The sequence below is a fragment of the Silene latifolia genome, chromosome X, assembly GCF_048544455.1.
Source record: "Silene latifolia isolate original U9 population chromosome X, ASM4854445v1, whole genome shotgun sequence".
Lineage (NCBI taxonomy): Eukaryota > Viridiplantae > Streptophyta > Magnoliopsida > Caryophyllales > Caryophyllaceae > Silene > Silene latifolia.
The window spans coordinates 289,491,608-289,563,696 of NC_133537.1; the positions used below are offsets into that span (position 1 = coordinate 289,491,608).

General features: G+C 39.1%; 2 protein-coding genes across 3 annotated transcripts; one reads left to right on the plus strand and one right to left on the minus strand.

The window, feature by feature from the left end:
- Positions 1 to 26,205: 26,205 nt before the first annotated feature.
- On the plus strand, positions 26,206 to 29,980 carry LOC141616859 (NAC domain-containing protein 54). 2 transcript variants are annotated; one of them, XM_074434019.1, is made up of 3 exons: positions 26,206 to 26,563; positions 29,097 to 29,374; positions 29,584 to 29,980. In XM_074434019.1, the coding sequence occupies exons 1-3, from the start codon at positions 26,407 to 26,409 to the stop codon at positions 29,779 to 29,781; spliced, it is 633 nt and encodes a 210-aa protein (XP_074290120.1). In that variant the 5' UTR covers positions 26,206 to 26,406; the 3' UTR covers positions 29,782 to 29,980. The 2 variants fall into 2 exon arrangements, with proteins under 2 accessions (XP_074290120.1, XP_074290119.1); XM_074434018.1 differs by having other exon boundaries at positions 26,216 to 26,563; positions 29,476 to 29,980.
- Positions 29,981 to 30,464: 484 nt separating this feature from the next.
- Positions 30,465 to 34,299, minus strand: LOC141616860 (serine acetyltransferase 5-like). Its single transcript, XM_074434020.1, has 2 exons — positions 34,193 to 34,299; positions 30,465 to 31,651 (listed from the first exon to the last, which is right to left on the minus strand). Exon 2 carries the CDS (start codon positions 31,615 to 31,617, stop codon positions 30,745 to 30,747), a length of 873 nt encoding a protein of 290 aa, XP_074290121.1. The 5' UTR covers positions 31,618 to 31,651; positions 34,193 to 34,299; the 3' UTR covers positions 30,465 to 30,744.
- Positions 34,300 to 72,089: the final 37,790 nt, after the last annotated feature.

Consider the following 72,089-nt stretch of genomic DNA (forward strand, 5'->3'; position numbering starts at 1 on the left):
TTGAAACTATATAAGAAAAGGTAGATATAAACATACATACCATAACCCAAAACACGAAAAAAAACCTGCCCAGAACCCACTCGATCGAGTGCCTAAACCTACTCGATCGAGTAGAGGCTACTCGATCGAGTGCCCCACGCACTCGATCGAGTGCCCCGACTCCAGACCCAAAACAACCTTTCTGATCTCTGACATACTCGACTGAGCAGCCTAGCCACTCGATCGAGTGACCCCCTACTCGATCGAGTGCCCCTATGTACTCGATCGAGTACCCAAAAACACGGTTCTGATCATGAAAACGTCAAAGTACCCACTCGATCGAGTACCCCCTACTCGATCGAGTCATGCAGACTCGTGAATACTCCCCGCATGTTATCTCACATAACCCAACATACTATGCAGCTTCATAATCTCAGCATTATAATATAACTACGCATGCATTTCTACACAGTTCCTCATACAATCAACAAAATTATTCTACTTCATGTTATTAAATGCCACATAATAAACAACCATCATGCTTCTTTATGCAAACCAACATATAAACACACCCCACCAACTTTTCAATCACAATTTTAATCCTCCACTCCCAACACCCAACAACTCACAACATATACCGTTACTTTCACATATAAACTGACAGACACCACATACGACCTTGACATATACCCCCCCATGTGACCGGTTCAAAATTGTAGAGCGAGTTCGCGACTTTAGGACGTCTCCCAAGCCTTTGCATTAACTTCTACAACCTTTACCCCGGGTTCATTTTAATTGACTCCCTATGTTCATTATATTCATTAGTTACAGGTTTCAGGAACCTGGCTCTGATACAACTTTGTGACACTCCCATACTCCAAGTGCTTTACCAGGACCACTCAGGTATAAAGATGTCACCATCTCGGTTTTCCGAGGCAATGATAATCATAAGACAATAGCGAAACAAGATTTAAATAGTATAAGTTTAGTGAATAAATACAGTCCAATACCAAATACCCAAAATGCGGGTTACAAGTTCCCAAAACAACTATCTAAACAACTAAATGCAATGTCTGACGAACTAATCAAGCTACAGCGGAAGACTCTATCATCTGAAGGTGACACATCCCAGCTATCCCATGTATCTCGACTCATACCTGCTCAACAACTGCTCACCATCCCCGAATGGATCACCACAGTTTTTAAAACAATAAACGGGGTCAGTACTAATCACACAATTTATATAACTCAACAATACATCAAACAACACAGCTCAATCATCACAGATGAATGTGAGAGCATACAAGCAATGCAACATCCAATAAATTAATCCTAGCATATGAGAATTAATACTAAGTCGGTTAACACGTAGTTTAACATACAATTGGGTCGAAGTAGAGATTTAGGTTAATTGCATGTGAGAGCATACAAGCAATATAATAAAAGAAATACAATAATAATACAATAAAGGAAAATTACAATAATTACATCGGATTAATTGATTTATGTCAAAAATAAATCTAAAACGGATGATTTGAGAAAAAGAATAGAAAATAAATTAGGTTAGAAAATAAACAGAAATTAGGTGATAATACAATTAAAAGTTAATTAAATACGTAATTAATAAACTAAGTCAAGGCATAAACGGGAATTCAGGGACAGAAATCAACCGGGAACAGGCGCAGCAGAGCTGCGTCCCTTGGAAGAGGCGCAGCAGTCGCTGCGTCTGTTCCTGGGTTGAGTTCTGGCTGTGAAGCCGGAACCGCAACTCGTTAATGTTCATTGGTGAATTTAATGCTTGATTAATGGACAATTGACTCGGATAGAAGTGATTAACATATTATTTACATGTGAATGAGGTCATAAAAAACGATACAACACGAACAAAACTGATTAGAATGAATTATTCACAAGTTTAAAAAGGTTAATTATGAGAATTAAACAAACAAAACAAATTAATTAAATTAATTAGGTTAAACAGGTTATTAATGACGAACTAATGACGGTGACAGATGAATAACAGATGAAAGTATATCAAAGATGAATTCCAGAGACTCAATATTGATGAATCGAACCTCTAAAAACCCGAATTGATTTTAATGACGAAAACCCGCAAATATGAATTATAAGGGATTTAAGTCGGGATTAATGATGAATTAAATATCAATTATTAACATGTTAAAATTATCATATTAGAATTATCGTGTTAAAAGAAATATGAACAATTGAAGGCGAAACAAAACAAAAGGACGAACAAAAGACGAAGGAAGAAGAACGGAAGCAGGAACTGCGGCACTCTCACAAAGAGGCGCAGCAGTTGCTGCGTCCTTTCTCGACGGTTGTCTTCTGATAATCCGTAAAAAGGGTTTTTAAACAAGGTTTTACAAATCGGTTTTAAGAATATTTTCGACATAAATCTTACAATATTAATTACAATAAATAAAGAACAATAATTAAAAGAAGGATTTACACCCTCAGACTTACATGTTTGACGAAACGAGATGAACTAAGTTAACGTTTAGTGATGCTCGACTCGAATGTACGACGAAAGTGCCTTCTAGGAGGAAAACGAATAAGATTGATTAATGTTGATTGATGTGGAGTTGGTAATTGGTCGGTCATGCAAAACGAGGTTGGTACTCAGAAAGATCCGAGCTTACGTGGTCAAAAGTTCAAGCGCGTAGACGCCAAAAAGTAAGAACGTGGTCTAGAATGCAAAGGGAGAAGAGAAGGGCGGACACTCGCGTGAGAAATATGTGAGACCGAAGGTCTCTATTTATACTAATCACACGGAGGAAATAGGGTTTTCGGAGAGACTTTGGAAGTGAATCTCGAAAAGATACGAAAAATACGCAAAAAAGGACTGAGGAAGAGGCGCAACAGGCACTGCGTCTCTTGGAAGAGGCGCGACACTTGCTGCGTCCTTTCCTCAGTGGTTTCCTCCTGCGGAAGAAAGATTTCCACATTTCTATTATGGAATAGCGGATTAATCTCGGTTCCTTAATATTTTGTGTGAATATTACGGGAGATATTTTATCAAAGATCAAAATATTGGAAAATATGGAATAGAAATATCCGGAACATTGCAGAACATTCTGACTCGGTTATTAGAAAATGAAGACGGTTTTTTGACCCGGACTCCAAATGTACTCTAATTACTGCCAAAACGACCGTATCGGCACATAGATGACGATTAAGAGGTAGACACAAGTGTTTGAGCGATCACTTGACGATAAACTTACAAACTGTCACAAATCGTTCCGTATACCAAACATGCTGCCCAATCATCACCGGGTGGTTTGCGGGAGGTGCAGAAATTTGGAACGTCAATCGCTATCCATCCTTAGGCCCAGTTAAGAATTTGGAACGTCCAGACGGGACGATTGGTCGAATGGGTTAGGTTGGGCCTAGGAAGGCCGAATAAAACGATCTAAGAAGATCGAGTCATGAAAACTGACAACTGTCTCATATAAACTATTCCCTAACCTTGTTCAAGTTTCACCCTTGGCAACACGTAAGTGTATTACTCCCCAGCGGAGTCGCCAAACTATGGACACGGGGGCCCACGGGGGCGCTTGGGAAAACAATCGTTTGCATTTGTGGAGTCGCCACCAATTTATTGTGGAAAATTGGAAACCGTTCGAATACTTCGTGCCATGTCAAGACACAAAGTAATGACATAGACAAAGCACTCGTTACCCTTAGCATTCTATGTCTAGAATGACTCTTGTGGATGCCAATGAACACGGATGTTCACAGAGATCTGAAGTAAGGGGTGGAGGTATGTATTAGGAAGCTCTTTTGATCGAACACCTAATCCTGCCCGCCTCGATAGCGGCCTCTACTAATGATTAGGGAAAATCATCTATACTTGATATGTTGTTGATTATATGCATGCAATGCAACAAACAGTGAGAATTAACTAAGTCGGTGAACATGTAGTTTAACATACAATTAGGTCGAAGTAGGGATTTAACGTTGATTACATGTGGAAGCAAACAAACAATACTAAAGATACAATAATTACATTGGTTTGATTGATTTACATCGAAAATACACTTAAAGCGGATAATTTGAGAAAAGAAAATGGAAAATAAATTAAGGTTAGAAAACGAACAGATTAGTAATGATAATACGGGTAATAGTCGATTAATACGTAAGCTAATGAACTAGGTCAGAGCAACAACGGAAGTTTAGAGGCAGAACTCAACCCGGAATAGGCGCAGGAGAGCTGCGTCCCTTGGAAGAGGCGCAGTGGTCACTGCGTCTGTTCCTGAGGTGAGTTCTGGCTGTGAAGCTAGAACTGCATATCGTTAATGTTCTTGGGTAATTTAATGATCGATTACTAATATTTGACTCGGATGAAAGTGATTTAACAGATTATTTACATATGAATGGGGCATAAAAGCGATAAAGAACAGACTCAAATTAATTAGAATGAATTAATTACTAATTACAAGTTTTAGCTAACATGAATTAATTAGGTTTGCTAATACGATTTAATTAGGTTTATTTACACCAATTAAATTAGATTAGGTGATAATAAACAAAATAAAATATACAAAAGATGAATTTCAGAGACTTGATATGGACGAATCGAATCTCTAAAACTCGGATTTGATTTTAATGATGAAAACCCGCAAATATTGGTTAATTGGGATTTAAGTCGGAAATTAAAAGTGAGAAGTTACTAATTATATATTAAAAATTATTATACGAATGAATGATGAAGAAAAAATAAAGAAATCGGAATAAAAAAGACGAATCAACGAAGAACAAAGAAAGAAGAAGAAAAGCAGAAACAGCGGTAACCTCAGGAAGAGGCGCATCAGATGCTGCGACTCTTCGAAGAGGCGCAACAGTTGCTGCGTTTCTTCTCGACGTCTGCTCTCTGTTAATCCGAAAAAAGGGTTTAATAAAAGGTTTTATAAATCGGTTTTAAATATGTTTTCGACGTAAATCTTACAATAATTTATACAATAAAAAGGTACAATAATAAAACATGGGATTTACACCCTCAGACTTACATGTTTGACGAAACGAGATTGACTAAGTTAACGATTAGTGATTGCTCGACTCGAATGTACGAAGAAAGTGCCCTCTTAAGAGGAATTAAGCTAAATTGGTTAAGTTGATTGAGTGGAGTTGGTCAAATTGGCCGGTCATGCAAAACGAGGCTGGTACTCAGAAAGATCTGAGCTTACGTGGTCGAAAGTTCAAGCACGTAGATGCCAATAAGCAAAGAGCACGGTGTTAGAATGCAAAGGGAGAAGAGAAGGGCGGACACTCGCGTGAGAAATATGAGGAACGAAGGTCCCTATTTATACTAATCACACAGAGGAATTAGGGTTTCGGTAAAACTTTAGAAATAAATCTCGAAAAGATCTTAAAATACGCAGAAAGGAGCTGGGGAAGAGGCGCAACAACCACTGCGGCTCTTGGAAGAGGCGTAGCGGGTGCTTCGTCCTTTCCCCAGGAGTTTCCTCCTACGGAAGAAAGATTTTCCGCGTTTCTGTTTATGGAATTGCGGTAGATCTCAACTTCCTTATTGTTTAAAATATAATTTCGGGATATATTTTGCCAAAAGATTAAAAGATTGAAATATGGAATAGAAATATCTGGAACATTCCAGAACATTCTGACTCGGCATTTTAGACGGTTTATTAGAAAATGAAGACGGTTTTTGACCCGGACTCCAAATGAACTCTAATTACTATCAAAACGACCGTAACGGCGCGTAGATGACGACCAAGGGGTAGACACAAGTATTTGAGTTGTCACTTGACGATAAACTTACGAATTGTCATAAATCGTTCCGCGTACCAAACATGCGGCCCAATCATCACCGGGTGGTTTGCGGGAGGTGCAGAAATGAGGTATCTACACTCCCCTGGAGAATCGAACTCCTGTTCATTGCCCATATTATGCAGGTCAGGATACTTAGAGGCAACAAAGGCCATCTCAGCTTCAGGGTTCCAACTCGCCCTGGCCTCAACAGGCTCCGACATGGCAGCCGCTATCCCCTTAATATAAAAAATACAGGGAGGCATCATCAAGTATGACCTCCAAATCATCCCTCTCCAGGGTAAGCTCCTCGTTCCTGTCCAGCGCCTACTGCAGAAGTTGTTTGCATGAGCCTGCCTCAGCCTTGGCAGCATCCCTCTCGGCATGCACCTTCGCCAAATCATCAGCCCTTGCAGTCAGGTCAGGTCAGCTCGAGCAAAACCCAGTTCAGACTTCAGCTTATCATAGTTAGATCTCAAAAGGTCAATCCTGGCTACCAGAGAAGTAGCCTGATGAGCATTGTGGAGACAGGCTGCAGCACCCTGAACAAAAACAAGAATAGCATAAATATTATCTCATAATAGCAAAAAACATCTAAATAAAATACACATATTACGAAATATACATAATAATAGTATACCTCCCTTACAGCAGCCAAGGCACTTGCCAAAAGGCTGACAGAGTGATCTACTGAAGCAACTGCCTGGGTAGCAGTCTCAATAGGATCAAGGGTGAGCATAACATTTGACTTGGAAGCAGCATAGTCCCTGATCTTCACCTTGGCAGCCTCCACATTATCTACCCTAGCTCGCACTTCCCTGACTGGGGCAGACAAACCAACCTCCTCTATTTTTCTCTTCCGAGTTGCTGAACTTGTTTTAACAGAGGTAGCAGGAGCAGTAGAAACCTTGGAAGCATCAGGCAACTCGGTTAAATTAATAACAGGCTCAGCATCATCGCCTCCCTAGGAGCCTTCCTCCTTAATCATAGCCAGCCTGGCTGAAAGGTCAGCCATACCAAACCTGGCAAGGCGAGTGGATGACCTAGTGGCTATAGCACAAAACACTATATTAGCAATAAAGATAGACTATCATGAAAAAGCCATAATAAAAAGAAAAGAAAAAAACAAAATTGACTCACTGCCTGAGGTAGAAGCACTGACGACCTTCGAAGGCTTTGGTACCCTGGCAGCGCCGTTAGTCTTCAGGCAACGAGGGAGATGACCAGCCCCACAACAAAGAGGCCAAGCCCTCTCCAACTGAGAAATAGCAAGAAAAGCAGAAATATTTGCAGTAGAGTACTCAATTTCAGTAACCCAATCATCAACTGCGCACAAAGAAGGTATAATTCAATTTGATTTATTTATTTTTAAAAAAAAAATAACGAACAAACATGCAGGATAAAAGGAAAAGCCAAGGTACTCACCAGCAACACAAGCATCATAATTCAAATACGCCAGATCAGGGCCCACAGAATTGGTCCTGATAAACATGTACCCAACCGCCCAGTTCTTGTCATGGCCACTATCCAGATTGCTGAGAAGAGGAGTAGTAGAAGGCCTGACCTTGAAACTTATGTGGCCAGGACTATTGGTCTTGACAGCGTAGCAGGCTTTCAAGTCTTCAAGAGAAAAGGAGATATTATGTTTTTTGTAGAGATATTCAACAGAGGAGACTACTTTCCACACCATAGGCATCAGCTGATAAGAAGGCACACTAATTTCTTTAATAACGTCCACCATAAGTGGAGAGAAAGGAAGCTTGCAACCAGCCCTGAAGGCCCAGTCATGAATACAGAACCAACCAAGACATGCCCAGTCAGCCCTGGCAGGGGAGTTTTTAGGGATCCATACTTCAGAATCAGCAGGAATAATTCCCTTATTCTTCAACACCTTCTCAAATTCAGGTTTCAGACGATTTGAAAGAGATTGATCATCTTTCAGAGCTTTTGTGGGTTTGTATTCAAATTCACCATGGAAAATTGAAATCATCTCGAGAGGAGAATCAATTGGTTTTTCAACCACAGGAGGTTGAGCAGCAGAAGATGAAGGGAGATTTTCAGAAGTAGTCTCTTCGGGGTTCTGAACGAATGGAGTTCCAGGAGACATTACTCCCCTGAAAGATTTCTTTTTTGCGGCAATTGTTGGAAAATTATTAAAGAATTATTAATCGAGGAATTAATTGCAGAAGAAGATTAAGTTAGAAGGGAGTAGATTTTGGTGAAGATCAAATCAATAAAGTAAAGGAGTATTTATACTCGGTGAAATTAGGGTTTCAACCACAACTTGCAAAGATAATTATTAAGGGAGTTGCAGTAATTGCAACACATGGCATTAAACAGCCGACTAGCCGTTACAGAAGCCAATCAGCCATAATTCAACCGTTGAGCAGTTTACCAAAATTAGAAGTTATCTCCTTATTTCTGGCCTGACCCAGCGAAGATAAGGAGATAAGGGGCAATTATTAGGCCTGGAAATCCGCTGACATCCCTGGAAGATATACTACCTCGACCTGACCATTAGTGTGTCAGGACGTCAAGCTACCAGGACACATGAAGACAGGCGCCAGTCCATGGAGAGGACAACGGTCAAAATATCAGGACGATATTTGACCAAGAAGTCATATTACAGAAGAATATACGCACAATAATTAGGAGCATTAATTGGAAAGATTCTGCCATTAAAAACAGCAATTAAGGGCGAAATAAAGAGCATTAGTCCGGGTAATTAAGACAGAATATTTGGCATTAATGACGAGATTATTCAGTCGTTCAGCATTGCTATATAAAGAACACTTGGAAATCATTTGAAGAAGAACAAGACATATACAAGCATACGACATTCTGTTACAATACTTAAGCTAATAACGATCAATTGTGCTAAATATTCAATAATATAGTGAAATCCTCTCCTGGCTTGGTGCCCGTGGTTTTTTCCCATTGAAGGGTTTTCCACGTACAAAATTCCTTGTCTTCTTATTATTCTTTTATCGTACTTTATTCTTCAAGTTTTATACCCTGTCATACTTACCCACAGATTTATTCGAGCTAGTTAACCCTACCTAGACCTACCCTGACCTGATTTCGCCTTGCGCAAAATCCATACAAAACAACTGTTAAGATTGCTAAGGCTTCAGGGGCCTCAACATCAGGAAGTAAGTTTTGTTTTCCTGCGTTGATATTTATGCCTGAGCATATGTTAGTAGTGCTGATATAGGATTTCGTCGTGTAGCTACCAGGGCTTCTGCGAGGATTGCTAGCTTTGGCTTGTTTGTAGTGAAGGCAGGAATTTCCCAGATAACATGGGAGATGTCTCAGAGCAGCGAGGCTACGAGGAGTGATAGTACGCTTCAAATTCAGGTTCCTACTCAACAGGCTCAACTGGTGTCTCCTCCATAGGTCGTGGATGATACTGACGAGTCTAGACGGGCTAACAAAAGAAAAAGGCAGGATGAGGTCTCTGAGGGAGTTGGAGCTGTTGGTGAAGGTGTGAGCGAGGTTAGAGAGGTCCGGGCAAGGCTTGGTGATGTACAGTTCGCCAAAGAACAGATCCAGGCTCATTCCTTCTTGGTTAATGATCCTTACTCAGTGTATCAGGCTGAAGAATCGTCTGCTCAGGCAGTAGCTGCTATGTATCATTCCAAGGACTGTGCTGCCAACTTGGTTGCTATGCTGCAGAGGGTATGATTCTTTTTCCTTAGTTTTATTTTGCTTACTCAATTTCTGTTCTTGCTTACCTACTCGTGATTTCTTTGCAGAATGTAAATGATATGCTGAGGGGTGCCTGTGAACTAAAGTCCTCAAATGCCAAGAATAATGTATTGGATTGGGAGGTGCAATATTTGAAGAAGGATGTTGAAGCCTTAAAGATTGACTTAGAGGCGCTGAAAGAAGAGAATGAGGCTCTAAAGAAGGAGAATGAGGCAGGCAAGGCAAAACTGGTTGTTGAAACATCCAAGCTGGGATCTACCCAGAATGTAGTGAAATCCGTCCAGGCCAAGCATGATACTGTCCAGGATGAGCTAAAAGCTGAAAATCAGGCTGTGCAGGATCTTCTGAAGGCAAATAAGGAGCTGGCTGTTGAGAGGGACACGGTGCAGAGCAGGTATAAGGGTGTTGCCTTGTACTTCTTTGGCAAGGGTCGAGTTGATGCTATGAAGGAGCATGTTGAGGTCAGGCCATACTGGAATCCTGAGCAAGAAATGGCTGATCTTAATGATGTCTACCCTGATATTCACAAACTGCTTGCTGATGATGAGGTTGACTTTCCCCCAACTAAAGATAGGAGTGATGAGGCTGATGAGAATAACGAGGAGGAAGAAGCTGGTGATGAAGGCATAGGTTCTGCTACTGCCTCTAAGGCAGGTTGATAATTTTCCTTAGGGTAAGTTTTTGGCCTATCCAGAGGGGATGTTCCCTGGACAAAACTTTGAAATTATTCTAGCTGGTTTTTGGCCCATCCAGAGGGGATGTTCCCTGAAAAACCTTTGCTTTTGATCTTCCCTTTTTAAGAATGCAATTTGAAGTAACTTTTTTACTTTCTCTGCGTGCCGATTTGAAAAGTTTTTTTTGTACCTGTTAAGCTAATGCTTTTCAGGAGGGCTTATGGCCCTCAGTCCATTCAGGGACTTATGGCCCTCAGCCTGTCTGGAGGGCTTTTTGAGTAGGAGGGATAGTTGCATGTCATGAGGGCTTATGGCCCTCAACCTGTCAGGAGGGCTTAAGACAAGTAGTCCGGATTTATTTCACCATCTTACCTGTCTTTCGTACTGAGCTCAATTTTATGTATTTTTTGGATGAGACAAAATGTTTGAGATTTGTCATAGTTTGTGAGGCATTAAGGTGTTGTTCAGGTTGAGTGGAGTGGCCCTCAATCCTGAATATTTGTTTAAGCATGCAAATATATTATGCTAAATAGTTGCAGGAAAAGCGTAAAAGAAGTTTTCAGGATTCAGTATAGTAGTTTGAGACATATAGTAAAAGTTTTAACTTGTCAGGCAATTGCAGATAGCAGGAAATCACATAGAAAGAACATGGATCATTTTATTCAGGATAGTTACACATAGAAGCATGCCAGGTAAGAGATAGGATTGATAGTCTTACCCGGTTCAGGCAAAAATAAATGGGTTATACATGAAAGAGTTTTAAGTGAGAGATATTCCAGGATCTAGGGATCATTTCTCCGTCAAGGGTCTAAAGTCTGTAAGCTCCCTGTCCTACTATTGAATCAATCAGGTAAGGGCCTTCCCATGCAGGGGCAAGTTTGCCAGCATTCTTGTCTTTTGTATCTAGGGAAGACTTTTCGTAGGACTAGGTCCCCTTCCCTGAATACTCTGATGTTTACGTTCTTGTTTTAGCTTCTGGCTACCGTTTGTTGGTAGGAAGCTATCCTGATTTTGGCTGCATCTCTCAGCTCTTCAGCCAGAGTCAGGCTGTCTTGCATCAACGGCTGGTTTTCTTCAACAGTATTCAGGCTACATCTGGTAATTGGTACATGGATTTCTGCTTGGATTACTGCCTCACAGCCATAAACCAAGGATTAAAGTGTCTGGCATGTTGATGTTTTAGATGTAATTCTGTCAGCCCAGAGGACTAGAGGGAGTTCTTCAGCCCATCTGCCTTTTCTTTGCTTTAGCTTCTTTTTCAGATAGTTAATCACCACTTTGTTGCTGGATTCAGCCTGGCCGTTGGCTTTTGGATAGCCTGGTGTGGAGGTCACCATATTAATATTCCACTGTGCACAAAAGGCCATTGTTCTTTTTCCCACAAATTGTGTGTCATTATCACAAACTATTTCTGAGGGGACGTCATATCGGTATATGATATTCCTCTTGATGAATGATATGACATCCTTTTCTTTAATTTGCCTCTATGAATTAACTTCTATCCATTTTGAAAAGTAATCGGTCATGGCTAACATGTAGGATTTTTTCCCTGGGCTTGAGGTAGCTTGCCTACAATGTCCATTCCCAACTTCATGAATGGCCAGGGGGCTAGATGGAATGTAGTAGCTCAGATGGTTGATGAATGAATGAGGAGTGATGCTTACAGGCTTCACACTTCGAGCTATAAGCTAGGCAGTCAACTCTTAAGGTTGGCCAGAAGTAGCCTATCCTCAGAACTTTGCTTGCCTGGCTCCTGCCTCCTTTGTGGTTTTCACAGTATCCGTCATGTATGTCCTCAATAACTTGTTTGACCTCGTGTGGTTCCAGGCATCGCAGGTAGGGTTCAGCCCGAGACTTTTTAAACAATGTGTTATTAATAATGGTGTAGGTGGAAGCTTTGATTCTAAGGGCTCTTGCTTCATGCATGTCTTGGGGTAAAGTCTTCAGCAAGAACCAATCATAGTATGGTTTAGTCCAAGAGTTTGTGTCCTCAATAATGGGACAAGTTTGGTCAGGCTTGGTAATGGTCGGTTCAAGCAAGTAAACAATGGCTATCTTGTCAAATACAGCAGGGCTAAAATTTGATCCCAGGCTGGCTAGGGCATCTGCCTGGGTGTTTATGACTCTTGGTATCTGATCAATGTCAAATGAACTGTACTTTTTGCAAAGGTTTTTGACATATTCTAGATATAGAATCATGTTTGAATCCTTTGCGGCATAGGTTCCTTTCACTTGATTTGAAATTAAAAGTGAGTCAGTTTTTACCTTGAGATTTTGCACACCAAGATCTATATATAACTTGATTACAGCTATCAGGGCTTCATATTCAGCTTCATTCTTTGTTGCTTTAAATTCACAACTAATAGCCTGAGCTATTATATCCCCTTGTGGTGATTTTAGTAGTAATCCTAAGCCAGTCCCTCTCATATTGGTAGCTCCATCTACGTGCAGGGTCCAATCCTGGCCTGATTTGTGGGTGTCTAGTTGATTGACATCTTTTATGAGGTCTGGTTCTAGCTTGGGATTGAAATTAGCCACAAAGTTGTGGGAAATAATCTGTATACTTCCCTTATTATTAAGGATTATAACGAATTTTATGATGATGATCACTAGTCATAAAATAAAATACATAAACAAAAGAAGAGGATTCAGAAATAACCTTCGGTCCTAGCAAATACGGCCTAAGAACAATATCAAAGTAGATATTCGCCTATCAGTTGCACCCAAGACGATATGAGATATGCCCTATTGATTATGCTAGAATCGATCTAAATTTTCTGTAAAAATTTAGGTTGTTTTTTGTGTTTTTCTGATGAGGGAGGAGGCTAGGTTAAAAGAGAATTCGGGTAGAATAATGATCACCCTTTCCTTCTTATTGTAACCGAAATATGGGAGTGAATTAGGGAGATATAATCTACTCTAATTCGGCCCACATAACCCAAATAAGGAGTATGGTCTCCTTATTTTTGGTTATTCCAAAAATGTATAAAATGTGTTAAATTGTCATCTAGTGAGGATCGAACCCATGACCTCTTGGTTTGTGTACCCTCACTATTACTACTATGACACATTCATCTTGTTGATATTAAATATAACTGATTATATTTAATTACAAATTAACAGATTAATTCGTCCAAGCTAACATTACATACATTTAATTAAATATAACTTATTATATTCAATTTACGAATTGACAGTTAATTCGTCTCAACTAATATTATTTAATCTTCATTAAATAATTGTCTCATCAACACATTGACTAACTTGTTTAGTCATATATGGCATCAATGTGATTATATTTCTATAACCACATCTCTCAAACACATCCTATAGGTGTGACCTTTAGGGATCAGTTGATCACCGCCATCTGTATAATAATAACGTCAAACTTTCTAGCAAGCCAACCGTTATTAGGTAAACGTTAATCAACTGATTAAATATACGAAGTATACCCTTGTGAACCTGTAAGAGATTTACAAATGTTATCACACTAATTTGTGGAGGACACAAGCTCCAACAAACTCCCACTTGTCGTCACAAGTGTATGTGCGATAACCGATTCTCATATCCTAAAATTTCTCCCACTCAATGTAAAACAAGTTGCAAATCCGTATTCACAAAGGTCGTATTTTACAAGCGATCATTATCAAGAGTGGTTTCCCCGACTAGAGAGTAACTTAACTGATAAACGAATCATCATTCGAGCATGGCCATGCATTTCAGTTACTACTCCTCGAGTGGCCCGAGAAATAACTATACACGATAAGGGTTGGATATTTCCTCAAGTCGAATCCTATGAGATGTAAGCACAGTATGAAATGACTCGGAAAAAATCTACTTAGCCTCCGATTCACGGTAGCCGTGAGAAAGAAACCAAAGTCACCCAAAAACTGCCTTAATCTCAAGAGACAGTCGATAGTCAAAAGAATCGACTCTAGGAACACAATGGATGTCCTATCCATGACCTGGCACCAAATGTTTTTAAACATTTAGGACTCCATTACGTTGTCACAAAAAAATTGTCCTACGAGGTATCGTTATAATCTCGCATCTGTAATCGATCAGTCAACCGTTTGACTTATGGCTCGTTGAATCCACCATCAATCGACTTCACAATATAATAGCCGGAGTTATCACCTCACATTGGCGATTACGGACCAAAACAAATATAATGTAATTCAGTTCACTTTGTGGCGTTCAATGTTGTCAGTACAATCCACATGAAAAACAAAATATTATATATAAAACGATGAAGTTATAAATAGTATATGAAAAAGATAATGTATCAAATCCATAATTAAGTACTACAACTCAGGAACACGTTTAATTCCCATGGAAATAACGTGCCCTACATGCTTATCATAATTCAATGGTTTAGTGAGAAGATCTGCGATGTTATCATCCGTCGCAATCTTGTCAATCACTATCTCTTCTTGATCCACGTAATCACGGATCAGGTGAGCTTTCCGATGTACATGTCTAGATTTGTTGCTAGACTTTGGCTCCTTAACCTGGAAGATGGCACCTCTATTGTCACAATAGATAGTGATCGGGTCATTCGAACTAGGAACTACCGAAAGCCCTTGTAAGAATTGACGCATCCATATCGCTTCCTTTGCTGCCTCCGAAGCGGCATAGTACTCGGATTCAGTAGTAGAATCTGCTACAACACTCTGTTTGGAACTTTTCCAGCTGACCGTAGCACCGTTAAGAGTGAAGACGAACCCGGACTGAGATTTTGAATCATCTCGATCCGTTTGGAAGCTAGCATTTGCGTAACCGGTTGCGCATAGTTTGGTATCGCCTCCATAAGTCAATACCCAATCCTTAGTCCTCCGTAGGTACTTGAGAATGTTTTTAACAGCTATCCAGTGTGTTTCACCTGGAGCCTTTTGGTACCGACTCGTCATACTCAATGCATATGCTACGTCCCGACGAGTGCATATCATGGCATACATGATCGATCCTATTGCAGATGCATAAGGAACACGACTCATGCGCTCAATCCCTTCAGGTGTCGTGGGTGACTGAGACTTGCTCAACTGCATCCCAGTCGTCATTGGAAGGTTCCTCTTCTTGGAGTTGATCATGCTGAACTTCTCAAGAATCTTATCCAAATAAGACTCCTGACTAAGTGATAACGTCCGTCGTGATCTATCTTGGTAGATACGGATTCCCAAAATGCGCTGTGCCTCACCCAGATCTTTCATCTGGAAATGGTTCTTCAACCATTCTTTAACCGAAGATAGGAGAGGAATGTCATTCCCAATCAAGAGTATGTCATCGACATACAATATCAAGAATACAATCTTGCTCCCACTCGACTTGATATATAAGCATGGTTCCTCGACCGATCGAGTGAAACCATACTCTTTTATCACCTGGTCAAAACGATGATTCCAACTCCGAGAAGCTTGCTTAAGTCCATAAATGGAACGCTTAAGCTTGCATACTTTCTTAGGATGTTCAGGATCTATGAAACCTTCGGGTTGCACCATGTACAACTCTTCCTCCAAATAACCGTTTAAGAAGGCGGTTTTCACATCCATTTGCCAAATTTCATAATCGTGAAATGCGGCTATCGCTAAGATTATCCGAATGGAACGTAGCATGACTACAGGTGCAAAAATCTCATCATAATACAATCCGTGCACTTGAGTGAAACCTTTTGCCACAAGTCATGCCTTATAGGTATCTGGTTGCGCGTCTCTGTAACGCTTTATTTTGTAAAGTCATTTTGATCTTGTAGAGGTTTTACCTTATTAGGTAAATCAACTAGATCCCATACGTCATTCTCATACATGGAGTCCATCTCGGATTGCATGGCTTTGAGCCATAGCTTTGAGTCGGAACAGATCATAGCACCTTTATAGGTAACGGGTTCATTACTCTCTAGGAGTAAAACGTCATTCTCCTCGACCATACCAATGTATCTGTCCGGAGGATGAGAGACTCTACCCGACCTCCTAGGTTCCTCAGGAATATTAACCGTATCATTAGTTGGAGGAACAACTTCCTCCATCTATTCCTCGGTTGTTGGTTTGGAATCTCCACGGCTCGAAGGTTCTATTACTCGTCTTGTTCTCGAGAAATTATTTCTCTAAGAACGTCGCACTAGCCGCAACAAAAACTCGATGTTCGGTAGGCGAATAGAAGTAATGACCAAATGTTCCTTTTGGATAACCTATAAAGTATGTCTTGACCGATCGCGGGCCGAGCTTATCCTCGTGTCTCCACTTGACATAAGCCTCGCAGCCCCAAACCCGAATAAAGGACAAGTTAGGTACCGTTCCTTCCACATTTCATATGGAGTCTTGTCGCTTGACTTTAGACGGACTTCGGTTAAGTATAAGAGCGGTGACAAAAGAGCAAAACCCCATAATGAATCGGGCACTACGGTGTGACTCATCATGGATCGAACCATATCAAGTAAGGTTCGATTTCTCCGTTAGGACACACCATTCAATTGAGGTATTCCGGATGGAGTTAAGCGCAAAACGATTCCACGAGTCTTTGGTGTTGATCAAACTCATTTGAAAGATATTCGCCACCCCGATCTGAACGGAGTGCTTTAATCTTTCTACCCAGTTGGTTCTGTACCCTGTTCTGGTATTCCTTGAATTTCTCAAAGGACTCACTTTTATGCTTCATTAAGTAGACATATCCGTATCTACTCAAATCGTCCGTGAAAGTGATAAAATATCTATACCCATCTCTGGCGGTAATTGACATAGGTCCACAAACATTAGTATGTATGAGTCCTAATAGGTCACTAGCGCGCATTCCAACACCTTTGAAGGAAATTCGAGTCATCTTGCCAATGAGACATGATTCACACGTGCCATATGTAGAAAAATCGAATGCAGGAATAGTCCCATTATCGACGAGTTTCTTCACGCGTTTCTCATTTATGTGTCCCATTTGACAATGCCATAGATAGGTTTGATCTTTGTCACCAACCTTTATTTTCTTATTATTCACGTGTAATACTTCTGTGGTTTGGTCTAAGATATAAATTCCATTCATGGAAGGCGCTTTGCCATAAATCATTTCATTGAAAGAGAAAATACGGCTATTATCCTTTATTGAAAATGCAAAACCGTCTTTAGCAAGTACGGAAACAGAAATAATGTTCTTAGACAAAGCTGGGTACATAGTGTGAGTTATTTAAAAATAACTCAAAACCACTAGGGAGTTGGATTGCATATGTTCCCTTCGAGACAGCGACAGAACTCGTGCTCCATTCCGACTCGCAGTCCACATCACCTTTTCGAGAGGTATGATGTTCTTTAGGCCCTGCAAATGATTACTGAGATGAGAACCACAACCGGTATCAAGTACCCAAGTTAAAACTTGCATGGTTCATATCAATCATATGAATATAAGATGACATACCAACAGGAACGACGCGGCCTGCTTTGATGTCCTCACGGTAGACGGGACAGTTCCTCCTCCAATGTCCAGTCTTGTGACAATGGTTGGACACTATGTCACTGCCCTTGCTCTTTGCCTTGCCCTGTGAGCCACTAGTCTCACCAGGCGCACTCTTACCATTTCCTGGCTTCATGAACTTTGGCTTACCTACAGCTAGGTCGCCATGAGCCTTGCCCTTACCTTTACCCTTGTTGTAAATTGTGAGAACATCCTGCTTCATGCTCCCACTCAATTTTATATCCTTCTCGGTCTGTACGATAAGGGAGTGTAGCTCATGAGGACTCTTTTTCAAGTCATTGATGTAATAGTTCGCCCTGAAAAGAGCAAAACCATCGTGAAGAGAATGAAGCATTCGGTCAATGACAATGCTCTCACTGATTTTACAATTCAGTGCCTCCAGCTTCTCGACATTCTCAATCATGTGAAGAATGTGTGGGCTAACCGGTTGGCCCTTCTGGAGTTTCGCATCAAAGAAGCGACAGGTATGCTCATATGTAACGATTCTCGGTGCTTTTGAGAACTCGTTAGTGAGCGTAGTGAAAATCTTGTTTGCACTTTGAGCAATGAAGCGTCTCTGCAAATTGGTTTCCATTGCAAAGATGAGTACGTTCTTTATCGCACCCGCTTCCATAACAAAATCACTATAAGCGAGTGACTCGTTGACTCCTGCATTGGGGCCTGGGTTGACCGGTATTGGCTCAGTTAAGTACTTGAGCTTACCGTCAGCAATGGCAGCGATTCGTAATCTTGCCTCCCGATCCGCAAAGTTGGACCCGTCATTTTTCAGACGTGTGAACTGATTCATCTGGTCCATGAATATTTTTAGCCAGGATGCGCGATCAAGTGTGGCACTAGGCATTGGGATTGCGTTATTTCCAGCCATTTGTTTGTAACAGTATTATCAAAAATAATCGTGTTCTACACTGCGAAAGAAGAATAAAAATAATAAGCATGTGCATCGTATTGATTTTAAGTCTAATGAACTAATGTCATAACGCGAAGACTCAAAACATTTATACAATTGACCTCCCTCAAGCATTATATAAATGATCCCAAGACTCAATTCTCTGTAAATTGATAAGCTAACCTTTTAGCTAATTCTACCGTTAGAATTCTTGGTCGATAAATTTCTGTAAATTCTATCTTTAGTCCATCATAATCACGAGAAACTCTTCGGACTATGATGTTGAGGTAAACTAAGTCAACACAACTACTTACCCAACGTAGAAGGGGTCATATTATGCCTACCGACGAAGAAGGGATTCATAGTTGTTTGCCCTTATAAAGACTAATCTCAATTTCCGTTTTAGAGGAAGATTTCATCAACTTTATTTTAATTCATTTTAAGTGAACTAATATCTAGCATGTGAGAATAAACTAAGGTGATGGCTTTAATACTGTGACATCTGCATGTCCATGAAAACTAACATACAACCTATATGAGTCAATTTTCATGCATTTTAGTAGTAGGTGGTTTGGTTTTAGGCAGAATATGATGCATAATCTAACATGTGAATGAAAAACAATAGAATAAAAAACGTGAACATTAAATACAAGTTTGGAATCCATCCTTGGACCCGAGAAGCTTGTCTTGATGTTCCATCTTGATCCATGTAGCGGGAGTGAGCTCCAATCTCCATCTTTAGTCTTCTTTTGAAAATTACAATAAATAAAATTTACATAATAAACCTATTTATTACATTTTAATTTCAAAACCCAAAACTAAAGGAAAAATAAAGGAGATTCGAGATCTCATAATTACATAAAAAATCATGTTTCCTTCATTACGAAAACATAATTTGACTAAGGCCACACTAAGTATTACAAATTACCAAAAATACGTAAATAAAATTCATTCATTCGATTCATTCAACAAAATTAAAATGCGTCAACTAAAATAAATTAAACATACATGACACAATTCCTTAATTATGTTGATTAATTTATCCAAACCACCTATTTAAATCAAATTAAGTGACAATTCTTCAATTAATCACATTAATTTCATTCTTAATCCATATTAAACTTGTAATATGAATTCAATCCGTCAAAATTTTAAACTTCTTTAAAATAATTCGGTATCTTTTAATTGTGAACCGTTTCACAATAACTAATTGGCCAAAAACAAAACAAAATTAAAAACCCTTTTTTATCCTTTTGGGTCTCGGCAAAAAGAAAAAAAAACAGGAAATTTTTTTTTTTTAACCCAGCTCACGGCTGGAATAAAAACAGCCCAATTTTTCAATTCGGCAATTAGGCAAAAAAATAAGAAAAAAAAACTTCTTTTTTTTTTATTTCGGCATTTCAGAAAAAACAACAAAAAAAACAGTTTTTTTATTCTCTTTCTCACGGCAAACCCTAAAAAAATGAGCCGTCATTTTTTTTTTTTGCGGCAAAAAGCCCTAATACAAAAAAAATCGATGAAGAAAAATGTTTACAGTTGCTAATAGAACATGATTTAGCAAATGAATTAATAAACATGATTAATCGTATATGCTAAAACTATATAGCAAAAACAAGTTCTTGTATCATAGACATGACGATTCTATTTGCATTTTAACTTAATCTGCATTAAATCAAATTCAACCAATTCTTCATATGATAATTTTAACTGATTAAAACAATGATATGAAAAACAAAATTGGAAATAAATCATCAAACAAGAGAAAAAAAACAAAAACAGGCCGAAAAAAAACTCTCTCGGCATAAAAAAATTTCAGCCGAAAACCCTAATATTTTTTTTTTCGAAATTCCCCATTGTTTACATACAATTATATGAAAATCATCAAAATTAAAATTCGTGGCCTTTGCTCTGATACCACTTGTGGGAAATAATCTGTATACTTCCCTTATTATTAAGGATTATAACGAATTTTATGATGACGATCACTAGTCATAAAATAAAATACATAAACAAAAGAAGAGGATTTAGAAATAACCTTCGGTCCTAGCAAATACGGCCTAAGAACAATATCAAAGTAGATATTCGCCTATCAGTTGCACCCAAGACGATATGAGATATGCCCTATTGATTATGCTAGAATCGATCTAAATTTTCTGTAAAAATTTAGGTTGTTTTTTGTGTTTTTCTGATGAGGGAGGAGGCTAGGTTAAAAGAGAATTCGGGTAGAATAATGGTCACCCTTTCCTTCTTATTGTAACCGAAATATGGGAGTGAATTAGGGAGATATAATCTACCCTAATTCGGCCCACATAACCGAAATAAGGAGTATGGTCTCCTTATTTTTGGTTATTCCAAAAATGTATAAAATGTGTTAAATTATCATCTAGTGAGGATCGAACACATGACCTCTTGGTTTGTGTACCCTCACTATTACCACTATGACACATTCATCTTGTTGATATTAAATATAACTGATTATATTTAATTACGAATTAACAGATTAATTCATCCAAGCTAACATTACATACATTTAATTAAATATAACTTATTATATTCAATTTACGAATTGACAGTTAATTCGTCTCAACTAATATTATTTAATCTTCATTAAATAATTGTCTCATCAACACATTGACTAACTGTTTAGTCATATTAGGCATCAATGTGATCATATTTCTATAACCACATCTCTCAAACACATCCTATAGGTGTGACCTTTAGGGACCAGTTGATCACCGCCATCTGTATGATAATAACGTCAAACTTTCTAGCAAGCCAACCGTTATTAGGTAAACGTTAATCAACTGATTAAATATACGAAGTATACCCTTGTGAACCTGTAAGAGATTTACAAATGTTATCACACTAATTTGTGGAGGACACAAGCTCCAACAAAAGTCTGCTAAAGCCTGAGATTTTATTGCCGTTCTAGGTTCAAAGGTGACATCATAAGTATTAAGTTGGACTTACCACTTTGCCTTTCTGCCAGAAAGTTTAGGTTATCCGAGGACAGATTTGATAGGTAGATTAGTCCGGACTATTAATGGGTAACTCTCAAAGTAAGGTCTGAGTTTTGTGCAGGATACAATTAATGTAAGTACATATTTTTCAAGTAATCCATACCTTATTTCTGCATCCAGGAGGCTTTTACTTACAAACTAGACGGGGTGATGTTGGCCTTCAATCTCTTTAACCAGGACTCCACTAACTGCTGTCTCAGTTACTGACAGGTAGACTGTCAGGGGTTCTTCTTTGTTTGGTTTGGCCAGTAATGGTGGAGTGGCCAAGTAAGTTTTCAGTTCCTGGAAGGTTGTTTCATGTTCAGCCATCCATTAGAATGACTTGTTCTTCCTGAGGAGATTATAGAATGACCTGCATCTTTCAGATGACCTGGATATGAATATGTTCAGTGCTGTAACTCTTCCTGTCAATCTCTGGATATCTTTGACCGACTTAGGAGACTCTAACTCCAGGATGGCTTTTATTTGTTCTGGGCTAGCCTCAATTCCTCTCTTTGTCATCATGTATCCTAGAAATTTGCCTGATGATACTCCAAAGTGACATTTGGAGGGATTGAGTTTCATATTGAATTCTTCCAGGATTTTGAAGGCTACTTCCAGGTCCTTCACATGATCTTCAGCCTTTTTTTATTTGACCACCATATCGTCTATGTAGACTTCCATTATGTAGCCAATTTGGTCTTTGAACATCATATTCACCAGGCGTTGGTAGGTTGCCCCTGCATTCTTCAGGCCAAAGGGCATTGCTGTGTAGCAATATATGCCTCTTTCCGTGATGAATGCAGTGTTTTCTTGATCATCTGGATGCATTTTGATTTGGTTGAATCCACTTGAGGCATCCATGAATGTCAGTAGCTCATGTCCAGCTGTAGCATCCGTCGTTGCATCAATGTGAGGGAGTGGGAATGGATCTTTTGGGCAGGCTTTGTTGAGATCTGTGTAGTCTACACAGACTCTCTACTTGCCATTTTTCTCTTGTACTATGACCACATTGGCGAGCCATTTAGGGTACATTACTTCCCTGATCATTCCCATGTCTAGGAGTTTGTCCACCTCTTCATTAATGATTGTATTGCGTTCAAGGGCAAATTTCCTCCTTTTCTGCTGTACAGGCTTAAAAGAAGTGTCAATATTGAGTTTATGGGTAATCACATTGGCATATATACCAGTCATATCAAAATGTGACCAGGCAAAACATGTAGATTTATTTTTAAGAAAACTTACCAGTTCTAGCCTGACGTTATCAGGAACATTAGATCCTACTAGTACATACCTGTCAGGGTACTCAGGGTCTACTATTACTTGATCTGTTTCCATTTGAGTTTGTGCCACATAAGTGCTCCTGACAGGATACTGTAATTGCTAGGCGAGTGACCTACCTGCCTTGGAAGGTTTTAATGATTATGTGTAACACTCCTGGGCAGATTTATGTTCACCTTTGATGGTTTCTATTCCCCATTCTGTTGGTATTTTGACACACTGGTGGTAGGTTGAGGGAATGGCTCTGACATTATAGATCCAGGGTCTGCCTAAGATGGCGTTGTAGGATGAGAGACAGTCTAGGACTCCAAATCTTTCATATGGCGAGACTCCTTCAACGTAGGTAGGCAGGTATATTTCCCCTAAAGTGTTCTTGGTCTCACCACTGAATCCTACCAGGACATTTGACTTCTTTATGATCTGATCCTCGTCAATCTTCATGGCTTTCAGGATATCAAGCATGATCAGATTGACTGAACTGCCACCATCTACTAGGATCCTCAGGACACGAGCAGTACCAATTTGCATAGTAATAACCAGGCCATCATGATAAATGTCAGGGATTCCCTGCATATCAGTGTCGTCAAAAGTAATTTGAGGTAAATTTCTAGGTATAAAAGGAGATTTCATTTTGGACTCCCTGGCTATTTTCTTTGCAGCTGAGCTAGTCAGGCCGGATATCTCAGAGCCTCCATTGATGAATTTGACTTCATAGATTGGTGGTGCTGGAGGCAGATCACGTTTTGGCCTTTCCTGATCCTTCCTTGATCCGTTGTCATCCCTGTTCTTTGATGGCATTAGATCCTTCAGGTAACCTTTCTTTAGGAGATAAGCCACTTGTATGCGTAGACCCAGACATTCCTCTGTGGTGTGTCCTATGTCCATGTGAAATTCACACCATCTTGTTGTATCTTTCCTAGAGTTAGGGTTCTCCGTCTTTTTGGGTCACTTGACAATGTCTCCCATGTTGTCAAACCTTTTGATGAGTCCTGCAGTATCAACGAAGAAGTTATATTCCTGAGTAGGTGGATAAGTATAGGAGTTACCTCGTTGCTCATGAGCATAGTTGACTTCTGATCTGTCAGGTCTGGCATAGGGAGATGGCCTAGAGCTGCTTCCCCTATGGTTAGAGCTTTTCCTGCTAGATTTTTTGTATCCTGAAACACTGTTTGTGGTTTCTACTTTGAAGCTTTTATCTTCTTCTAGCCTGATGTAGCCAAGTGCCTTCGCCTGTACATCTTCAAAAGTTTGGCAAGGCTTCATGGTCAGCTCATCATAGAAATCATTGTCCAGTGGTAACCCTTGCCTGAATGCTTCCACAGCTGTTCCAACATCACATCTGGGGATTGAAACTGTCTCCTTATTGAATCTGGTCAGGAATGCTCTGATTGTCTCGTCAGGCTTTTGCTTGATTTGATATAGGTCGCTGGGTCTCTTCTCGAGCTCTTTACTGCTGAAAAACTGATGGTTGAATGAATTTATCGGGTCTGCAAAGGACTTGATGCTTCCATTTGGCAGGTTTATGTACCATTGTAGGGCACGCCCGGTCAGGGTTGTTCCGAAGCCCTTGCACATACACACTTATCATAGTTCACTGGGTATAGAGGTTGCCAACATCCTCTGTTTGTAGTAGGCTACATGGTTTTGAGGATCAGCAGTTCCATCATACGTCCTCATTGATGGTACCACAAATTTTTTAGGTAGGTCTATCTTGGCTATCTCATCCACGAAGGGAGAGTCTGCATAGGTTTCAGGGTTGGCTTCCTCGATGCTTGTGGGTATTCCAGGGATGTTCTCGAATTTCTCATGGAGTTTCTAGATCTCCTGGACCAACAAAGATATTCACGCTTCCGCACAACAACATACAAGCATAATCAATCATAGTTGCTAGTCTCGGAGAAGATATAAGACCTAGTAGTGTCTTACACTACTTGTCCTGCAGAAAAAAGTGCAAAGAAATAAAAGCGAACAAGTTACATTTACGCTAATACTTTGGAGAGACGATCCCTTAATAAGTTATTGCTTGTTGGTAATTTACGTAACTTTTATTGCTTTTAGCATCATCCAATAAGGTAATGTGAAGACAATAAAATAATTCTTTAGCAGTAATATAATACTGATACATGATGATACACATCAGGACTTTATAATCGATCTTTGAGAAATTATCACTGAAAATCGAAAGAAAATGATACAACGAGAACAATACCACATGCCTAAGTATTGTCTTTGCTAAATTCCCTTAATAACAAAGGACAAATCTCAAGTATGGCATCTTTTTTTTGGATTTATGTTTCATCACTTTAGTCCATGCATGTCTCTTATAACAGTTAAAGTATTGGAAGAGCTTCACCTAAACGCACAACACTATCACTCAGGGAAAAAAAAAAGAAAAAAAAAAAAGAAGAAGAAAGAAAAGTGCATGATCATCAGAATCATCATAACCACATTTATTAGATTGACGGAAAATTTGAGTAATGTAAAAAGGCCTACTTGTATTAAACAAAGTACTTGAGTAATCTTCACTCGTAGTAGCAGAATATTAAAAATCAGAGGTGGTAATTATTGACACGACACGAAAATACGGTATGAACCCGACACGAAGTTAGCGGGTAGGGGTAAGACTTTATGACTCATTTAAGTAATTGGGTCGACACAGACACAACACGAAATATAAATGGGTCGGGTTAGGATTGAGCTCTTTTGACACGAATAACCCGTTTATTTAAAAGTGTCATAATATATTTGGTTTGATTCAATAATCCAAAAAAACAACTTAAAAATATGCAATTTCATTCATCATTTTTGGGATAATAAGGCTATAAAACTTAATTTAGTTTATTTGTTTATTTTGTTAAATGGGTTAAAAATGACCTGCTAAAAGATAAACGGGTTAAACAGGTCAGGTTGGGTTATGGAAAAATTAAATGGGTTGGGTTAGGGTTGAGACAAATGACCCATTTATGTAATTGGGTCGGGTTAGAATTGGGGTTGTGATGACCCATTTAAAGTTGACACGAACACGAACACGACACAACCTGATTTGTTTGCGAGGTCTAAAATCATCATTTAAAACTGTAAATAAAAGATATGCCGAAAAATTGTGACCACAAATATATTAAAATTAACGGTAATGATAAATACAGCCCTTAGGGCTGTATTTTTAAGAACTAAATTACTTCCCAAAATGGAATTAAATTAGGAATTTAAGACACAATTACGCGTAAATTAATGTCATTAATATTTGATTTAAGGTTTTCATTCCTTTTTTGGCACCTTAATTTAATCATTTCCCTAAAACTAATAATATTTATTTAGTACGGAGTAATATTTTATTATTTAACTAATATGTTTAAATCTAAAATGCATGAATGCTGCAAAACCGTTATCCCCCTTTTTTTTTTTCCTCATGAGCTTAGCTTGTGTAGCTATAAATATGAAACCAAATCCTCATCTTAAGCCTTCCTCCTTTGACACCTTTCCTTACTTGTCTCTCTAGGAATGTGTGCACCAATTCAACTTAAGTGTACAAAATTTAACTAACAGTTTAATAGAAATATTTTGTGAAATTGAAAATAACATATATACTAATTGAGATATAGATATATTATAGTGTGGGTGTGTGTGTGTATAGTAAAAGTAAATGGCACCGGTTGCATTACCTCCTGGTTTTCGGTTCCATCCGACGGACGAAGAGCTGGTGGCTTACTACTTGAGGAGGAAGATCAACGGCCACAAAATTGATTTGGAGATCATCCCTGAAATCGATCTCTATCAGTTTGAGCCTTGGGAGCTGCCAAGTATGTATGCTGTCTTGTTTTGTCTTGTGTAAGATAGTTGTACACGTAAAACATATTCATTACAACCGTCGCTAATTAAATTAGGCACGTAACATGCATCCAATCAGACAGTTGATACATACAACTCGATCTAGTCTGAATCTCTTGATTATAATGTTCACTAAGAGTATTGCGTAACCTTATTTTGCCTTGTCCTCCACCAGCTTAATTTTGTCATGGTCAATTAGATTTTTCAACTAATTAAGTAATTAAATAATTATAATACAGAGTATTCTCTTTATCGCACTCAATTATTTATCTTTACCTAAAATATCTCTATAATTGAATATTTACTTATTTAGATATTTGTATACACGGCACATTTTTTGTTGTTCGTAAAGAGTTTTATGAAGAAGTTCGACATGAAAATTAAAACAAAATATACCTAGTTAATAAGTATAAAATGAAAATACACCAAAAACATTGAAATATCAATCAATTCATCACAAATAATATCTACAAAGTAACATTTTCGGTCAAATTAGTCCCTTAAACATATTCATCATCTAACAAATAATTGTAAAATCTTATATAAGGTCGTCTCGGTGTAATTAATCAATCAATACTATATATTAATTTCAGAAATCAAGGGATTTCAATGCAATTAAATAAATCTATACAAATTAATTATACTATATAGTTTTTAATCATAGCACTGTGTGATGCACCTGAACGAGGAACTTCAATATAAATATTACTCCGTATATTGTTTTGCTTGAAGTATAAATTTAGAGAACACCATAATATGATGATTTTCCTTCAAATAAATATGTCACACTTATGGTATTAATTAGTATAAAGAATATGTTAATTATTTAGCATACACGAATATAATATAAGTATGTTATATCTTGGTAAATATTAAAAGGTAAACAAATCAAGCTAGATTTTCAAAAAGAATATAATATTCCATAATTATTTTGATTTGTAATTTAATTAGTAAATAATAATGATTGCTCTTAAATAATATTCTAATTTAATATTTCAGATTTATTTAAATATATATAACTCTAATACAACTAGATAATCAACTAATATGATAGTAAATACCCATGTGAGTAGTAAAAGCAACAATTATAGAAACGGGAGTAGTAAAAGTCATACTAGCATCAACGGTAGTAGTAAAATGACCAATAATGAAGTGGGAGTAGTGAAAGAAAAAATAACGACGGCAGGAGAAGTGAAAGTCATAGTAGTCCCAACACATATAATGAAAGTAACACTGGAAACAACGAAAATACTATGAAAAATTGACTAACAATTCGATTTTAGGAAAATATTAATTTATTTAAATATATGAGTTTGAGAAAACTAACGGGTTAACCGTAAAAATATCAGGAGTAGTTAAAGAAATAACAGTAACCGAAGAAGTAGTGAACGTAATAGTATTAACCGGGGATGTAGTGAAAGTTATAATATTAACAGCGGGAGTGGTGAACGTCTCATAAATTGTTGATTAATTTTACATCTCATCATAATTTCAAGATATAAATTGTAAATGTATATGTGTTAACCAAATTTAGCTAATCATATTTCATAGAAATAAAATTAAATGGTAAATAAAGGTAACCCGAGCATAACCGGGCATCAAACCTAGTATATTTAATACGTAGTTACGTACAATGCTGATGATTTATTAATAACTTTAGTGAATCGTCTCGTAATCATGGTCGATCCCATACAAGAAGTATGCAAAGAGAGCCACTTTTTTTTCTTGTTGTTTATACTTTGCTTCCTTGATATACGTGTCTTACTTTGCTCTTACTCAAGCTTCTCCATATTTTAAGATCACGCGAAACAAATGACGCCTTTAAATGGTTGTATATATAATCATCAAGATTCATCTGTTAATTACGACACACCTTTTACGTGTGAATGTTAGTATCGTACGTAATATAATCTTGTTTTATGTATTTCCCAATATTTAAACAACTTAAAGAGGCTATAACCCGTGTCTACGAGTTCAGAAAGTGATAATTTTTTTTTTCAAATCGATTATCTTTCCGAGAACTACGATTTGAAAAAAAAAATTGTCGTATTTGGATCCCGTAGCTAGGAGTTTTTGTACGTCAAAGTTTTATTTACCGAACAAACTTTGAGTGACCATCTCTCTTTGTCACGAATTCCAAACGCGACAATTTTTTTTTTCAAGTCGTAGATCTCGAAAAGATAATCAATTTGAAAAAAAAAATCGTCACTTTCTGAGCTCGTAAACACGAGTTATAGCCTCTTTAAGTTTTCCGGAACATAAAATTGGGTATTTCGGGCAAAAATCGAAAGTTCAAGGGCACCGCGTGCATTTTCCGGTGTTTTAATTCTTGAAATTGCACAATCCAAAAAACGACAATTTTTGTTCAAATTAGTATGGAGAGAAGCGGGTCAATTTTAACGTTGATGTGTTTCGAAAGCATTTTTGTGATTAATCATTGCCTAATTGCTTATAGTTCTCATAAAGTCGTAATCAAGACTCTGTAATGTTCAATGGCAAATGCAGGCAAATCACTATTGCCAAGCAATGATTTGGAATGGTACTATTTTAGCCCAAGGGATCGCAAGTACCCAAACGGGTCAAGGACAAACAGAGCAACTAGGGCAGGGTATTGGAAATCGACGGGTAAAGATCGAAAGGTGAGCTCCGAAATGAGAGAAGTCGGGATGAAGAAGACCTTAGTTTACTACCAAGGTAGAGCTCCTAATGGTCATCGGACCGACTGGGTCATGCATGAGTATCGCCTTGATCAAGCAGAATGTCAACTTAATTCTCGTTTTGAGGTACTCATCGTTCACCCTAACCAATTTACTCCGTATTTCATTTGTTTCTAACAATTTGATTTACCAATATATATATATAATCCTTTGTAATCCATGTGTAGGAGGCCTATGCACTGTGTCGAGTAATTAAAAAAAGTCCGACAACCATCCCAAAAATAACATCATCATCTTCACAAGAAAATTCATTCACAGACATTAACATAACCCAGATGTCAGGTGACCATGATCAATCATCAAGCGTTGAGATATACTCGGAGGGAAGATGTGAAGATGTTGACGACAGCTTTGATTTCTCGGTCCCTATTGAAATACGTTCAACAATGTATACTTCATCATCACTACTTTGTGAGGGTGTTGTAGATCATGGACAATGGATGCAATACTTGAATGAAGAAGAACTCTGCTAATTACTTGTAATTTCATATACTTTTGGGAGTAATTTATTGTGGGTTGCAAGCCCAACACATTATTTGTTTTTTATCTAAATTGTTGGCGTACATCTTGTATCCCTCTATATCTTCATTTTTCATGCACATTGTTCATACTGGATAAGCTACGCTATGTACGTATGAAATTATTTATTTTAATTTTGTCATGTTTTGTAAAGATTTTGAATATCATGGCTATAACATTTTATCCTATTTGGAGACGATATTAAACTTAAGCAAGATTGGACCACAATCATGGCCAAATCTGAGATTTAACAATATCAACAAACAATTCCAGGGTGGAACTGCCTGATAACCATGCTGTTGCAAAACTAATAGAGTAATAATATAATCCCCAGTTTCGACGACCATGCCCCAAAGAGTTGATATAGCTTAACCATAGGCCTCAGGTTGGTGAGTAATTTACAATTTACGGTCAAATATTTTTGGGTGAATCGTTCCATTTTCTTTTAGCGGGCCAGATTCTATCCTGGACGAATTTAATGTTACAATTTCAAGCAATGGATAATGAGGTAGAGTGAAACAGCATATTAAATAAATAGACCTCCTCATTTCTTTTATCAAGTGAAGACCATCATAATTAAAAAAAAAAAAAAAAAAAAAAAAAAAAAAAAAAAAGACGCAAGAGAAAGTAGAAATTAGACAGTAGATAATATACAAGCCACTTCATTTCCCAGTGTAAAATGTTGCAGATCAAAAGACCAAAATCAGACAGTTAATTGTATACTACTCAAATTTCAGATAGCTGTTACTGCTATTATGAACGCATTACCATGTCAACTTTCCTGAACAATGTGACAAATATGCAGGCAGCAGGCTTACAAGTTACATATAGATGGTTGTTCAGTTGAATAATTTGGGCAATCAATTTTCCGACGGGTTGAAAACTGCGCATATTAGCCTCAGACCATAACAATCGGGTCATATAATGTAATCGGACCACCCTGAAATAAAAGAAGTGTGATCCATAGATTCTCCAGGAACATCCTCGTTCTCCGACGGTTTCTCCTTCCCTCCAACTAACCTAGCTGGGTTCCCCACAGCCGTTGTCCTTGGAGGAACGTCGATCAAGACTACTGACCCCGCCCCAATCTTCGCCCCGTCACCTATCTTCACATTTCCCAAGATAGTCGCCCCGGCTCCGATTAGAACACCGTCACCAACCTTTGGGTGACGATCCCCACCGGCCTTTCCTGTTCCCCCTAAAGTCACGTGGTGCAAAATTGAACAATTGTTGCCAATGACAGCGGTCTCTCCAACTACTACCCCGGTGGCATGGTCGAAGAGGATCCCTTTCCCAATGGTGGCAGCTGGGTGAATGTCTACAGAGAATACCTCTGATATTCTAGCATGGAGAGCAAGTGCCAGGGGCAACCTCTTTTGGGCCCAGAGTTTGTGGGTCACTCGATGGGCCTGACAGGCCAGAAATCCCTTGTAGTTGAGGAGACAGTGAGAGAAGGACACACAGGCAGGGTCCCGGACTCTCGCAGCTCTCAAATCGGCTACGACTGCAGCCCGAAGAGAGACATCTGAGGAAAGGGTGTTGAGGAAAAGGTCATAGAGAAGTGTGGAAAGCAGAGTGGAGGAGCAAAGCTTGTTGCCTAGGTGGAAGGAGAGAGAACGTGCCAGGGAGGAATGAGAAAGTATCGTTGAGTACAGGTAGGATGCTAGTGCTGGCTCTGACTCAGCATCCCGATGGGCTTCGGTCTTTATTTGGCCCCACACCCATGCCTCATCATCGTCGTGAGATTCCGTCGCACACTGTGGTGGCACGATGAGCTCTCCTGCTGGCATTGTAGGAGGATAAGTGGGAAATCCCCACTTGTGGCTGCAACATGTATAAAAGCTATCAGAAATCAGAATAGATGAATCATTAGGGAAAAATAAAAATAGAAGAACCACGATAACATATAAAAGTAATACTACATGTCTACATCCATCGCTAAATTTATTCTCCCATTTGATTTTTGTTACCAATTAATGTCAACTCTGACCATTATTTTCTCCAAATATAAGTAGAGAAATGGGATGCAGAGAGTAATCTATAAGTGCTTTGCAAATAACAGAGTGCAATTTCAGCATCAAAAGTTAACGACGACAAAGCTAAAACAGATTGGCTGAACTGCTGAAGGAATGTCAACCGTCTAAATGGTTCTGCGGCCAAAATTGTATTGGACAACTAGACAAGGGTAGTCACAAACTCTCAATTCACATTTATACAATTGCAAGTAGCCATATAACAGGTCAGGATAAAAACTTTCAATACCAAAGAAAAACAAGCATATGCACAAGTTGTGTTCCTAGATACTGTTAGTTTTCCACAACCGCCATGAAACTTTGAACCTATTCTTGCTTATGAATATGAAAAGATCATAGGATGTTAACTCTTCTTAACGATCTTGTACAGAGTACAGACTAAGGCTATGTTCAATATATACCTTTCACAAAACAGATGAAACTAAAAGTAATTGTTAGAACATCGAAGATTTAGGCAGAATACTTAATGCGTTAGCTACAAGTCTACAACACTGCACGGGCAAGAGTTGGTAGGCTTGGTACCAGGTCGGGAAAACAGTTCAGCCATAGGATTATATGTTTAATAGTGTGAGTGGATCATCCAAATACATCCTTTTGTGTTTTCTATTGATCTGACCCCTCGGGGAAGTTTAAGGCACTAGAGTAGTTTATTTATTTTAATTGTGAGCATGTCCCGCAAAAAAAAAAAGGAAACTAGCTCCTAGTGATCAGTTGAACCTTAATATGATCAACATTGCAAAGTACAAAGACTAGACCCATAGCACACCTCCTTTCCATTTAGAGGAAACATGAAGAGACTTGAACGTGTACGAAGCAGAGCAAATGATCCAAGCGACAGAGAGCCTAGAGCAAACACATGCTTTGGAAACTGGCTCTTATTAAGAGGTGAGGTTGTACTTGCAATCACAACATATCAGATAGCAATGCCTTTTCTTACAAGTATTTGAGTTTACAATACCAAGTCCATTAAAGAGAGTATTACAGCTTGTTCGGATTTCTATAATGGAAAGAACACAAAAGAGAAGAAACGAAAATGCAACAGGTTGAAAGTACTGTTTTCGTCATATATATACTAATAAGAACTGAAAGGATTCCTTTGTTTTGCTGGTTAACTATAGAGCAATTTGAAGGAAACAAAACTAAAGATTGTACTCATTATGGAAGGAATCAAGGAAATGAAACTGTGGATTTTACTTGAGTCTCATTTCTCATCGATATCTTTTCATACTAAAATAATTAGAACGAGAGAATACTATCATTCAAGAATTAACCGCACAATAAGGACACAACGTTCTTAGTAGGAAACATTTAATCGACACCTAATATAATGACATCACTAAATGAAGTGCATAAACATCTGTCATTATGTTTACCAAGACGTTCCATTCAGATGTAGAACAGGAAAAGGACACCCTTGAAGGCAATCAAAGCTATTCGAGAATAAAATCAATCTTGGAATTCCAACAAACAGCTTTAAGCTTAAGCTTTTGGTTGACATGGTATTAGAGCCATGTGACTAAAAAGTCACGGGTTAAATCTCACCGCCCCCAATTTCTAAACTGGAATATTAAGCACCATGTACGGGGGAGGCCTATAGTTGCATCAACACTTCAAGCCCAACGGGCATTCATGTGAGGGGGCGTGTTAGCGAATAAAATCAATTTTGGAAATCCAACCATCAGCTAAGCTTTAGCTTTTGGTTGAGATTGTTTCTTCTCATAAACAAGCTCAAAAACCAAATTAATTAGACAAAACCAAATTCTTTTGGTTGAGATCGTTTCTTCTCAGAAACCAAGCTCAAAAACCAAATTAATTTGTTTTCATTCAAGTCCAACACTTTCATAGTCAATTGCTAGCCTCAGAAATATCTATAATTCATTATCACTAATTATACATCTACAAACATTATAAATAGTGACATTTCGGAATTGAAGCTCATAGATTAGGGAATTAGGCAGAAACGCAAATACTTAAAAGATGTTTGTATGTAGTACAACGGCCATATCCTATGCCATGAAACTCAGTTGATAAGAACAATAACTATGATGTACCATACAACGGCCTTACACAAAACCCCACGCGGAAATTATGGGATTAATCTACAAACAAACGCGCTAAAGCCTAAAGCGTCAGAAAAATTGATTCAAACATGTGATTACTGCAACTATATGCTCTCTACGTCTCAATCATTCATTTATCAAAATTTTAAAAAATAAAAATAAAAGTAAACAAATGATTGAGACGAAAAGCAATTTAAAGAAGTGAGGGGATAGCGGATTAATGATTGGAAGTTATAATTAAAAGAGTAATAAAAAAGGAAAGAAAAGAAAACCTGAAGAAGTAAGTAACGGAGGGGAGGTAAATAGGTAATGCGAAGGGATAATCGTAGATGGAATGAAGACAAGTAGCAGTGAATGTTGGTATAAGAATTTGGAGATATTTGACAAGAAACTAACAAAAAGCATCACAAGAATGAGATACAATACACCAAACCAAATGAAAAGTCAACTAATCTTTTCTAAGTGAACTGAACTATCCGATTATACTTTATTTATCGGCCATAAACGTCTCATACTTCACCTTAGATTCTTTAAAAATACTTGGGTCCAAGACGTCTCCCTACACATAAAAAAGGAGAACTCAAATCCTCTCATTATTATATAAAAGTGTGCAACTGTGTTCTAATGGTGTGTTTTTTTTGGCAAAAAATATGGGCTAAGTAATTGGGCCTTGCTTGTCAGCCTTGCATTTTCTTTTATGCGCTACTAAACAAAGGCCTCTCACTTGTAGTGGGTGTTTCTTTATTTTTTACCAATCATTTTCTTTTCTGAATGTGGTTTTAATTGTTCTTATCATTTCGGTGCTGTGTTTTTCATGTTTTCTTATTGTGGTCTCTTTATTGTAAGTTTAATCATCAAATTGAACTAATTATTCACCTTAGTTCGTTGTAGTAAGTTTAATCATATCATAGAACTGAAGTAATCATGTAGTGTTGAAGTTCATTTGATTACTTTGCCGCAATCGTCCGTCATTATTATGTAACCTTCGACGGCGACCTTCTCCGGGCTACGTCTTGTCGGGGTTGTTTATTGGTCGCGCCTTATCTGCCCTGGTCTTCTGTTTACCCTACTGTTATGGTTCAGTATTATGACACCTTTTCCTGCTGCCTTTTCCGGGTGGTGTTTTGCCGGGAGCTTAACGTTTTTTCGCCGGCAGTCGATGGAACCCACTTTTTAGTCATTGCCCTTGTTTTGTCTTATTTAGAAAATATTAGATGCGTATTCAATAGAACTTTTTAATTTTTGCCCAGGTTTTATCTTATTTATAAATTAAATGCGTATTTGAACATTTTTTTTATCCGCGGAAGGATTTCTGATACAACTAAATTGCGGAGGTGCACGTAGTTTCATCGGCCTTAATACATGGGTCCGCCTTAACATCGCATCTCCGAAATTCTTGCGTAAGGGTCATAAATAGATGAATATATTATTTTGTGTGTTTTGGTAGCTGCCTCATGGTCTAATGGGAATGCCTAGCATAGAAGAGGATCTTTAGTTTATTTACTTTCCTTTGATATGATTTAACTTTGCAGCCTAATTGACATTGTTGGGAAGGGCATGATTTCAGCTATGTTTACTAGCTCATCATTTGTGGTTAATAGGGCATGGTGAGTTGTAGTTGATTAATAATATTATTGTACTAGACGGTTAAAAACTAAGCTTAGATGGCCATAAATTCAGCAATCATTTAGGATCAATTGATACATAAGGTCAGTAATCATTTAGGCTACAATTGATAGGGCGTGCTTTGTTTTACTCTATGGTTTAGAAAGGTTATTGGTTTTGCTAGTGAACAGTCGACTAATTAATCTGGTTTTTGCACAAAAACAATACATTGGGAGTGGTTAGTGACAGTTGAACCTTGGTGTTACAAAGCATGGCTATTATATTTTTATTGTTTTTGTTACACTGAGGTTCTTAATATTGGGTGACTTAATTTATAACCAATTGGGCTCCTAAGAATTGTTTTAGGAAGACGAGACTTGTCTTTGGCAATTGTGCTTTAACTGCACCTTAGTATTTATTAAAAAAAATTAAAGCAATTTCTGTGTTTATAATTTGACGTGTTTGTTTTAATAACACGGTTCGTATCTTAAAGGGTGTTGTTTTGTAGATTTAAATATTTAATTATTTGGAAAGAGTTAGGGATTTTGGTTAAGTGTTGCCTTTTAAAGAATGAAAAAGGGGTGGGGTGAGGTGACACTTGACCTAAATTTACTTCTAAGGTCTGGTGCTGTGTATGGGATTTGAGTTGTCTTTGGGTTGACTGGTGTCCCATTAAAAATGAAACATAGGTGGGTTGAAGTGACCTATCAATTAGGCTTACTTCTAAGCATGAGTACTTAGCAAAAATGAGGTAAAGTGTTATGGTGTAGTTGTACTAATGATGAATGGTGTCCTGCAGTGGGGGTGTGCCTTGTACTGTGGATGAATGGTGTCTCATCTATATATAGGGCCATCACCCACAGAATTGAAAAAAAAAAAACAAATGTTGCCCACCTCTCAGGTCGTCTGTTGTCTCTAGTTTAAACCCATTTTTTTTGTATTTAGTCATATATTAGTTACTAGGTTTGGTGCCCGGCTTCGCCCGGGCCACCTCTATTTACCGTTAAATTTGATTTTCAATGAAATAAACTATGTTGGAGTTGTCTAACTCACACGTTTACTATTTGTAATATATTTTTCTACGGCATATCTTGTAATTATGATGAAATGTAAAATTTATTTTCAAATTATGAGACACATTCACTACCCCGCTATTAATATTATTACTTTCACGATATTCTTTCTTAATACCATTACGTTCACTACTCACATGGTTACTATTGTTTCTTTTACTAATTCCTCTATTTTTTTCTGTTAAATATAATATTCCCGTTAATTTTATCCGGCCTATATTTAAATAAATAAAATATTTCCTTGAATCGATTGGTTATTTAATTTTTCATACTTTTTCTCATTGTTACCACTATTACTTTCACTACATTCGTAGTTACTTTCACTACTCCCACTATCATTATTATAACTGTCACTACTCCCACATTAATACCGTTAATTTTATTAATCTCATTGCAGCTACTATTACTTTTACTACATTTAATTTAATGTATAATTCTATGATGATACTAATTAATTACATAAGTGGGGCATGTTAATTTTAAGGAAAATCACTATATTCTTGTGTTTTCTAAATTTAATTACTTTAATTTAATGTAATTTCCATAAATATTCTTCATCAAGGCATCTTTATATTATACTTTTAACCAAAACTATATAATATTTACATTGAAGTCCCTTTATCAAGTCTATCACACGGTGCTATCGATTTAAAACTATATAGTATAATTAAATTGTATAGATTTCTTTAATTACATTGAAGTCCCTTGGTTTCTGGAATTAATATATAGTATTGATTAGTTATTATTATTAGTTATAGCCTTCTAATTCCGTATAATTTGTCATGTCTTATCTTCAGGAAACTACTTTCATCAAAACTCGATAGCATCTGAAGAGTTTAGGATTCCAAGTACCTAAGAAGGGGGGGGGGGGGGGTGAATTAGGTACTATTTAAAAAAATTTCAACTTGATCTTTATTTAATTAAAGTAAGTTGATGAATGATGTGATCAACAAGTGGATACATCAAATAAATCGATTCGTTAGAAGTGTATCACGTTGTTGAGAAAGATTGCTGAAATGTAAGGCAACAGTTCTTCTGACTGTTGCTTGTTTGTCTTAGCACAAGAGGTTAAGGCTACAGACCAAAAGTAACAGTATCCAGGACCGTTGTTAAATAAAAACGCAAATGAAGTATGAATAAAATAAGTGCAACGGAAATAAAAGTAACGAGAGATCAACACAATGTTTTTGAATTGGTTCGGCCAACACTCTAAGGGCCTACGTCCAATGTTCTTTTATTAATAAGTGAAGTGATCTACTCCGACTACTTAAGACACTTAAAATAAAAGGACCAACAACCGACTCCGGTTGCGACACGACTTCTAGACTACTCCGTCTAGGAACTCAATACTCTAACTAGAATGTTTACAAGACCAAGTTTCCTCAAACTGATTCTATGAAAGAATTTATAGGGACAACTTATTGATCAAACAATTCTAGGTTAGCAAATGTGATACTTAAGGCAACGGTAGTGAAGACTGTTGTCACTTAAAGACTTAGAAATATTTTGCAAATGAAAGAAAAGCTTTGAGTTCTTTAGAAAACAATTTTGTAAAACACTTTGAAATTCTCAGAAAAGTCTTAAGAAATGAAGGAGAGGAGTGCTCCTATTATAGGGGAGCAAACTAGGGTTTTGAGGTAAAGACATTTGATAGAAAATAAATATTTTGACCTTACCAAGTTTGCATAAAAGGGAGCATTCTTCCAAAGGTTAAAGAGGAAAAGAAGCTTTGTTATTATCTTTAAAAGGCCTTTGAAAATCAGTCAAAACAAGATTGACAACCAAGTGAAGACATTTTTAGAGAAACAATTTTGGAAAGAAACAAGTTCCTCTTTCCAAAAGCTATGATAAAAGGTATTGCCAATTTGACAAAAATCCTTTTGAAAGACACCATTGGAATATAATTTTCTTTAATAAAAGACCTTTCATAAAACATTTCAAAAATAGAAGTTTGTATTTGGAAATTTGAGTATTTTTGAAACCATAGACTTTTTTCAAGTGACACGAGCTAAAGCAACAGTCTTGCTTACTGTTGCCTCAATAAGAAGACCGTTGTTGAACAACAGTCTTGCTTGATGTTGCCTCAATAAGCAAGCCGTTGTTTGAGAAACAGTTTTGCTTACCGTTGTCTCAGTACCATACTCTCTCACCCTTACATAAGTGACTCTATTACAATACAATTCTTGGGTAGTTTCATCAACACTTCTTGACCTAGAACATTGATTAATTCTTGATTGGGGAAGTGGGCTTAATCCTGAAATGGAACATCTTTAAGCATAGTTAAAATAGGCATATCATCATCAACAAATATTTTCTAACAGCAGCTCTGTTCACTGGTAAACAACTGTTTCTGTAAGGTTTATGCTTCATTTTCGAGGTGTTGTGTTGTGTTAAGTGCTCTTTGGTTTAGTTATTTCTTTGGTGTTTAGATAGATTTCTAAAATTAAAATTAATGTGTAGCCTTTGCATTAATAGCTAACAAAATATGCATGGCTTCTAACATGTTTCTCGACTGGTCAAGATATGGGTGCTGCTTTGTAAGTGTGGGCATGTCCGTAATAAATTTGGGTTGTCGGCTGTTACAGCGTCTTAGTTTAGTTAAATAATTGATGCGGTCCTTTATGTAAATAATAGTCGTTAAAGAAAATCTGGTGGGATGTCTATGCGTGCGTGTTCGGTTGATCACTTCAGCGGTGTTGTGTAGCCGTTGGGGGCTGTTTACGTGCGTGTAACTCAGCAACTTTGGCGTCCCGGTGTAGCGCTCGTTACTGAGAATACCTTTTTACCTGTGATGGGGGTGGTTCCTACTACCCAGGATGTATTGCATTTACTAGGTATAGTGAGGCTAACCCTCCTATCTTAATTTTTGGGCGGTCAATTGACCTCCTAACTTTATAGGTCAGGATTCAGATGGCTAAGAATCAAATTGATTTTGGAATTTCGTTCTGTGCTCTTTTGACTGACGTGACACAAGCACTAGGTTGGCCAAAAGCAATGTATTTCCAGGCTAGCTTGGAAAGGAATCGGGCAAATTTAGTGCTTGTGAGAGGAAGTGGCCCTAATGCATGTTTATTTAGGGGTGAAACATGCCACAACCTGGCTGACTCCGAGGAGCAAGCGACTGAACAAGCCGTAGACTTCCTTGTCTAGAAGAAACGGGTTGTCGTATATGATGCAAACTTAGAAAGGAGGGAAATGTATAAGGCTTGCTGTAAGTTTTGTAAGGAGTAAATGATGGCTCTAGAGAATGTAGGGCAGGGCACAGTTGGGTCTAAGCTCAACGCTCACAAAACATTGAAGGTGGATATTTCCTCGAGCCTTCCTAAAACAGTCATCATGGACTTGTGGAGCATTTGGCTTCAAGTTGTGGTGGCTTACGAGGTTGGTGTTGATGAAATGGACTTCATTATGCAACCAGATGGTCGACACATCCGTTGTTTTACAATAAGTTGGTCTAAACCATCGCCAAGGGAAATGTACTTTATTGGAGATAGTTCTGACACTCTTGAAAAGGAAAAGTGTCACGGTCCAAACTTTGAGCCGGATCGCGGAGCGCATCCTTGTCTAAACTCACGACAAGAATGCTAGCGAGAACGTCAAGCAGTAGTGTTTGTCAAGCAATAGAGAATTCGTAATCCATCTCAGTTTGCGTGTGTCGGGATCCTAGTCTCGATCATCAACGGTCGACACACACATGCTTGTTAGTAGGTTATGAAAGCAAGAGTCGTTCATAAGAATAGAAGCAACAAGCAATAAGAAGGAAATTGGGTGGGAAGCAGATTGATTGACTAGTACTCCCCAAAGAGGGAAATTTGATATTACAAGCCTGGTAGCAAGAAACATTGAATGTGCATAATAGCGATATATTTTCTAAATGCCTAAAAACGCATCTTAAAGTATAAAGCTAGCTTCAAGATTTGACATGCAGGAAGTAATCTTGGAGTACTACATGACTATAAAAACAGAAACGAAAATACATATGTAGAAACATAAAATCTAAGGGTTCGAAGTGAACGGATCACGCGTGCAATTTTTAGGGATTGTCGGCTCGTTACACACTCCCCCACCTAATCTATTGACATCCTCGGCAACGCTGAAAGTCTTCAAGGCTGGTTCAGTCGGCTGATGCTGCTGGAAGTTGGTTTAACGGATGTTTGCACGCTTGCTTTTGTTGTGGGTAAGATCTGCTGGATCTGGATGGTACGGCTTCAAGCAACTCACATGGAACACCGGGTGACACTTCATCTAGGTAGGGCGCTCGAGCTTGTATGCCACTTCTCCAATCCGCTTGATCACTTGGATTGGGCCTTCATACTTTCGAACCAGCCGCTTGTCTCGTCCCCTAAGGAATCTCATTTGTTCTTTATTCCACTTCACCATGACCATGTCGCCTACTTGGAACTCCCTTGGTCTTCGGTTCTCATCTGCCCATTTCTTCATGCAGTGTGACGTCTTTTCCAGAGAAGCTCGAACAATCTCTGCATTCACATTCCATTCTTTGGCGAACTCGTGAGCTTTCTTTGTGCGACCGCCATAAACATCTGCAACTGTGGGAGGTAATAAAGGTTGTTGACCTGTAACAAGTTCAAACGAGCTCTTATTGGAAGAAGAGTTTGTTTGAACATAAAGCAGAATTGAGCAATATCAAGGAGTCACACCAACTCCATTTGAGTTGCTCCCACAAAGTGTCGCAGATATTCTTCTAACATGCTGTTAAACCGTTCGGTCTGGCCATCTTGTAACACCCCCGTACACCAAGGTGCCTTACCAATGACCACCCCAATGTATGAAGGTGTTACCTTCTCAGTTTCCCGAGGTAAGTAGATCAAATAAACAATATTAGAACGTATATTAAATAGATTTATACTTTACATGGCTAAACAGTGGAATAAAGATACAACATGAATAACTATAAAGACTACTAAGCATGAGTGGCGGTGACATCTACTTCGTTAGCGTGATGACTCGATTCCCTTCCAAGCCCCGCAACAACAAGACCAGTTGTACAACTGTTCACCAAATGGATCACCACAATTTTAAAACATAACACGGGGTCAATTCTGTGGATGTGGGCTACAGGCCGGTCTGCGGATTTGGGCCACCTACCGATCTGCAGTCACGGGCGACTTGCACGCTAAGCCAAACTGTGGACATGCAGCGGTCTTTTGAAAGCCACGCTCGGCGGCGTAAAAATGCTTTCGATCGAATAGCTTTAGATCGGTCGATTTCATCTCGGTAAAGGTCTCGAAACAATTAGAGATGTTCGGAGTCGCCACCAAGTAATTATGGGATGCCTGGAACCCATTCGAATCCACTTTATACCTAGGTCATTCAAGGCAAAAAGCGGTGCTTGACATAGGTGTAGATACCTCATTTCTGCACCTCCCGCAAACCACCCGGTGATGATTGGGCCGCATGTTTGGTACGCGGAACGATTTGTGACAGTTCGTAAGTTTATCGTCAAGTGATTGCTCAAACACTAATGTCTACCTCTTAGTTGTCATCTACGCGCCGATACGGTTGTTTTGATAGTAATTTGAGTACATTTGGAGTCCGGGCCTAAAACCGTCTTTACTTTCTGATAACCGCTAAATCCCGAGTCAGAATGTTCTGGAATGTTCCGGATATTTCTATTCCATATTTTATAAATATTTCACAATCTTTTAATATTTGGTAAACAATTTCCCGTAATATTCATACAAAATATTAAGGAAAATAAGATTATCCCGTCATTCCTTAAACCAAACGCGTAACTCTTTCTTCCGCAGGAGGAAACCACTTGGGAACAGACGCAGCAGGTGCTGCGCCTCTTCCAAGAGATGCAGTGACTGCTGCGCCTCTTCCCATGTCCTTTTCTGCGTATTTCTCGTATCTTTTTCATATCTTTCCGAGATTCACTTCCAAAGTCTCTCCGAAAACCCTATTCCTTCACGTGATTAGTATAAATAGAGACCTTCGGTCTCACATATTTCTCACGCGAGTGTCCGCCCTTCTCTTCTCCCTTTGCATTCTAGACCTTTGTTCTTACTTTTTGGCGTCTACGTGCTTGAACATTCGACCACGTATGCTCGGATCCTTCTGAGTACCAACCTCGTTTGCATGACCGACCAATTTGACAATCTCCACAAATAATCAACTTAATTAATCTAATCGTTTTCCTCTTACGAGGGCACTTTCGTTACATTCGAATCGAGCATCACTAATCGTAAACTTAGTTCATCTCGTTTCGTTAAACATGTAAGTCTGAGGGTGTATAATCTCTCTTTTATTTATTGTTCTTTATTTTTGTAATCATCATGTAAGGTTTATGTCGAAAACACCTCTTAAAACCGATTTCTAAAACCGTGTTTAAAACCCTTTTTACGGATTTCCAGAAGACAGACCGTCGAGAAATGACGCAGCAACTGCTGCGCCTCTTCGAAGGAGCGCAGTTCCTCCTGCGCCTCTTCGTGAGGCTGCCGCAGTTCCTGCTTCCTTTCTTCTTCCTTCGTCCTCTGTAATTCGTCAACTTTTATTCGTTTTCATTTGTTTTCTTTAACTCTTTGATACAATAGCATAATAATTTCACCTGTATATTATTTTTCATCATTAACACGTTTAATCCATCATTAAAATTCGACTTAAATCCCTTATAATCCAATATTTGCGGGTTTTCGTCATTAAACTCAATCCGGGTTGTAGGAATTCGATTTGTTCATATCGGGTTTCTGGAATTCGATCTTTGATATATTTTCATCTGTCTTTTGTCATATTTGTCATTAATTTGTCGTTAATTCGTCATATTTAACCTATTTTGTTCACCCATGTCATTAATCAATCGTTCATTCATGTAAATAATCCGTCTTTAATCCGTCTCATCCATGTTTTATTGCTTTTATGACCCTCATTCACATGTAAATAACGTGTTAATCACTTTCATCCGAGTAAGTATATTAATCAATCCATTAAAATCACCAATTTACATTAACGATTTGCAGTTCCGGCTTCACAGCCAGAACTCACCCTTGGAACCGACGCAAAGAATCGCCGCGCCTCTTCCAAAGGGCGCGATCGCTGCGCTGTTCGAGTTGATTTGTCTCTCGAACTTCCGTTCTGCCTTGACCTAGTTTAATTAGTTTACGTATAATTGACTATTAATCGTATTATCGCCCACTGATCTGTTCGTTAATTCTTTCTTTTACTCTTTTTCTTAAATTATCCATTTTAAAGGTATTTTCGACATAAGTCGTTAAACCCGATGTAATTATTGTAATTTTCATTATTGTAATTTTATTTATTGTATTTATCATATTTCTTGTATCATTTGTATGTTTTCATTTGTAATTGAGCATTAAATCCTACTTCAACATTAATTGTATGCTAAATTGCGTGTTCACCGACTTAGTCTATTCTTCACATGCTAGGATTAAAACTTGGATGTTGCATTGCATGCATATAATCGACGATATATAGAGTATAGATGATGTCCCTAATCATTAGTAGAGGCCGTTATCGAGGCAGGCGGGATTAGGTGTTCGATCAAAAGAGCTTCCAAATACGTACCCTCACCCCTTACTCCAGATCTCCGTGAACATCCGTGTTCATTGGCATCCACGAGAGTCATTCTAGACATAGAATGCTAAGGGTAACGAGTTCTTGGTGTTCATGTCTCTACTTTGTGTCTTGACATGGCACGAGGTATTCGAACGGTTCCAATTTCCCATAAAAATTGGTGGCGACTCCACAAAATGCAAACGCTTGTTCTCCTCCCAAGCGCCCTCGTGGGCCCATTGTCCAAAATAGGTACTAATGATAAGGACTCGTCCCCCTTTTAGCATTCTATGCCTAAAATGACTCTCGTACGCCCTGGATAAGGCCATCCACTATCCAAAGGGTTCTGAGTAAGGGGTGAGGGTACGTATTGGGAAGCCCTTTAATCGGACACCCAATCCCGCCCGCGTTAACGGCCTCTACTGATCGATCATGGTTGTTTAAGTTCAAAAGTTGATAAGACGGTGTAAATGCATGAATGCACATCCAAAAGTGTTAACCTAACATGTGAGCTTTCTAAGTCGGTTTGTTAATCCAAATATCAAGCATAAGATGTCAAGTTGGATTTGGATTGATTTGCATGTGAAAACGGAAATTAAACATCCATTTACCAAGTTCGGGTTATGATGCTTAACACGATCCATTTATTGAAAAAGGGTGTCAAATGACAAAGTGTAAAAAACGTAAACTTATCAACCTGATACGTCACGTATTCAGATAAACCGTAATCGGGATCATCCTAGAGAAGTACCAAAATGGGACAGAACAGTGCCAGGCAGCCCTGTTAAGGCGCGAGCCTATTGGCGAGATAAAGGGCTCTGCCCTGGTTTTGAAAGATGGAAACAGACGGCCGCTTGGGGCGCGAGCCATGATCCGACCTAAGGGGGCGTCTCCTGGTTGTTGAAAAGGTTGTTTAAAACCGTTTTGAAAAGGTTATTTAAAACCGTATTTGTGATGAATGATTGCAAATATGATTTGCATGACTCGGAATAATTACTATTGTGTTAGTAGTATTCGTTGTCGGATTTGCAAGTTTAAAGAGTATAATTTATAAATAAAAATGTAAGATGTTTGATATGAACTTAATATATTAAGTTCATTTATTTGTAATTAGTCGATATTTATCACCGTACTCGGATTAAACCGAAATGGTATAAAGAAACAAGGGTGATTATGAATCATGACTAATATATTTGCAAATGTAAATAAGTGAGAAAAATGGTAAATAAAAGAAAAGGGTGTTAAATTACCCATTAAAATATAATTAACCAAATAATATCACCGAGCCACGGAATAAACCGTCATGGTATAAAGAACCAAGGATGATTTTTGTAATGGTCAAAATATGTTTATCATAAAAATGAATTGAAATGGTAAATAAAAGAAGAGAATTTCTTTTAAAATGTAATTAACCAATTAATATCACCGAGTCACATATTAAACTGTCATGGTATATGGAACCAAGGGTGATTATAATTTATGGCTAAAAAGTTTTACATAAAATTAATATGAAAATAGATTAAAGAGGAAAGACGAGAACAAACATGGTTGAGTCTGACCTGGACACCCCATTGAGGCGCGAGCCTCTGTGCATAACAAGTGACTTCTGTCTCAGGCCAAAACTCAGTTTTGGCTCGTCTAACCTATATTTGAATCGTGTTATGCATTGTTCATGCATGTAAACTCATAAAAACAGTAAAGGCATGAAATAAATGAGTTGTTTACACCCTCAAACTTACGTCTATTTATGTTTGCGACATAGACGACTTTAGAGACGGTTTTCTCGTAGCAACTACTCACGATCAAAGAAGTTTAAAAGAGTGCCTTAAAAAAGGATTTTGTTTTGAAAATGAGTTTAAAATATGTTAATTAAAACATGTTGATTGATGAATTGAGTTGGTCAAATGGCTCGGTCGAATGCATGGCGACGGTACCAAACAAAATGTGTAAGGCTTGTGTTTACGATCGGTAGGTCGTAAACACGTGTCGATTTTATGACTTAGGAACTCGAGTATAGAAGTTTAAGGGAGAAGGAGGGGGCGGACTCTCGCGTAAGGATTATGGTGTGTGATGGTGGGTATTTATAGAGAAATGTGGGGTGGTAGATCGGTTGATTTTGCTTAGAGGCTAAGCAGATGGCCTAAAGAGGCGCGAGCCACCTCCTGATGGAAAGGGGTGTATTGTCCCTTTCAATTTGGACGTGGCCTATTCTCCATCCATTGTTGATATGTGGCATTCATATAAGATGTCGTGTAACAATATGGGCATCTAATAAGATGATTTTGGTGTTACTTGAGGTAGGTGTTTTGTGTGCTTGACTCGGGTTTCACCCGTGTGAGTCGGGATTTGAATTTGGAGTCGGTTTTTGGCCCGGTGTCGGTTTTGACTCTAATTAGGGTCATTTTAATGGAAATGACATGATAAAGACATTCATGGCATTATTTTTCACATTCGGGATTTGGGTTTGACTCAGGTTGACTCGAGTTGTGGGTTTCTGAGTCGGTTTTGGGTCCGAAAACGGGTTTAACTCTAAATAGTGTTATTTTAATGCAACTGAAGTTAGAAAACCATTTTTGAAATCATTTTTCATATTCAAGTAGTGCATTAAACTGTCTCATGTATAGCCAATCCACGCATGCATATCAAAAAGACGTTATAGTCCGATCATCATCGGGTGGTTTTTGGGAGGTGCAGATACTGGGTATCTAACAGAGCCCCCACTTTGACTGAGGCTTTGACAGGGCAAAAGTCAAAGTATGATCTCCAGGTCAATCGAAGATTACAACCTGAAGACCATTGCGACGTCAAGGCGACTCAAAAAGGTTTGAGCCAAGGACCTGCCGTCGGGAAGGGCGACGTCGAGGCGACTCGGGGATTCGAGTCAAGGACCTACCGTCGGGAACAGTTTAGAGTCTGTCGACTTCCGGTTCGGGTCATTTAAAGTCCATTAGACTACGTATAAAGGCTCGCCAGCCATAAGAAGGAGTCATACCTGAGGCATCTTCGGGATACGTCCTCGAATCTTTTGCGCACAAAGGCTCGCCAGCCGGTGTTGAAGGCGGTGCGTTTTGTGGCTCGCCATCCATAGGAAGGAGTCATATCAGAGGCATATTCGGGATATGTCCTTGAGCCGTATCTTGTGTGCGTGCAAAGACTCGCCAGCTGTGATAATGAGTCGTACCCGAGGCATCTTCGGGATACGTCCTTGAGTTGTACCTTGTTTGCGGACAAAGGCTCACCATCTTGTGAAATGGAGTCGTACCCGAGGCATCTTCGGGATATGTCCTTGAGTCGTATCTTGTGTGCGTGCAAAGGCTCCCCAGCTGTGATAAGGAGTCGTACCCGAGGCATCTTCGGGATACGACCTTGAGTTGTACCTTGTTTGCGGACAAAGGCTCGCCAGCTTGTGAAAAGTAGTCGTATCCGAGGCATCTTCGGGATACGTCCTTGAGTTGTATCTTGTTTGCGGACAAAGGCTCGCCAACCATATGCATTGTAAGGTTCGCGAGCCATCTATGGTCGAATGATCGACTGTGGAAAATAGCATGTGTGACATCCATTTAAAAAATCGGCACTCGCTGGGGAGTTAAAAACTTCTCAGGACTCGCCGGGGATATGAGTTGCTGCTCGTTGGGAGGTAGCGTACGCCATGTAATCGGCGGGGTTAAAGCTCTTAGACTTGATGGGTCGCCGTTTGTTGGGAAGAACCCAATACCCAGTTGGAGTGAGTATGTCTTCTCAAGATTACCTGCATGGTTAGTGGCCACACAAATCCGCAGTCGCATAGACAAGCACATTGAATGCAAGCATATAAGTACGTAAGAGCATAAGCATGTGAGCAGTTAGCATGTAATATCTCACGCGAAGGGAGATAGAAGTTTTGAATGTTGTGAAGCTTGAAGACGAGTCTTGTTACTCGTAGATCTGTGATTTGATAGATTGGAGACATGTGACTGTTGCGATACTGACTTACACAGATGCACACTGACAGTCTGACAAATCGGCAGTCGTGAACGTGATATAAATTCAGTATCGACATGACATGGGGTGACTCTGACATACTTTGCTTATGTGTGTGCAACTCCTTAGCCAAGAAAGGATGACAACGCGTATCAGATCCCTGAGGTAGAAGGTCCGCTCGGCTGGGGAACATGAATTGAATATCTTCTCCAGACATCTTTGCCCTTATTTGCTCGTTTCAGATCCCTTCTCGAGGTATAATGATTCGGAGAGCGGAACCAAGACCTTGTCATCGTCCGAACCGAGCACTAGACTTTGGGCGGTTTTATTTTGGACTGTAGTTGAGACTCAAAAGATGTTTGTGGATAGAGGACGGGTGGCGTCTTGAAAGAGAAGCCCCCATAGTGAGAAGGTGGGAATTTTGACAAAACAAGGAATGGGCGGCGTCTTAAGGAAGAAGCCCCCAGTAAAGAAGTATAAGATTAATCTTTGGCAGCTGGATGGGCTGCTTTTGAGGATTGATGTTGATGGTTGAGATTGAAATGGGTGTGCGGTTGTGTCCCTGTTGGGGACTGCCTACGTATTCGCGTGTGCGTGAAATCAAACCAGATCGTAGTTCTGAGCTGGTTATTGAGGATTGAAAATTGGAATTGTTTTGAAAGGGATGTGCGGTTGTGCCCTTGTAATAGGACTGCCTACGTATTCGCGTGTGTGCGAAATCAAACCAGGTCGTAGTTCTGAGTGTGTGTGCAATGGGTTGCAATTTGAAGATTTGAAAATTGAATGTGTGTGGGGGTGCGGTTGTGTCCTTGTAATAGGACTGCCTACGTATTCACGTGTTTGCGAAATCAAACAAGATCGTAGTTCTGCATGTGTGTGCCTAAACAAGTTGTTAGGACCTTAGAGTGATTTTGAGGTGTATGGTTGTGTCCTTGAAGGACTGCCTACGTATTCACGTGAAGTGAAATCAAATCAGATCGTAGTTCTGAATGTGTTTGTGTGCCTAAGTTAATTGTTAGGACCTTGAAGTGATTTTGAGGTGTAGGGTTGTGTCCTTGAAGGACTGCCTACGTATTCACGTGAAGTGAAATTAAACCAGATCGTAGTTCTAAATGTGCGCCTAAGCGAGATGTTAGGACCTTATAGTATGGAGGTCACGACGGTAAAAGCCGTTTGGTGACTCGTCTGAATGTGTGCCTAAGTGAGTTGTTAGGACCTTAAAGTGTGAGGGTCACGACGGTAAATTCCGTTTGGTGACTCAAGAAATTGATTTGAGATAATTCCTCCTTGATCATGAATCAAAGAGGTGTAATTCACGAAAATGTTCCTTATCATGTGAGCACACTAAAAAGTGGACCCTAAGGGAAGACTAGGTATGTCCCGTTCTCGGTAGCAAAGCATTCGAGGACTCCGTATCCGGGTCAGGGTGAAAGTGGCTTCGACATTATGGAATGTGGAGCTTGGTAATAAAAAGTTTGTTTGACAGATAAAAATCTGGAGTTGAGGGTCAAGACGGTGAATTCCGTTTGGTGACTCGAAATTGATTGGAGAGAAATACCTCTTGATCATGAATCGAAGAGGCATAGCTTCTGAAAATGTTTCTTGTTGTGTGAGCACACTAAAAAGTGGACCCTAAGAAAGCAATGTTTTTTTTGAAGACTCTGAATCTGAGTCAAGGTGAAAATGGCTTCGGCATTTTGGCATGTGAAGCTTGGTAATAAGAGGTTTGTTTGACAGATAAAAATCTGGAGTTTGTATTTTGTGGTGCTTAGGCCGGTGGGTTACGGTTTGTAATGTGGTACGGAATGGGGGCTCCGGCTTGATGTGGCCTGAGCATGAAATGGTTGGTAAATAATGTGGGATCAGATTCCCATGTCCTGACCTTAAAGGTTTAAGTGTGATATTACGAGCTTGAGGGGAATCCTCAGAATCTTGGATAGTTCTCCATGTGACAGTCTCTAGAAGGACTTAAGGGTTAAGCAGTGTTGGTTATGATCTCGAGGGGAATCCCAGGATCTCAGATAGGTTTCCCTGTAACAGTCTCTAGAAGGACTTAGGGGTGAAGCAGTTTTGGTTATGATCTTGAGGGAAATCACCAAGATCCTTGATAGGTCTCCCTGTAGCAGTCTCTGGAAGGACTTAAGGGTGAAGAAAGGTTGGGTTTGTTGTTAGTTGACGAGTCTTGAGCTCTTGTTTTAGCTCTTTGACATTAGTTTTTTGTACTTGTTGGTCCTGGAGTTTGGAGGGAAGAAACGTTGGTCATGGGCTTTGGACTTGTTGGTCTTGGACTTGGTGTTTTGGACTTATTGGCCTTGGGCTTTGGACTTGTTGGTCCTGGACTTGATGTTTTGGACTCATGGTCCTGGGCTTTGGACTTGTTGGTCCTGGACTTGGTGCTTTGGACTCATGGGTCCCGGGCTTTGGACTTGTTGGTCCTGGACTTTGTATTTTGGACTCATGAGTCCTGGGCTTTGGACTTGTTGGTCCTGGACTTGATGTTTTGGACTCATGGGCCGTGGGCTTTGGACTTGTTGGTACTGGACTTGGTGTTTTGGTGTTGGACTTGTTAGTCCGAAGTTTGAAAAGTGACGGTTTTTAAATCCGCCATTTGAGTCTTTGTGAAGATAACGAATTTGAATTCCGTTATTTCATTTTCTTGAGAAGTGACGGTTTTGAATTTCGTCATTTGAAATTGTGGGAAAATAGCGAATTTGAATTTCACTATTTCGTTTTTTGAGAAGTGACAGTTTTCAATTACGTCATTTGAAATTGTGGTAAAATAGCGAATTTGAATTTCACTATTTCGTTTTTTGATTTGAAAATGACAGTTTTAATTTCCGTCGTTTGAAATTTGTGAAAATAGTGAACTTGAATTTCACTATCTTGTTTTTGATTTGAAAATGACGGCTTTAATTTCCGTCGTTTGAAATTTCTAAAAATAGTGAATTTAAATTTCACTATCTTATTTTTGATTTGAAAATGACGGCTTTAATTTCCGTCGTTTGAAATTTGTGAAAATAGTGAATTTGAATCTCACTATCTTGTTTTTTATTTGAAAATGACGGTTTTAATTTCCGTCGTTTGAAGTTGGTGAAAATAGCGAATTTGGATTCCACTATTTTTTTGGCTTTAGCCTTGGCCTTCGCTTTGGCTTGGGTTTTTCTTTGACTTTGACATTGGCTTTGGGTGAATGGATATTGGCTTGGGCCTTTGATTTTGGCCTTCCGCTTTGGCTTTGGATGAATGGATATATTGGTTTTTTGCCGTCCTTCGTTCGAGGAAGGTAGAGGTGCAGACGGGGATGTACTCGTTGGTGAGAGGTTGATATTTGGTGATGGGATGTTTTTGTGGGGAATGGGCTTGCCTTCCGTCATTGATCATGAACAAGGAGATGTTCTGGTTTGTTATTTGGATCCCTTTGATTGAGAGCTCGTTCTAGATCGGGTGCTAATGAAAGGTTTCTATTGCCAGATGATGTGACCATAATTGGCGCATATTTAGCCCCCGAATTACCATTGTTTCCATGCTTTTTAGTGCCTATTTGGGTCATTTCTTATCTTTAGTTCTTTGTTTTGCATATTCTTTGAGATTTTGATCCCTTGGTAGGAAAGGAGTAAGAATCTTGCATTTTCATGGCAAAACGAGGCTAAATTGATTGTATTCAATGACCAAGCATCAAGGAGAGACAAGACTAGAAGGCCTTTGTACATATCATAGTAGAAGAGCAATGTTGAGAAAAGGATCCTTGAGTCCCCGAGGAAATCCCCAAGGAATTTATGAAGAAAAGGGAAGAAAAGAAGAAGAATTGAAGCTGACCAACAATCCGAACGGATTGTACCAAATCCGCCCGTCCGTCCAGCCCAATCCGAGCGTCCCACCTTGGAATCCGCTCGGATTCCCCCAGCACAATCCGAGCGTCCCTCTCTTGAATCCGCTCGGATTCCTCAGCCCAGATCCGGCCGTCCCGACTCCCTAATTTTCACTATAAATACCCCATTAGGCTAATTAGAGGAGCATGTTCTTTTTATCAATAATTAGTGTAGTTAATATCAATCAAATCTCTCTTTAATATTGTAATCAAGTATTATTAATCAAGTTTTAATCCAAGTTTTAGTTCTTTAATCTCTCTCTTGTTCTTCCTTTATTTTGGGTAATTGAAGATTATTTGGGTTATTATTGGGAGATTGACAACCTCTCAATCTAGGATTCAAGTACTTCTATTATTCTTGCTTTATTATTGGAATCATTAGTAGGTATAATCTCTTAATCCCTTTTTAATTATTGTTAATTACTTTCATTTATTCATCATGTTTCATTATGTTAGTATGATTGACAACCTTTCTAGCATGATCAATATGATAATGAGTGAGTAGTCTCTTAGCTAGGGTTTAATGGGTGATTAGGGGAAACCAACATGGGGAATGATTCATGCTTAAATTAATATGCTTTCATATCTTATTTGCTTGCTTGTTTTGATCTTAATACATGCACATGTTATATTTGATGAAATGCTAAGCCTATGAATCCTTGCATTTACTATCATCTTCTATCCTTTCAACTTGACTTGTAAGACATAACTCAACTCGAGTCTTGTTAGACCATGCATGTGTTGAGTAGGAAAGATTAAGTCTACTTGTAGGTGTTGTACAATCTAATCGATTCGGCTCCGGGACCCAAACTTTCCTAGGATTGTAAGATATAACCCAACTCAATCCATCACAACAATAATTGCTTGCTTATAATTTGAGAACATGTTTGTATGATCATATCCCATGATTCCCCTATGAACCCATGACACCCTAGTGCTTTTAATCAATTGTTTACACCCCTTATTTTATTCATCTTGCTAGTTTATTTTCATTGCTATTTTAGTTTAGTAACCTTCTACATCAACCCAATTTGTGACACCCCTAGACACTACTAGTTACAATAGAATTCTCATTTCAATACCCGTCCCTTTGGATCCGACCTTTACTTGCCTCTTTACTAATTGAAGAGTTGTTTGTGGAGTATAAATTGTGTTTTGTATCGACCATTGACCAACGACCACATATGCTTAATTGTGAACACGAAATGGCCTCGATCAAAAATGGCGCCGTTGCCGGGGACGGTGTTTAATTTATTTAAGATTTCTTTTATTGTTATTAGTTGTGTCTTTTTCACCTTGGGGAAATAAAACTCCTCAAGGTTTGCTCTAATCGTTTTCAAGTTGTTTGATATTTTGCGAGAATGGATTTCATAGATTGTTTTGTAGAGGACCACTTGAGTATCCCTTACTTCAAGGATCCCATGCAAGCATTAGAGGCCTTAGAAGCAAGTAAGGCTAAGAGCATGTATTGGGAGTTGGAGGTGGATCTCTTTGAGGCCGCTCTAGCTAACAAGGAACTTACTCATGCACAATCCGAGTTAGTGCATAATATTCTAGTGGAAGCATGTCAACCCATAGAGGATGAGCAATCCATCCTAGAGGATATTCTACAAACTCAAGAGCAAGAGGAACCCATCATGGAATTCGAATATGATGAGGTTCATGAAAGTGAAGAAGAGTATGTCATGAGAATGGAATGTTTAATGGAGATGGAGCAAATTCTCAATGAAACTCCAAAGGAGGAAAGTGAGGTACAAACTCCTACTTTGAAACCCCTTCCCCCAAATTTGAAATATGCTTATCTTGATGAATCAAAGACCAAACCCGTAATTGTCAATGATAGACTTGATGATGACCAATTGGGAAAATTACTTAATGTGTTGAAACAACATGAGAAGGCTATAGGTTATAGTCTAGATGACCTTAAGGGGATAAGTCCCAACTTTTGCATGCATAGGATTCATCTAGAGGACGACCATAGACCTACCATTCAACCCCAAAGAAGATTGAACCCCCACATGCAAGAAGTTTTCAAAGGAGAGGTCATGAAATTACTTGATGCGGGAATCATATATCCCATATCGGATTCTTTGTGGGTTAGCCCCGTCCAAGTGGTACCTAAGAAAGGAGGTACTACGGTAGTGACAAATAAAAAGAATGAATTAATACCCACAAGAATGATCACCGGTTGGCGTATGTGCATTGACTACCGTAAATTAAACTCCGCAACAAGGAAAGATCACTTCCCCTTACCATTCATTGACCAAATGCTTGAGAGGTTAGCCTCTAACAAATTCTTTTGTTACCTTGACGGGTATTCGGGATTCTTCCAAATCCCTATACACCCGGATGACCAACATAAGACCACCTTCACATGCCCCTATGGCACTTTTGCCTATAGAAGGATGCCTTTTGGATTATGCAATGCCCCCGCTACTTTCCAAAGATGCATGATGAGTGTCTTCTCCGATTATCTAGAGACCATAATGGAAGTTTTTATGGATGATTTTAGTGTTTATGGAAAGGACTTTGACTCATGCTTGCATAATCTTTCTCTTGTATTGCAAAAATGTGAAGATGTTAGTCTTGTTTTAAATTGGGAAAAGTGTCATTTCATGGTCAATGAAGGAATTGTTTTGGGTCACTTGATTTCGGAAAAGGGCATCGAGGTCGATAAAGCTAAAGTTGAGGTGATAGAGAAACTCCCACCTCCCGTGAATGTTAGAGGGGTGAGAAGTTTTCTCGGTCACGCGGGTTTTTACCGTCGTTTCATAAAAGATTTTTCGAAAATAGCGAAACCCCTCACTCAACTTTTGCTTAAGGATGCCCAATTCCAATTTACTGACGAGTGTGTTGAAGCTTTTAATAGAATCAAAGAAGCATTGATCTCGGCACCAATCATCCAACCCCCAAATTGGGAGTTACCTTTCGAGATTATGTGTGACGCTAGCAACTACGCCGTTGGAGCGGTTCTTGGCCAACGGGTAGGGAGAGCTCTTCATGCCATCTATTACATAAGCAAAACCCTCGACCCTTCTCAAGTAAATTATGATACAACCGAAAAGGAGCTTCTTGCCATTGTTTATGCTTTGGATAAATTCCGTTCCTACTTGCTTGGATCCAAGGTGATTGTATTTTCGGATCACCGTGCTCTCCGACATCTCTTGATAAAGAAGGAGGCAAAACCAAGATTGTTGAGATGGATTTTGCTTCTTCAAGAATTTGATTTGGAGATAAGAGACAAGAAAGGAGCCGAGAATGTAGTAGCGGATCACTTGTCAAGAATCCGGTTTCATGATGAAAATGGAGAAACCCCGATCAATGACTCATTCCCCGACGATATTTTGATGGCTATTCAAACTCAACTTGAAAGGCACATCACCCCATGGTTTGCCGATTATGCCAATTATATTGTTGGAAAGGTGCTCCCTCCAAACTTGAACCACAACCAAAGGAAGAGATTCCTATTCGAAGTGAAGAGGTACTTTTGGGATGACCCAAACCTCTACAAGGAGTGTAGTGATGGACTCTACCGGAGATGCATCCCTCAATGGGAAATCCAAGGAATCTTGGAAGGATGTCATTCATCACCCTACGGTGGCCACCATGGAGCAAGAAGAACCGTTGCAAAAATTCTCCAATCGGGCTTCTATTGGCCCACAATGTTTCAAGATACAAGAGAATTCATCATTCATTGTGATGCTTGTCAAAGAACGGGAAATATATCTTGGAGAAACGAAATGCCACAAAGGGGCATTCTAGAGGTGGAGATTTTCGATGTTTGGGGAATTGACTACCAAGGACCCTTTGTGACATCCAATGGGAACAAGTACATCCTTGTGGCCGTAGATTATGTTTCAAAGTGGGTGGAGGCAATTGCCACCCCAAATGATGATGCGAAAACGGTCACCAAGCTTTTCAAGAAGATAATTTTCCCACGATTTGGAGTTCCTAGAGCTATCATTAGTGATGGAGGAACACATTTCCATGAGAAGAAGCTTGCATCCCTGTTGACCAAATATGGTGTTCAACATCGAACCGGCTTGGGATATCATCCTCAAACAAGCGGTCAAGTGGAAATTTCAAATAGAGAGATCAAGCAAATCCTTGAAAAAGTTGTGAACAAGACTCGGAAAGATTGGAGCACAAAACTTGATGATGCTCTTTGGGCTTATAGGACGGCCTATAAGACTCCCATTGGTGCCTCCCCCTACAAGCTTGTATATGGAAAAGCATGTCATTTGCCAATCGAATTGGAATACAAAGCTTATTGGGCAATCCGAGCACTCAATCTTGATCTCAAATTGAGCGGTCAAAAGAGGATGATCCAAATCCAAGAGTTGGAGGAATTCCGACTACAATCTTATGAGAATGCAAAGATTTACAAAGAAAGAACAAAATTGCTTCATGATAAGAGAATTCGACAAAAGGCCTTGCACAAGGGAGACAAAGTCCTTCTATTCAATTCCCGCTACCGACTCTTTAAGGAAAGTTGAACTCTAGATGGATGGGTCCCTATGTGATAACCGAAGTTGGGAAATATGGAGATTTCGAACTCAAGGCCGAAGATGGAAGCAAGTTCAAGGTAAATGGTCAAAGGTTGAAGCCATACTATGAAGGAGCATTTGTTGGAGAGGTCGAGGCTACCTACCTCGGGCCTCCTCCCCCTTGAAAGAACCATCTAAGGGAGAGTTTGGTGGAGTCCTCCCTAAACCACCATTTGTAAATATACTAACCCTCTAACTTGTATTTATTATTGCTTTTATTTTAATAAATGTCATAAACTCTTTTCATGAGCGTAAGTGAGGGAGGGTTACTAACAAGTTTTTGAATGAAGGAAGGAGCAAATTCCTAAGTGTGGGGATGCATTGAAAGAAAGAAGAAAAAGTCAAAGCTCGCGGCGAGAATCCGACCGGATTCCGGGAATCGGCGTCTGGAGAATCCGGACGTCCGGGGAGAAACGCGCGTCCGGTGTGTTGAGAAATTGAAGATTTCTGGACTGATGAAGAATCCGAGCGTCCTAAGGAAGAAGACGCCCGTCTGAAAGAATCCGGCCGGATTTGTGGAAAGACGCTCGTCTCTCCGCCTGTGCATTTCAAGAAAAATCTCTGTACTGAAATCCGCCCGTCTTCTGAAAGAGACGCCCGTCCCATCGAAAGAATCCGAGCGTCTTATTCTCGGGACGCCGTCTTGTGGCGAGAAAAATTTTGGGATTTTACTCGTGCGAGAATCCGGGCGTATTGCCCAGTAATCCGCCCGTCCGTGAGAGAAGAATCCGAGCGTCTTGCCTTTGAATCCGCTCGTCTCCGCCCGTTTTTGCCCGACTTTTCTCAATTAAATTACACCCCACCACCCATATAATGACACATCACTACTCCTTCCACTTACCCTATAAAACCCACCTCCTTATGACTCCCATACATATCCAAATCACTCTCTTCACCCAAAAAAATTAAAAATCCCCAATTTTCTAGGGTTTCCAATTCTCAATCAACAAGGAACATCCTTAGCAATCTTCAAATCAAAAGAACCCAACAAAAGAAGCAAGAATGGCACCAAGGAGATCCTCCTTTAGAAGTGCAAGAAGACCAAGGATGGTGGGAAGTTCCTCTACCTCACATCTCAACACCATTAGAAGAGAGCATGTAGAGATTGTAGACCTCACAAGGCTCGACGATTTCTCGAATGTGGAATTCCTTGATGATGTGCAGCGATTGGTCTTCCATCGACTCTTAAGTAAGAATATTCTTCCCACTAAATTCCTTTGTCATGATACCTTAAGAAAACTTGGAATGTTTCACCAAGTAGAAGCACTCTTTGAGGTTTTTGGTCTTTCAACTCTCTTTCGCATGTATGAGCCAACATATCGGTCCCTCGTGCTAGAATTCTTAAGCTTTTTGAGAATCACAACCTTGAACAAGACTATTTGCATAGAGTTTAGGTTGGAGAATGTCTCTAGAATGATGACCCTTGTCGAGTTTGCCAATGTGTTCGGACTTGATGTTTCGCCTACCCGAACATCAAAGCCCAAAAAGTATAATGTTGCACCATTGTGGAGGGCCATGACGGGCCGAGATTTCATTCTTACCAAAGAGTTTCTTGCTTTTCACATCCAAAACCCGATCTTGAGGCTTACATATAGATTTCTTTCGGGTACTCTTTTCGCCCGCCGTGATTCGGCCATTGTCAACCAATTGGACCTTGTATTCATGGAATCATACCTCAACATTCAAGGGAGAGATGGGTATCAATTCAATGCACCTCTAGTTATGCTAGAGAAATGGGCAAAGTTTCGAAATGGGAATGATGATGGAATGAAGCACATAGTGAATGGTGGACTCATAACTAGACTTGCAAAGCACTTTAACCCAAGGTTCAATGAGAACAATGAGTACACTCCACTTGCGGGGAACACGAGAATTAATGAAGATCTCCTTATCGTCCAACACCATTGGATAACCCTTGAGGGGGTTGATAAGAGGATAAAGTGGTTGACAAAAGGGAGCGATCCACTCTATCTCCCAATGCATGATCTACCACGGGTCTCCCCAAGAAGAGGAAGCTTGTCCCCAATGCCCTCCTACCTCATCCCAAGTCAAAAAAGGCAAACTCCACCTCCACAAAATCCACCACCACAACAAGAACAACAAACTCAAAATGAGAAGATAAAAGTGCCTCCTTACCCCTTTCCCTACCAACCATATAACCATCCAAATCCCTTCATCCTCCCCCGTGACGACTTTGTCACGGGAATCTTGCAAGATTTACACTACCGTCTGAGACCTCCGTGGACACTTATTATGCTATTTACCCCCAATACTATGAGATGGCTCAAAAAGGACGGATTAGTGAGGAAGGAGCTTTCCCCTCATGGGCTCAAATGGAATTGCTCTTTCCTAACTCGGAGAAGGCTAATGAAGGAGCGAATGGTCGCAAAGGAGAAGAAAGTGGGGACTCTTGTGGAGGTGATACGGTGAAGCTTGAGAGTGAAGATGAATTCATGGATCAAAGTCTAAGTGATGCTTCAAAGGATATTTGGGATACCGATATTGAAGGAGATGATGCCGATATCTAGGAGATTACTTCATCACTAGGTGGAGCGGGCAAGAGGCACCCACCTTAGTTCAAGTGAAGTTTTCTCATCTCTCCTCTTTATCTTTATTTTTCATGAAAAGAGCTTTGTATCTTGTTTCTTTGTATTTTATTTCATTTTGATCATTGTTGGTTTAGTCCTAGCAACATCAAAGGACTCACACCTCGGTACCATTGAGGTGTTCTTTATTGTTCCCATTTTTGAAAATCCAAAATGACAATCTAGTTTCATGCATAGCATAGTGTGTGCATGAACTATACCCATCCTTGACATTAGCAATAGTGTCTTATTTGGTTTGGGGAAGTTAATGCATACACAATGGGAGGTAATCTAAATTATCCTCTCCGTCATAACAAAAACCATGCATCATGTAGTATTGCTTAGTGTAGAATTGCATTTAGTATAGAAATCATGCATCATCTTTGCATAATTTCCATCATTTTGGCCATTGAGGACAATGCCCATATTAGTGTGGGGATGGGAATTCTAACACTTAACTTTTATTCAAAAACCATAAAAATTGAAAAATTTCAAAAAACAAAAAAATTGAAAAAATTGAAAAACCAAAAACAAGTTCATTTCCTTTGTATATATTGTCTTGTATATATTGTGTTTGTTTCATCCTTGTTCACTTTGATTGACTACGCCACATCCGAGACATGAGGATATTGAAGACCGCATGGTATGATCTTTCTAATCTCCTTTTTCCTCTTTATGTTAATGACTATGTGGCTTTATTTTGATTGATGCGGTATAACAATGTGAACTTAGGAGTTGCATTTAGTTTATATGCCATATTAGTTGGTAGAATCATTTGCATTAGGATGTGTATATGTTAGTTGCATCATGGCATGTAGTTTGCATGGTTAGAAAAATTTTGCGAAACCGTCTATTTGGGAAGCTTGACAAGTGTATATAGGCCCTAGTAGATGCTTTTTCTTCTCAAGACTTTGCTTGTTAGAATACTTGTAAAACACCCTAGGATGTGTCATGCTAGTATCCTTTGACCCATGGTTTAAGGCCTAGTCAAGAGTACCTTGTGGTGTGATAACTCCTTGGCTACCGTTTATTCCAAGGTGACCCTTGAAACCATGCATACTTCCATCATTCATCCATGTTCTACCACATTTTTGTCATCAAAGGGAATGGGCACAAAAAGAAATCAATTTGAGTTCAAAGAAATGAAAAGTGAAAGAAAGTTTGCAAAAATGCATCAAAAGAAAAGAGGAGCAAAAATAGACTCCTAAAGCTTCAAATACAAGGCACCCTCGTTACTAATTGGGGTGACTTTGAAAATGTTCAAAAAGAAAATGCAAAAAGTTGAAAAATTGTCAAGTATTGAAATGCCAAAAATCAAAAAGAAATGGCAAAAAGAAAGTGTTCTCAAATGTCAAATGCCAAATGAAATTGGGGGGGAAAACAAAAACAAAAGCAAACTCCCAAAGTGAAACTCAAAAATCTATCGATCCCTTTATCCATCGTATCCATTTTTGTGCATGGTAGAGAGGGGACGGCCCTTCTTCTTGTCTAGGCAAGAGGGGGAATTTCGCGATCCTCCAGTGTTTCTAACACCATAGGGAGTCTACTCTTGACAAAAGCATTTAACGATTGAGGACAAAGGTACCCTAGCTTGACACATTTTGGAGGTGATTTATTGGTATCCTTCTAGGCTTAGTAGTTTGAACAAATTGCATCTATGAAGGATTGTGTACCCTTGAATTGCTTCCCTTGTAGATAATTTCCGCCACTTAGATGAGGAAAGTGGCTATTCTTTTTGTAGACGCATCCATTATGTGATTTTTTGTGCTCTAATGTTTGGATGTGTCGCCATTTTGGCAAGACCCACCTTGCCTTGCAAGAAGGCATCCTACCTCATGGTTGTCTTGTTGTGAGTTGAAGGGGCGGAGTGAGACCCGCTAATTGTCTCATATCGGCTATTATTATTAGGTTAGGTTAGTATTGGTCCTAGTCTTTGTCACCTCTTTACTCGGGACGAGCAAAGGTTCGGTTTGGGGATATTTGATGTGACCATAATTGGCGCATATTTAGCCCCCGAATTACCATTGTTTCCATGCTTTTTAGTGCCTATTTGGGTCATTTCTTATCTTTAGTTCTTTGTTTTGCATATTCTTTGAGATTTTGATCCCTTGGTAGGAAAGGAGTAAGAATCTTGCATTTTCATGGCAAAACGAGGCTAAACTGATTGTATTCAATGACCAAGCATCAAGGAGAGACAAGACTAGAAGGCCTTTGTACATATCATAGTAGAAGAGCAATGTTGAGAAAAGGATCCTTGAGTCCCCGAGGAAATCCCCAAGGAATTTATGAAGAAAAGGGAAGAAAAGAAGAAGAATTGAAGCTGACCAACAATCCGAACGGATTGTACCAAATCCGCCCGTCCGTCCAGCCCAATCCGAGCGTCCCACCTTGGAATCCGCTCGGATTCCCCCAGCACAATCCGAGCGTCCCTCTCTTGAATCCGCTCGGATTCCTCAGCCCAGATCCGGCCGTCCCGACTCCAATCCGCACGGATTTCAGTACAGCACGTTTTTCATTCTTCAAGCTACGAAAAGAGAAGCCCTTCTCTCAGAAAATACCGGCTTTTCCTTGCTCAACTTAAAAAGTGTAATTACTAGTTTAGCCCTTAGTTAACCCTAATGCATCCTCCCTAATTTTCACTATAAATACCCCATTAGGCTAATTAGAGGAGCATGTTCTTTTTATCAATAATTAGTGTAGTTAATATCAATCAAATCTCTCTTTAATATTGTAATCAAGTATTATTAATCAAGTTTTAATCCAAGTTTTAGTTCTTTAATCTCTCTCTTGTTCTTCCTTTATTTTGGGTAATTGAAGATTATTTGGGTTATTATTGGGAGATTGACAACCTCTCAATCTAGGATTCAAGTACTTCTATTATTCTTGCTTTATTATTGGAATCATTAGTAGGTATAATCTCTTAATCCCTTTTTAATTATTGTTCATTACTTTCATTTATTCATCATGTTTCATTATGTTAGTATGATTGACAACCTTTCTAGCATGATCAATATGATAATGAGTGAGTAGTCTCTTAGCTAGGGTTTAATGGGTGATTAGGGGAAACCAACATGGGGAATGATTCATGCTTAAATTAATATGCTTTCATATCTTATTTGCTTGCTTGTTTTGATCTTAATACATGCACATGTTATATTTGATGAAATGCTAAGCCTATGAATCCTTGCATTTACTATCATCTTCTATCCTTTCAACTTGACTTGTAAGACATAACTCAACTCGAGTCTTGTTAGACCATGCATGTGTTGAGTAGGAAAGATTAAGTCGACTTGTAGGTGTTGTACAATCTAATCGATTCGGCTCCGGGACCCAAACTTTCCTAGGATTGTAAGATATAACCCAACTCAATCCATCACAACAATAATTGCTTGCTTATAATTTGAGAACATGTTTGTATGATCATATCCCATGATTCCCCTATGAACCCATGACACCCTAGTGCTTTTAATCAATTGTTTACACCCCTTATTTTATTCATCTTGCTAGTTTATTTTCATTGCTATTTTAGTTTAGTAACCTTCTACATCAACCCAATTTGTGACACCCCTAGACACTACTAGTTACAATAGAATTCTCATTTCAATACCCGTCCCTTGGGATCCGACCTTTACTTGCCTCTTTACTAATTGAAGAGTTGTTTGTGGAGTATAAATTGTGTTTTGTATCGACCATTGACCAACGACCACATATGCTTAATTGTGAACACGAAATGGCCTCGATCACCAGACATGGAATAGGTAAAGAGAATGGACACGGAGTTTCGAGTCCTCCGCTTACTCGGTACGGAACGTCACTCGAGTGTACTCACATTGAATTGGAACATATTGTTTGTTTTAAATCAATTCTCAAATCAATTCTCGTTGTCAACGGGAAATGGTAAAGGGGAGAATATATGATAGTTGGAAATTGTGCTTTTATTTAGATAAATAAGAGGTTAGCACAGACTCGATGGATATATGTGACTCATGTGGACAGCCCCCAGTTTGTCACTTAGGAATAAAAGGACAGACGCTAGAATAGATATGAGAAAGCCTAAGACTCAGACTCGGACTCGGACTCGAACTTGGACTCAAACGTAGATACGAACTCCTAATCATTATGTTCCTCCTCGAAGGTCTCTTTCGCAGCATCCAGCGGCTTGAATGTCTGGTTTTGAGCATTGACCCACTTGAGCACTTCACTCTCGTTGTTGGGGATGATATGAGGACAAAAGTCAATATGGCTCTCATCTCCTTGCAGAAAGAGATGTTCATGAGGGTTGTTTTCATCAATTGGTTGGCCTAGGGATGAAGCTACCAGTTCATGGTTGTCGATCATATTTTGGATAACATGCTTCAATTTGAAGCATGTTTCAGTGTCATGACCCTTTCCTTGATGATATTGGCAATAGACACTGCCATCCTAGAAACGGGTTTTCCTGCTTTCAGACGGGTCCAGAGTGGGCCCGATTGGTTGTAGCTTCCCTTCAGTCATAAGCTTTTGAAGAGCTGCGGCATAGGTTTTGTTGATGTTGGTGGATGTCCTTTGAGAACGTTCAACCTTGCTATTTGACTTGAGACATCCAGGAGGATTATCTTGACTGAGAGGCTCGACTATGATTTTACCAGCTTCAATCATATCTTGAATAACATGCTTGAGTTTGAAATAGGCTTCGGTGTCATGGCCCTTGCCTTGATGGTATTGGCAATAGGCATTACCATCCCAGAATCGGGCTCTTTTGTGTTCAGGTTTGTCCGGAGTCGGACCAATGGGTTGGAGCATTCCTTCTAAACAAGTATCTCTAGAGCGATGCCATATGTTATTCCCAGATCTGTGAATACCCTTTGATGATTTCCAATGGTTCCCACATTTGTGTTTTTTGGGATGTTTTTGTGAGTTTTGTTTTTGTCAACCCTGAGCGGAAACAGGATTTGGTGGTTGTCAATGGGAAGTTTTTGGGATGTTGCTTGGTATTTTTAAAGGGATTTTGGTGAGGTGATTTCTTTGTCGGTAGGTTCGTGGATGTGGGAACCATCGGACGACTCCTCATTTTCAACAGTTGTTGGCTGGTGAACGGAGGGTTGGTCTTCTCCTCGATGGTTAGGTTCATTTTCGGTATTACCCAACCTTTTCTCCAAATTAGCCACCCGAGTGTTCAAATCATCGATAGCCACTTGCAGCTTTGAGAATATGTTGTTGATGGAGACGGAGAGCATCATTATAGCACTTTGTATGCCATCCTCATCAATTGCATGAATCTTCTTATCGTCAGGAGAGACGAGGTAAGAGCAGTCTAGGGAAGATTCCTGACTGTGTCCAATAGGGTTTTCTGGAGAGTTGTTCTTGTTGTTTGTTGAGGGAGGTTGTGGTAATTCACCCTTTTCGATCATATCAAAGATGGCACCTTTCAGAGGGAGACACATTTCAGTATCGTGTCCGCGACCTTGGTGATATTGACAAAACAGTTTTCCGTCCCATCTTCAACCTCGCTTTCTTGGTAAAGAGACTGGAGTTGGACCAATTGGTTTGAGGTTTCCTTTGGAGATTAGCCTTTCCAAGGCTATGGCATAAGGCATACCCAAATCAGAGAAGAAGGACCTATGAGGTCGTCTGGTTTTGGTTTGGTCGTTGGCAAGTAGTCAGCTTTCAAGGAGCTTAACCCTTTTAATTTGCTCAATATCAGAAGAGGGAAAATTCCCAGTTATCATTTTGTCCTCAACTTGGGAGAGACGAGTGCTCAAGTTTTCCACGGTAGCTAGGAGTCGAAGGACCATGTTGTTGGTTTCGGCAGATGTCATGGCGGATGAAAGTTGATCAGCTTCTTGAGTTTCTTGTTGATGATCGATGGCACCCAAGGGATTCTTATTTGACATAACGATAGGCGTTATAACTTGTCTTTGCAAGAGGTTTCACAAACAAAGGCAAGTGCGACACATATGTACAAAAGGTAGTTTTGTCGTGAAGACACGATGGTGTGACTAGGTTACGAGTTCATAAAGATCGTGAATGACTTCTTGTGTTTGAATTCTTGGTGCAAGACGTTGAATTTAGACTCAAGTGTCGACTTTGGCATAGTGATGCCTAGACAGACGACTTTTGACTTAGTTTGGAGGTTTGTCGATGGAGTGACGCCGTTGGACGAGACATGTACACCATCTTGACCTTTGACCCGTAATATAGGGGAAAAGATGGGTTTAATACCCTAGAGGTTTTGACTCTGCTAACGTCATTGAAGATGTCTCGACAATTAGGCGACACGACCTAGACCAGAAGTTAGGTATTAACTTCGACAGAGACTCGACGTTATCTAGACAACTTGACTTGAAATCGACTGGACTCTAATCGACTTGAAATCGACTTGAGGCTGAATCAGAAAGGTGGACTGAAATTTTCGAAAATAGAAATTTTCAAAAAGATTCATTTGTCGTTTTATGGACGGTTTCCGAAGAGTAGGGATCTCCGAAAGTCGATCAGTTGAAGAGTTGTCTTAAGTTTGTTTTCAAAAGACGGTTTGAGTTGAAATTGCGGCGGCTCTGAAAACAATGTGTTGTTTCCGAAGACGGTTTTTGAAATTCCGAATCACGGATTTGAAAATCGAGAATTGAAGAATTTGGAATCGTCATCACAATGGCCATAAAAACGGTTAAATTGGTTTTCAAAGAATTTAAAATTGGGTTAAAAATTTGAAAACAGCTAAATTTGTTTTCAAAGATTGAGTTTTGAATTTGAAATCTGAAAACGGTTAAATTTATTTTCAAAGATTTGGAATTGAATTGAAATTTGAAAACGGTTAAATTTGTTTTCAAATGATTTGATTTTAAATTGAAATTTGAAAATGGTTAAATTTGTTTTGAAAGATTTGATTTTGAATTGAAATTTGAAAACGGTTAATTTTGATTTCAAATGATTTGAAATTTGATTAGAAATCTAAAAACGGTTAAATTTGTTTTCAAAGATTTAATTTTGAATTGAAATTTAAAAACGGTTAAATTTGTTTTCAAAGATTTGAAATTGAATTTAAATTTGAAAACGGTTAAATTTGTTTTCAAATGATTTGAAATTGAATTGAAATTTGAAAACGGTTAAATTGGTTTTCAAATGATTTGAAATTGGATTTAAAATTTGAAAACAGTTAAATTTGTTTTCAAAGATTTAACCTTGAATTGAAATTTGAAAACGGTTAAATTTGTTTTCAAAGATTTAATTTTGAATTGAAATTTGAAAACTTTTAAATTGTTTTCAAAGATTTGAAATTGGAAATTATGAGGATTGAATTCGTCATTACGACGGGTTAGAAAACCGTTTTAACCTTTGAAAGACGGTATGCAAATCGAAAAGTGTGAGAATTGAAATCGTCATTACAACGGCTTAGAAAAGCCAAATTTGATTTCGAAAACGAGATTTGAAATTTGGAAAGTTACACAGGTTGAAATCGTCGTTACGACGGTTTGAAAAACGTTTTTGTTTGAAAATTGATTTCGAATTTTGAAAGTTTGAGGGCAGAATTCGTTATTACGACGGTGTAAAAGGGCGCTCTGAGAAATGCAACGATCGGCGAGAGACCGTGGTTTGAAATGGCCATTATAACGACGTAAAAGGGTATTTTGAAATGGTTTGTGAAAACCAAGGTTTTGAAGTCGTCATTACAACGACATGAAAAGGTGCATTTAAAATTGGTTATAAAAATCGGGTTTTGAGATGGCCATTATAACGGCATAAAAAAGTTATGCAACGGTCGGCAAAAGACCGAGGTTTGAAAAGACCATTATAACGGCGCGAAATGTGTTTTTGAAACGGTTGTAGAAAACCGGGTTTGAAAATCGCCATTACGACGGCCTAAAAAGGTGTGCTTTGAAACGGTTGTAAAAACCGAGTTTGAAGATTGTCATTACGACGGCCTAAAAAGGTTTGCAATGGTCGGCAAAAGACCGAGGTTTGAAATGGCCATTATAACGGCGCAAAAAAGTGCTTTGAAACGGTTGTAAAAAACCGGGTTTGAAAATCGTTATTACGACGGCCTAAAAAAGTTCTAACAGTCGGCGAAAGACCGAGGTTTGAAACGGACATTATAACGGCGCAAAAAAGGTGTTTTTAAAAGTTTGAAATGACACGGAAGGACTTATGATCACATAACACATAAGCACTCACAGTTCATTGTATTATGCATAATGCTGACACGGGTTTTGGCTTAAAAGGGTGGGTTACACACCAAGCAATCAAACTCCGATTTGCGAGAGGGATACCAATCCAAACAAAATGTGTAAGGAGGGTGCCCTAGTCTCATTCTCGAAGGTGATGAAAGCTCTTTGACGAAGCAGAAATGTGTAACGTCAACGGTATGCTTGACTCAATCGGGATTCGAAACGCAGGGATGAGAAAACTCACGCCGACGAGACGAGCCAATTGGTCGATAAAGATTAGGTTGTGGGCCCGGACAAGGAACCCGACTTATGACCGTAATATCAATTAATGCACTTTAACCACGACCTCGTTCGAGTTTCACCTCTAAGGATCACAAAGACACAAGTGTCATAGTTTTCCCCAGCGGAGTCGCCAATCTGTGGACGTGGGCCACAGGGCGGTCTGTGGATTTGGGCCACCTACCGATCTGCAGTCACGGGCCATCTGCACGCCAAGCCAAACTGTGGACATGCAGCGGGCTTTTAAAAGCCACGCTCGGCGGCGTAAAAATGGTTTTGACCGGATCGCTTTAGATCGGTCGGTTTCGTTTCGGTAAAGGTCTCGAAACGATTAGAGATGTTCGGAGTCGCCACCAAGTAATTATGGGATGCCTGAAACCCGTTCTAATCCACTTTATACCTAGGTCAATCAAGGCAAAAAGCGGTGCTTGATATAGGTACTAAAGATAAGGACTCGTCCCCCTTTTAGCATTCTATGCCTAAAATGACTCTCGTACGCCCTAGATAAGGCCATCCACTATCCAAAGGTTCTGAGTAAGGGGTGAGGGTACGTATTGGGAAGCCCTTTAATCGGACACCCAATCCCGCCCGCGTTAGCGGCCTCTACTGATCATCGTGGTTGTTTAAGTGCAAAAGTTGATAAGACGGTGTAAATGCATGAATGCACATCCAAAAGTATTAACCTAACATGTGAGTTTTCTAAGTCGGTTTGTTAATCCAAATATCAAGCATAAGATGTCAAGTTGGATTTAGATTGATTTGCATGTGAAAACGGAAATTAAACATCCATTTACCAAGTTCGGGTTATGATGCTTAACACGATCCATTTATTGAAAAAGGGTGTCAAATGACAAAGTGTAAAAAATGTAAACTTATCAATCTGATCCGTCACGTATTCGGATAAACCGTAATCGGGATCGTTCTAGACAAGTACCAAAATGGGACAGAACAGTGCCAGGCAGCCCTGTTAAGGCGCGAGCCTATTGGCGAGATAAAGGGCTCTGCCCTGGTTTTGAAAGATGGAAACAGACGGTCGCTTGGGGCGCGAGCCATGAGCCGACCTAAGCGGGCGTCTCCTAGTTATTTAAAAGGTTGTTTAAAACCATTTTGAAAAGGTTATTTAAAACCGTAGTTGTGATGAATGATTGCAAATATGATTTGCATGACTCGGAATAATTACTATTGTGTTATTCGTTGTCGGATTTGCAAGTTTGAAAAGTATAATTTATAAATAAAAATGTAAGATGTTTGATATGAACTAAATATATTAAGTTCATTTATTTGTAATTAGTCGATATTTATCACCGTACTCGGATTAAACCGACATGGTATAAAGAACCAAGGGTGATTATGAATCATGACTAATATGTTTGCAAATGTAAATAAGTGAGAAAAATGGTAAATAAAAGAAAAGGGTGTTAAAATACCCATTAAAATGTAATTAACCAAATAATATCACCGAGTCACTGAATAAACCGTCATGGTATAAAGAACCAAGGATGATTTTTGTAATGGTCAAAATATGTTTATCATAAAAATGAATTAAAATGGTAAATAAAAGAAGAGAATTTCTTTTAAAATGTAATTAACCAATTAATATCACCGAGTCACGGATTAAACCGTCATGGTATATGGAACCAAGGGTGATTATAATTTATGGCTAAAAAGTTTGTCATAAAAATGAATTAAAACATTTGAAATGGTAAAAACCGATTGCAAATATGAAAATAGATTAAAGAGGAAAGACGAGAACAAACACGATTGAGTCTGAAATGGACACCCTATTGAGGCGCGAGCCTCTGTGCATAACAATGGGCTTCTGTCTCAGGCCAAAACTCGGTTTTAACTCGTCTAACCTATATTTGAATCGTGTTATGCATTGTTCATGCATGTAAACTCATAAAAACAGCCAAGACATGAAACAAATGAGTTGTTTACACCCTCAAACTTACGTATATTTATGTTTGCGACATAGACGACTTTAGAGACGGTTTTCTCGTAGCAACTACTCACGATCAAAGAAGTTTAAAAGAGTGCCTTAAAAAAGGATTTTGTTTTGAAAATGAGTTTAAAATATGTTAATTAAAACATGTTGATTGATGAATTGAGTTGGTCAAATGGCTCGGTCGAATGCACGGCGACGGTACCAAACAAAACGTGTAAGGCTTGTGTTTACGATCGGTAGGTCGTAAACACGTGTCGATTTTATGACTTAGGAACTCGAGTATAGAAGTTTAAGGGAGAAGGAGGGGGCAGACTTTCGCGTAAGGATTATGGTGTGTGATGGTGGGTATTTATAGAGAAATGTGGGGTGGTAGGTCGGTTGATTTTGCTTAGAGGCTAAGCAGATGGCCTAAAGAGGCGCGAGCCACCTCGTGATGGAAAGGGGTGTATTGTCCCTTTCAATTTGGACGTGGCCTATTCTCCATTCATTGTTGATATGTGGCATTCATATAAGATGTCGTGTAATAATATGGCATCTAATAAGATGATTTTGGTATTACTTGAGGTAGGTGTTTTGTGTGCTTGACTCGGGTTTGACCCGTGTGAGTCGGGATTTGAATTTGGAGTCGGTTTTTGGCCAGGTGTCGGCTTTGACTCTAATTAGAGTCATTTTAATGGAAATGACATGATAAAGACATTCATGATATTATTTTTCACATTCGGGATTTGGGTTTGACTCGGGTTGACTCAGGTTGACTCGAGTTGTGGGTTTCTGAGTCGGTTTTGGGTCCGAAGACGGTTTTCACTCTAAATAGTCTTATTTTAATGCAAATGAAGTTAGAAAACCATTTTTGAAATCATTTTTCATATTTGAGTAGTGCATCAAAACGTCTCATGTATAGCCAATCCACGCACACATATCAAAAACACGTTATAGTTCGATCACCATCGGGTGGTTTTTGGGAGGTGCAGATACTGGGTATCTACAAGTTCACTGCATAACATAAATAAGACAAGTACGATACAAGTAAACAGCTGTCACAATCCACGTCAAACTCCCAATCTCATCATGTAACTGTATACACTAAACTGTGTAGCTCTGCCAGTGGGGGATCGCAGGCATACCCACTAAATCCCCGCTCATCAATGAGAGATAACCCTGTTCATTAATGTGCACATCCCCTCCTGTGGCGGGTTCCACAGAGGGTGAAACTAGGGCATGAAGCCACTCCCGCAAGTGACTCCACTCAGCCGAGGACGCGCCTCGCGAACATCACCAACAACCACCACAACACCAACACCAACCTCTAAACCAACAACATCAGATGATCACAATATCAATCGTACAAACAATTACCACATAATGTCAAATTAATTAAACAGTAAACCGAGTAGGGAAAACCCTACCTTATCGCTAATCCACGAAAACGCATCCAACAACTATCCAGGCAAGACTCCGAGACGAATCCTACAAAGAGTAACCATGTCCTATTACAAGACTACCCCAAAGACCTACTGAAAGACAACAACGAAACGGCGACTTACCTTGAGACACGGACCGAAGTCCACAATGATGACATCCTTACTTGAATACTCAACGCATAGACAAATCCCCCCCTTCTTGGGTTAGTGTCTAGGCTAGATGAGAGTGTATAGAGAGGTGGGTGATAGGTAAGCGAGAGATATGTTAGGGTTAGAGAGATAGGGATCCGTCGAAAATGAAATAAGATTTACCAACGTGCGTTTTATAATAACGCGGCACAGTGGCGATACTCGGTCGAGTACCTTCATAATCGGCCGAGTAAGACCTACTCGGCCAAGTAGCCCCTACTAGGCCGAGTAAACAGAAACATAGGCCCTTTATTCTCTCTCTTATCCCTTCCTACGGGTCTCCTCTGGTCCAACGGTCGGTCAAGAGGTCCTTAAACAGGGCGGGTATTACAGTCTTCCCCCATTAAAAGGAACTTCATCCCTGAAGTTCATCTTATACCTCCCAAACACAACGACAACACCTAGAAAAGACCTATCGCTTCACTACAACATACGCCACCCAAAGTTTAAGACACATAAGACACCTATAAAGGTAGGTTTTTTAAACAACATCCTTGACAAGGTTTCGACAATTACTATGTATCACTATACAGTTAATTACGTAGCAAAGTTACACTCAAACGTACACGTTACATAAGTTAAGTTTGTGACGACTCAAAACTTGAAAGTTACAATAAAGATGAAGTATAGAAGAACTTTGTCGATTCATTAGAACTTTTACGGCGATGTTATCTACCCCTCTAAAAAAGAACTTCGTCCCCGAAGTTCATTCCACCCATCCCCCAAACTTATACATACGCAAAAGACAACAATCATGGAACCTATATCCTATCACAAGACAAGTATGACATGCCCATAATGTATGTAAATAACAACCTTCTTCATGCAATTCAAAGAGGCAAGATACCACATAAATAGGGAGATGCGAATAGTATTATGATATCACTGCCCTTCGATCAACACTGGCTACCGTTAATGCACACATACCACATCTCATACTACTATTACCGTCGTATCTCAGATTCCAATCATATATCGTGACCATCTAAACAAGGCGCATCTCATAAAGTCCGAACATATTACTAA

What these genes read in the sequence shown, in the direction of transcription:
- LOC141616860 (XM_074434020.1), bottom strand. Translation starts at nt 31,617, where the DNA reads ATGCCAGCAGGAGAGCTCATCGTGCCACCACAGTGTGCGACGGAATCT.
- LOC141616859 (XM_074434018.1), top strand. Translation starts at nt 26,407, where the DNA reads ATGGCACCGGTTGCATTACCTCCTGGTTTTCGGTTCCATCCGACGGAC. An exon ending in TGAGCCTTGGGAGCTGCCAA is followed by an intron (nt 26,564 to 29,096) that starts GTATGTATGCTG and finishes TGGCAAATGCAG; the next exon opens with GCAAATCACTATTGCCAAGC. An exon ending in AACTTAATTCTCGTTTTGAG is followed by an intron (nt 29,375 to 29,475) that starts GTACTCATCGTT and finishes ATCCATGTGTAG; the next exon opens with GAGGCCTATGCACTGTGTCG.